Genomic DNA, 72,089 nt, shown 5'->3' with positions numbered 1-72,089 from the left:
TGGCTTCTTATGAAATGATTAACTATAATCTGGCCCCTCGGTTCTCCTTCTTCTCGTTCATTACATAACGATGGCTCGAATCCGGCAACATTGATGCCTGCAGGTAGCATATATGGGTTTATTGACCAGTTGCCATAGCCCTGAAAGATCACGTGCTCGTGACGCCTATGGCAGAAAGGATGTTCTACATCCGCCGCTTTGGTTTGTGAGTGGTGGCACTGGCTAACACTCCCAGGGTTAGTTCTAGTTGTAAGACACAAATACCCCAGAAAGTGGACGGGAAAACGGCTCCGCTGTAGCTCAATGGCAAGAGCATCGCACGCGTAATGCGAAGACGTGCGATCGTTCCCCACCTGCGGAAAGTTGTTTTATTGCGATAGCAATTATATGGACACTCAAAGAGGATTTCTGCCGTCGGCGTCGCCGTCGCCATGAGGTTACGTATAAGGTCAAACAGCGATGAAATTGTCGCCGCTCGCCTTATGCTGTATGTGCGAGTGAACGCGCGCGAGGGATGCGCGCTTTCACGGTGAGCGAACGCACGGCGGAGAGCAAACGCGTGATCTGCGGCGTGCTCCCTGAAGGGCTGCAGACTTAAGGGTCTCTTTCCTCCTTTACAATCACCATATACATAGAGCAAACGCGACTTCTTCCGTCGCGCGAAAGGCCGTGGGGGGACGGGAGAGAGGTTGTGGAGGCAACGTTTAGCTGCGGCCTCAAATGCGTATTTATATAAAAAAATTCACAGCATATCCACGGGGTGAATGATGATGATTGGGCGAAGCTCCGGAGGTTCATGACTCTTCCGTGAAAATTCGCCCATTACATCATCATGAAAGACGTGAGAACCAGTGTGTGAGGTTATATAAGAACTTTTATTCGCTTTCTAAGAGGAGGTTTGGCTTCCGTTGTCCCTTCCAAACGACGGCTTTATGGTCCGTGAAATGCAAGGAGAGCGGTTCTTATATGGGTTGCAGTTGGACGTTCGTAAATGCAATGTCTATGCACGTCCCTCGGGTGGTCGTGGGTTTCAAGTAGTCAAAGGATGTGCACGTGAGAGCATATCTGCAAGCCATGTGCTGTATAAGCCAATTATTGTTCCTGTCTGCGATATCCACTTTAAAATCACCAACCAGTATGAACGGTGCATTCTCGTACTTTGTATTGTAATCTTTCAATGCCGTGTCAATGTATGCCTTGACATTTCCGACCGATATGTTGGGAGCTAGATACATGGTGAGTAGGTTGATTCCGCTGTCAAAGAGCTTTACAACGGCTCGTTCCCCGTTATGGCTCTGAGTGGTGAGTGGTAATTTCAGGTCTTGAGCCGTTTCCGTTTGTTTGACGTAGATGGCCACACCGCCTGCGGGACGATCTACCTCCTCCTGCTTGGGCAGCAGCTTCCCGCGCTCGCGCAGCCTCGGGATCCGCCCGCCTGTACGCGCGTTTCCTCGGCGCTTCTCGGGCTCTCACAGTTTCTGGATCCGCTTCTCGGCGTCACCGTGCACCTTCTGCTTCGCGGGCTCTCACCGCCGGGTTCTGTCTGCGAGCGCGCGCTGCAGCCGCTTTCCGTGCCCTCCACTCCGTCGCCTTGTCTTCCATATGGCGCAGCGACTCCGAGCGAAAGAGGAAGCGCGCCAAGAGCGAGCGAATTTTATAGCTCTCACCCCTAGCGGTCTCCCATCGCACTGCTTCGAAACATCTTGAACGATCGCCTCCATCCAATGATCTAGTGATCGCTCAACACACTATGCGCTCCAATACATCTGAGTGGAGCGAGCGCCGCAGCGCCATCTCGTATTTTAATGCGTCAACTATGCTGCGCTAGCGCCATCTAGTGATATCCCGTCACACTAGCCTTTACCATGTATCTCAATGGAGCGAGTGCCACCAACGCCATCTAGTGATCACTTCACGAACTAGACGAGGTGGCTACGACGGAGAGGAGACTGACCCACGGCGCAAGAAGCTTCGCCCCTAAAAAGTTGCGAGGAGAGAATGTGGTAAAGACTTCCGACGCTGCTCGACGAGCGTCCCATTGTGATCTCGTCGAAAACCTCCGAGGCGCCCCCAGAGGCCCTGGCAACAGTCACCAACGCCGCGCGCGTTCGGTGCGAACGCGGACAAAACGGCGACGGCGCCGACAACAGTTCTGCGCGTTGCTGGTGCTGCTGCATGTCCAAGTTTGTACAGCGGATAAAACTACTATCCTTACTCCGTATAGCGCTCTACTAAGTTGCTATCCCAATTGATTCTTCGCCTTTCGGGTGAAACGGCGACATCTTTTCATCCATTTTCATTTCCGTAAATTTATCATTTATTTTTTTTAATTAGTAAGTACAAGTAATTTTCGCTATGTTGTCCTTGGTGTCATTGTTTGTTGGCTTCTTATGATATCATTAATAATAATCGGACTCCTCGGTTCCCTTTCTTCTCGTTCATTAGATAACGAGGGCTCGAATCCGGCAACATTGATGCCTTCAGGTAGCATATGTGGGTTTATTGACTAGTTGTCATAACCCAAAAAGATCACGTGCTCGTGACGCCTGTGGCAGAAAGGATGTTCTACATCCGCCGCCTTGGTTTGTGAGTGGTGGCACTGGCTAGCACTCCCAGGGTTAGTTCTAGTTGTAAGACATAAATACCCCAGAAAATGGATGGTAAAACGGCTGCGCGGTAGCTCAATGGTAAAAGCATCGCGCGCGTAATGCGAAGACGTGGGATCGTTCCCAAATTGCGGACAGGTGTTTTTTCATCCATTTTCATTTTCATAAATTCATCATTTCTTTAATTCAACTGTTAAGTGCAAGTAATTGCAAGTAATATCCGCTTATGTTGTCCTTGCTGTCATTGTTTATTGGCTTCTTATGATAAGATTATATATATATATATATATATATATATATATATATATCATCTCGGTGGTATCTGTTCTTGTGTCTTATTGGCTTAGTAGGAAACAATTGAGAAAATTTAAGCAGCAATAAAAACAATATTTTTTATTTCCAAATCAAAGACAGTTCATGGAGTCGTTACCGGTTTTAGATTTTTTGTAGTTCAGCTGATGGCGCACGTCGCCTGCACCAAGTCTGCACATCTTCCTTTCTTGCAAATGCCAACCAGGCAAACTTCTGCTTGGTAACTGAGTTTTTTCACCTGTAAAATGATAACCATTATTAAATAAGAAACACCATAAGAAACAGAAAAATAATATTTTCTGAGCGCTGCTGCGGATTTGAGCGTTACCGGGTGCTCAAAATGAAGCTTTAAGGAATTTTCAGAAATCGCCTGTGGCAGGTAGTGTAATTGTTATCATTGAGCTGGGTTATTCGATGAGGCGGACATTAGTAGCACGAGAAATAGTGCTACTAATGCTACTAAATTATTTTACGACACCTTTTGCAATTTAATAATGGTCGCCGGTGAGCTTGTCAAGCGTATCCACTTGGAATGAATTTCCAGAATGACAACAGTTTGAAGATATGGACCATCGAACTCACCGTAAAAAGGCACTGTTGTTTCTCTTACCTTTTTACCAAAATGCTGTTTTATACATTGACGCACAAAAGTAACTCGAACGCTCTTGTATTTCGTCCCACACTTTGGGAAATATCATCTCGACACGGTGTCATCCTGGAAATTCATTTCAAGTGGATGCGTCTTGCAAGCTCACCAGCTACAATTCGTAAATTGCAATGTGTTGTAAAGTAAATAACTAAGAAGTGAATATTGAATTCTTCTTAATTATTTGAATATATGTTTCAATTTCTCGCGCTACTAATGTCCGCCTAATCGAATAACCCAGCTCAAGGATAATAATTATGCTACCTGTCACAGCCGATTTCTAAAAATTCAGTAAAACTTAATTTTGAACACCCTGCATTGGAGTATAAGGGAACACTACTTTATCGAATTGTAAATGCAGGATGTTCTTCGTATTAGAATCGTTCTCTGTAAACACTCATCACAAAGATTGGTGCTTACAGTTCCCTGACAAATGATATGTTCAATAAAATCACCGCCCCTTCCCCTCCGTGAAGATGGCCGAACAGCGAAGCTGTGCATTCGCGGCCGCTTGGCTGCCCCGAACGGTGCTACTTGGGGGGAGGTGGTTGGGACGCGTCGGCGTCCACGGGCGACGGCATTCCTAGCGTGTTACTCACGACATGGGCAAGCTCTCGCTGGCGCTCACGTCGGGCGGCTTCTTCGTGGGGAGGATAAGGAATCTTGGTCATTCTCTAAGAACGAGTGCGGATGAAGAACTGACTTGTTTTGTTTATACCCCACCGAGCTTCTCACTGACCTACTTTTCGCAAACGCTCATTGGCTGCCTGACTCACTCGCCGCCTTCTCGGCGCGACGTAGCTGCCTGTCTCACGCTTGCACCTCTCGCTCCCAGGTTGTGACCAGCGTGACGCCAAGCAGCACGACCGCACAGGGTCGACCAAGAACAGCTCCGCTATTAATAGGAACGGTAAATTTTTTTTGCATAATGGCCAGTTTCAATCCCGCCAATAATATGGGAGGAGAGCAGGCTGTAGCACCTTTGCAATGTCGTGCAAGCTATGGCCTCCAATAAATTTGGATAGTGAATTGAGATTTATTAGTCACTTTTAAATGTGAAAGCACTCGTTTTGCGTAGCTTCGAGCTCTTTTATGATTCTGATTGTGAAGCCTCATGGCTGTAAAACCAGCTGTTAATCTAAAATAAATTCGTTCGTTTACTTAATTGGACCTATGTCAAAATATTTCGCATTAATTGGCAGCTTTGTATATTTTATTTCTGCAAAGCACAAGATAAATGCGTTAGCAAATTTCGACAATATCAAATTAGTGCAAATAATAACTGAGCAGAATTACCTCTAGTTAACATCTATACCTACCGCGAAGCATGTGCGGTAAGTTTGAGAATAGTTCAACGGAATCGTATAAGTGTTCTGCAGAGAAAGGTTACTGCTCTTGCGACTTGCGTATCCTAAGGGGCTGGCTGTGTGAACGTAGTCGCCTTCACATGAACCCACCAGACATTGACACCGAAAAAAGTATTGGGTAAATTTCTTCATTATTTAAAATGTAAAACTTATCAACAAAGGCAACATAAATTTGGATGATAAAACAAGCGATCACGGGTGGGATACGAACACAAATGTTCGCATTAGACATGCGAAGTTCTAAACAATTCAACAAGCATGGCGCAGTTTTTCAATCCATTTTCTTCGGTGATATATGCTTACTAGATATAGGCCTGGGGTGACAGCGCCACAACTCACGGTAATGGCGGCGCATGTTGAAAATCATTATCTACCGCATGCGTCACGCAGTGCGTGAACTGCGCACTACACCTGCAGTGGAATTGAAAATTATGCATTAGAAAGTGCTATAGGGTATTCCGCTATAAGAACTGAAACTTGACTTGAAGGACAACAGGAAAAACGGGGACAGAAGAAAGGAACACCAGACAGGACGAGCGCTAACTTCAAACTAAAGTTTACTCTCAAAAAACCATGTGTTTTTTTCTGTCAGCACTGATCAGAAGCACAACACATCACTGCGAAAGCGCGCTCCAATTTCCTCCAAAAATTTGAGATAGTTGTAAAATTAAATCGAAGCACGCTTATGCCCATAAAAACACTGAAACCGAAAAGCTTCAAGAGCGTAAGACAAAAAACAAACTCTGAGTCAGACCCTGTCCAAGTGGGTACTGATAGCGTTGGACTACCAGCGAAAAAAACGTTGTTTCGACAAAGGCTGTTTCCCTTGTGGAAAGGCTAATATCGGGCTGGCTGACTCACGTGGAACCATTTTTGTGAATGTAGAAAGCCCCTACAACCTCCCTAGTTGTTTTATCTTGGTACCGAAAGATGACAGATGTGTCGTGTAGAACACGTTTACACCCCCTTTGTCGGCAGTTTCGGCAAAGTAGGACAAGACGCGATAATGGTGACCCTTTTATGGAGCTGTCGTACTATCTGAATCTAATGTATACACGGCGGCCTGTCTGTCCGATGTATTTGTGTCCACATGAAAAAGGAATGAGGTACAAAATATTACATGCACATATAACAAATATACTGCCGTGTTTTATGGTGCACTCAGCTTGATTTGGGAGCCGCTTTTTGTGCAGACACTTTTTAAGAGCTGGACAAAATAGCACCTAGTTTGTTCTTGGCAGTTAAAACAACAGGCCGCAATTTTTGGGCAATGCGAAATCCCATGAATGTACGGAACCACCGCATACTCATTCCTGTTCTCAACCCTTTCCTTTGGTGCGCACTCCGTTCCTACCTTGACGGCCTTGAGGCACTTCACACTGGCTGTTGTAATAACAACCTCAGGGTAGCCAGCTTCTCGAAGTTTTTTCACCTGACCTTCCACGCTTTCTTTTACTAGATGTTCGTAAGACTTAGTCACCGCAGAGCGGACGCAGGAATAAGCGATGCCATTTTTTACAAGTTTTCAATGACATGAACGACAGCTTAGGAGGGCTTTTACAGAATGGGGCTTGAAATAGCTTTAAGCGCCTCAAGGACGTCAAGGTGGGAAAGGAGCGAGCCCCAAATGAAAGGATTGAGAACAGAAATAAATGTGCGGTAATTCCGTCTATTCATGGGCTTTCGCATTGCATCGCCTGGGACAAAGGGCCCCCAGAGATCTTCGCAAACTTCTATAGTGAAGTTTTAGGAGATGAGGACCCATATAAACAACGGAGTGCCCCGTCATAGTAGTTGTATACCTATAAGAAAAAATCTGGCGCATTTCGGATGAAACCGAGATTGGAAACCAGGACTTCCCGCATACGAGGCTAACACTCTACCATTTCATCACCGTTCCGGTCCAAGAAGTACTGGCTTACCAAACAGTATCCCTCGATCTTACACGATTCAACCAAGGTCGAGAACTCTTCCCAGGACGCTTTCCTCACACTGGGCGCAAAACCTTACATGCCGGCCTACAGATCCGCAACGCTGGATCATGTCGCTAGCTGGAGCAACACATCCTTTACCCATCTACTGTAGTCCTCCCATAAAGCGTGATGGCCCAATCTACTACGGTAACCTCGTTGGTCATGTTGTGGAAGACCCACTTACTCACGTAGCGTTCTCGAGCTTAGTGATTCCTTTCTACAGCAGGCCTCTAATTCTGAAACCATCTCTCCCCTCATCTTTAAAGTGGACGGGTTGGCCTTATATTTATCATTTTGCGGTGACCGCTGGTTACCCTGCTGACAGTTAATTTTATTGCTCGGTGCAAGAAAAAAAAGGGAAAACAACTGGAAAAAAAGGTCATTACGCAGAGGTTTCCATACTTAGTGAGCAGACGCGATATCACGAAAAACTGACAGGACCGCAAGTTCGTAGCGAATTCCGCTGCATTCTACGCCACTATTCCACCGTACAAGGCCGGCTGCGATCGCATTGATACTGTGGGTGGAGACCACATCTCTGACTCCGGATGAAGAGCGATAAGCGCGAGAAAGTACGTGGGACCTCCGCAGCGTGGAACGTCGCGTTTGCGTGGAGCATGTTATGAATATAGAAAACGCAGTTGGTCTGGCTCTGCAGCTAGGCGTTGAAACAACAACTTTAGTTGTCGTTTCAAAATTTAGTAATGGCAAAAACGGCCCAGTGGACGTGGCGGCATTAGACAACTGACGTAAGCGCCGGCTCCTGGAGCTACAGAAGGTTTACGCTGACAAAGACATTTTTTGGTTTAGGCAAAGTGGCCCTATTTTAAGAGGTGCTACCAAGGCGCACATATACACGAGAAATTATAGCTCTCCCGTAATCGAGAGTAGATGTAAGCATGAAATGGCTACTGGCAAAGCAGATTGGTGCCAGGACGCAGGCCTGAAGCTTTAAGAGCCGAAATTAACCTGTTTTGATCTAAATATCATTGCAAGTCTCGTCTCGGCCTAACAACCATCCACAGCGCGCCAGACGCTGCCGGCTTGGTCACGCAGGTGTAGCAAAACCCGCGCCCCGAAACTCACAGACCGCTGGCGTTGAAAAGAGCACAGGCAACTCTTTTTCAGCCCCAAAAGATGACAATCAAGTGTATAGTGCATGTGCCTTCCGGATGTCGCTATCGGAAATGACAAAGAAAACTTTAGCGTACTAGAAGTTACAGCTTGAGTGATATTGTGAAGAAACATTAAGAAGAAATCGGAAGCAATATTATTTGTAACTTGTTTGGGCAGTAACCTGCGTATGTAACGCGGTCCTGCGCAATGGGTAGGGCGCCAGAGATCGCATTTTCTTGAGTTTCTCAAGATGACACGAATTCTCAAGATGACATCAGTTTCGAGATATTAAATCTCCAACTCTGGGGATAAATGCATTGGCGTTCCAGTTAGTTTCTTCACAAAACATCGTATTATGCATTGAAGCTCAAAAGTAACTGGAACGCCAAGCCAATACGTTTTCCCAAGGTAATTTAGCTAAAAACTAATTAGAGAATTAGGTGATTAGTTGATTATGCATTTAAAATTTTTGTGAAAATAATGTCTGCCTCTTCGAGTAGACCAGCTCAAGAACTAGAATTTTGCTATTTGTCACAGGCAACCTTTAAAAATTTTTGAAAGTGTTCGCCGAAACAACCTGTATATATATACAGGGTGTTCCAGCTATCACGCAGCACGATTTAAAAAAAGAGGAACGGCGTTACGCAAAGCAAACCTAGTGCGTATTGTTTCCAGTGCAGTGGAGTAGCCGCCAGTAAATTTTTGTTGCTGAGATTTAATTATTTACTTGTAATTAATTATCTGACTCGAGAAGTACTGTCCTACTTGTCAAAGTGTCAATAAAAAAGGGTAGAGCAACATGAAAAACTCCCGATACAGCTTTCTGTTGCTCAATACGTGCTACATAATTGTGTTTTTTTTTAGAGTGTGAAAGGAGCCCGCGAATACACGCAGAATTTCCACGCGACGGGCCGCTCGAGGCGCTTTGCGTGTACTCGCGGGAATCTTTCACGCTCGGAAAAACACATTTATGTAGCACGTATTAAGCAACAGAAAGCTGAATCGAGAGTTTTTCATGTTGCTCTACATTTTTTTCATTGACACTATAACAGCGAAGGTGTTTATGGCTACGGCGCTGTGCATTTTTGTTTCGCGGCGCAAAAATTCAGGTCCCACACGAACGCGCTCATGCCACTGCTCGTGCCCACGTTAGCCATGTCTATGTTCGCACCGCCCTCTCTTTGTTGGCATTCCAAGCGCTTGCGTATCTAGTTTCCTTTCCTTCCGCTCTCCCGTGGTAGCAGTGCCGTCGAACCGTCATGCGTGTCTAGATTCCACCGGCTCCTCGGGGCGGTGGTCTCGTCGTCTGCATGAATGTATATAAAAATCCATAGAGATAAGTGGTCATTTTCTATTCTGAATTTCACTTTTCTTCTGCCGTCGTAAAGGAGAGGTGGCAAATAGTCCGGACTCCCGAGGAGCAACACGCCTACGAAGATCGAGACAATAAATGTGTGTACATACCTTCCATCACGATGACCACCGATGAAAACAATAAATGTGTTCGTACCTTTCTCCAAAATTATGTGTCGTGTGCTAGACAGCTTCGCTGGTCATCCACCTTCACAGAGTGGAATGGTTCATGACTTTATACACTTTCACTTCACTTCCAGTTATGTATCACGTCTTCACGTCAAATAATGATAGTCAATAATTTCCCCAACGCTTTTCTTGCTGCCATTGTCTGTTGCATTTTCATAAATGTCACTAATAAGAATCGGGCCCCTCGGTTTCCTTTCTTCTGGTTCAGGTCATGGCGTAATCCCGAATATGGGTTTTGTTCAGCAACGCGCCGACTAACTCTTCCTCAATTACTGTCCTTCTGCTGAATAACCGTAAACAGTCGCAGGTCTACCGCTCCTCCTAGAGTTGCATGCGACAATCATACCGGCGCAACTTGCGGACATGCACAATTTCGGTAACTCTCCGTAGCGGTATCATGGATTGGTCAATCACTGCACATAGCTTTCCTTGGTTGGGATGCCACAGTGTTTCGTAGAGCACTCCACCTGAAGTTGTCTTAGTAGAAATATTTTGGCGTATATGATCTCATTATTTTCGTGATATGCTTGGCAATTTGAAATTGCAGCCGTTTTTGCCTCTTTCAGATTTTGGGGCTCGCTTGTTAGCACAGGTGGATATGAAGCTATTCCATATATCAGAAAACAAAGTCGCGGTATCTTATCATGTAGTGTGAAGGCCCGTTTTGTTCGTGAATGACCTCCAAAAGATGTTTAATGCATGGTTTGTGAGGCTCGTCATTGATTTTTCTTGAGAGTCGAGCCACTAAAGTCTGATTTGTGCAGTCGTTCATACCCTTGCACAGAGGACGCTGAGTTGATGTGAAAAGCTGATAAATGTTCTTGTGTTTAGAGAATCGTTTGAACTTTTCTGCGGTAAATCCTGTGCCACGGCGAAAAAGATATTCTTGGGCTTTCCAGCACATGATGTTTTTTTTTTCTTTTTTCAGTTAAGATATGTAAGTATCACACGTCTTACTCTTGTCAACAGAAGCCTACATATGGCGTGTGGCGTTTTCTATCGTCAAGGGAATGTGCCTCTTTGACGAGCCATATCCCGCAAAGCTACATTTTATGCGAGTCCAGGAATTAGGGGCATGGTCAAACAGCGCTTCTTGCGGCAGCGTCTGCAAAACATGCGCATTGTCTGTGTGAAAGTGTCGTTTTTCGTGAATAACTAATCACAGAGGCCATTTTTCAACAATGTGCCAAGGTAATAGGTTTTACGCGCCTATCCCGACATCTCATGCAAGCGGTGCCATTATTTGTGGCCGAGACCTCGTTACAAATTGCGTGCGAAGTTTTAAGTATGGGAGTGTAAGGAAATGCTCAAATGTTGGTGGCCTTTTTGTTCAGTAAAAGGTGATTTGCAATGAAACTGTTGCATCCAGTGGTATATTCCCAAGGACAAATGGACATCAATGACTCAGTTTTCAGCTGGTTACAGCAGCAGCTTCCTGAACTGGCAAGAAAGTCGTTCCAACGTCGCAGTTTTCATAACAACGTCGCGGAATTTAGCATGGTATATATATATATATATATATATATATATATATATATATATATATATACCTTCAGCTTCAGCTGGAATATACCTGCACCGCTTCAGCTGGAAGCGGTGAATCAAAGCCATCGCCAAGTGTTTTGTAAGACCGCACATCAAAATCGCTGATACCGCGATTGCGAGTTGGCGAGTTCTATCGCACTTTGTTGCTCCTTATTGTGGTAATCATGCGCCAGATGGCGTGTTACGAAATGGAGGTCATTTTTTACACTTCTTCTTTTGTTTCCTTCTCGCTCATATATAGCGAGAGAAGAAGGAAAACCGAATACACGCAGAATTGCCGTGCGACTGGCCGCTCGAGGCACTTCGCGTGTATTCGCGTGCTTCTTTCACGCTCGGAAAAACACATTTACGCGTATGTAGCACGTATTGAGAAACAGAAAGCTGTATCGGGAGTTTTCCATGTTGCTCTACAATTTTCTCATTGGCACTTTGATAATTAGGACAATACTTTTCGAGTTAGATAATTAATTACTATTAAGTAATTCAATCTCAATAATGAAAAAGATTACTGGCGGCTACTCCACTGCACTGGAAAGAATACGCACTTGGTTTGGTTCGCGTAACGGCGTTCCTCTTTTTTTTTAAACCGTGCTGCGTGATAGCTGGGACACCCTGTATATATATGTGTGTGTGTGTGCGTGTACCGAAAGCTTACCGAACAACCAACTCCTTCATGTACTCGATGACCATATCCGTCGAAGCACCAGGTTTTCGGGAATTTCTAAGTAAAATAGAAAGAGTGTTATTTAATGATAAAGAAGCAGAAGAACAAAATATATTTTTGTAATCTTGCGTAGTTATGAGGTTTGCATATAATAAAATCACCCTTCACTACGTATACGACAATCCTTGTTATGCATATCAAACCTGCACTTAATTATAAAACAAGTTGATGTATTTTTTATTATAGTAAATTTTGTATTTTTGCTGCTTTCTTCGTGCAAAATTATCACGTTGTTTCTATTTTGTTACGAGGCAATGACTTTTGTTACCACTATGTGCGTATTTCGTAACTGACATAATTGTTTTGTGTATATTTTTTCTTTGCACTCTAATATTCTGGTCTTGTATTTACTTTAGTTATACCAAATTGGTATACATGCAAACGAAAGCTTGTGTACTTATGTGATGTATTTATATGTGTTTCTGTTTTTGGCTGCCAAGGATAGGGGCAAGAACCTTGTCAAGCTGCTACTTAGCAGCTTTTTGTTCTTGTCCTCGCATTTGTTATGTGCAGATGCTGTAATGAATGCCAAATAAAATTGATTGATTGATTGATTGATTGATATTTATTGTGCGGAAAGAATGTGTAGGGTACATCACGCATGGGGAATGAATCGGCTTTATTAGCAGAAGAAACACCCATTTTATTGATAAAGGGCGCTTTGTGCAGCGAAAAAGAAAAGAGATATCTGTTTATGAACAAACCTTCACGGCGCGCAGGAACGACTGACATAGAACTCATAAGAAAAGCATTACACTTGTGCTCGTTTTATCCCTTCTGTGTCCACATGTGTGCGCGCAAAAAAAAAATCAGTTTTAGTGAAATACCAACTATCAAATTTCTTATATGTAAAGAAGTGACACTGAATTTCCCGGCATTGTTACCATTACCATTACACGGCAGTCTAACTAGCAAACGCTAAATGTGTAGGAAGGCAAGCAGCTCAAACGTCCCATTTAAGTGTGTATTGCTTTGTTTTGCAGAGTCATGCTTTTTATTTAGGAATAGCAATGGGTATCGGGACCGCATTTTGTGACCGAGAATATGAGTGCATACAGTTGACTTGTGAACCTGCCCTAAAATGTGAGTCATTGTTTCTTTTACTTCCACTAAAATGACACACAAGTTTTTGTGCGTCATCGCAGCCGCTACAAAATCTGCCTGTAGAAATTGGGCGGGCCAAGGTTCCTCCCTCACAAAAGTAAGGCGCGGAGAGACGCTCAAAATCGCGTTTAGTAGCCGTCATACTTCAACATCTAATAAAGCGGGGTTTTTTCAAGACTTCTACTTCGTGATTATTTAGCGCAACTTCGTTGAGACCGTTGTCGGCTGGTCGGGGCTCACGAATTATTTTAGTCTCGGACTGAGAAATATCACGACTTTGGCAGTCCACACCGCAGGGTAAATATTTGAATAATAACCGCCCCTAAAACTCCCCAGCTAGGCTGATTGTTTGTTTTTCTTAAGTGAGCTACTGCGAGCAGTAGCTAAACGAGCCGTCCAAGAAGGTATGGACGACTACGCGGAATGCTGATCACTGGCGCACATTAGCTGAACCACGTTCCGACCAAAGCGTATCACGCCACTGCAGCACACCACCAGCCTACGACATTATTTTTGTGCTTTGTCACTCTGTACTGCAACCGCTGACTTCAATATTGAGCGCACCTTCTTCATATTAACACATTCCATTAATGCTATATATCTAATTACGCAGAGCAAATTTCCATCTCGCTTTGGCAGTGGGAAAGATTCAAGTATATATTACTGTGTTCTTATTTGCACTGATCCACGCTACCAAGGAAGAAGACAACCAGTGGTATGCCAGTATGTATACGTATGCCAGTATAAAAGAGGCATTAGTCCACTTGTGTGCTAAGTGAACCGCCGCACTGAAGGAGGGGCGTGTGCAACGTCGATGCCAGAAATCAGCATCCAACAGATTGCCAACTAGTCAGGACGCAGCTTTGGAACAGTCGCAAGAGTGCTAAAAAAGCACAGGTTCCATCCGTACCATGTTTGCCTTCACCAGGACCTAAGCGAGCCTGACTTCGAAAGGCGGCTGGACTTCTGCAATTGGGGCCTCATCAAGACTGATGAAGACAATTACTTCCTACAACGAGTAATGGGGACAGATTAAGCTCGGTTTTTCTGGAATCGCACCGTGAATGCATTCACAATGCCCATTATTGGTCACAAGAGATCCCACACTGGCTGCGACACACAAGCACCACGTTTGCTGGAGTGTGAATATGTAGTGAGGCAGGATCACTGGACCCTGTTTTTTTTAGGGCAACCTTGACAGTAAGAATTACATGCAAGAAATACTTGGTGTTGTTATCTTTGCCTCTGATCTCATCTTGAAGGACCTGCGCAGAGTATGGTTCCAGCATGATGGAGCTCCACCGCGTTTCTCCACCTCTGCAAAGAGCTTGTTGCGCAATCATTTTCCAAGACAGTGGGTTGGGCTCGCCAAGATCCCCTGACACTGACATTAATCACATGAAGAACATGATAATATCGGCCGGCGCAAGCATCAGACCAGAAGTACTGCGTATAGTGATCCAGTCAGTGCGACAGCGGTTTATGTATTGTGTTGCTGTGCAAGGAAAGGAATTTGAGCATTTTTTAAAGCTGTGATATCTTAATGGGCTTCCATAAAGACGTGAAATTTGTGCATGAAAACAACCACTTTTAAATAGTGCTACATCAATAATAACTGGTCGCTTGGACGGTGCGCGCGGTCGCCCGACGAAGAAGACGAAGTTATTTTGGCTCGGGCTGTGCGCTGAACTGGGCCCGTATTTTGTAGCGATGCCTTATGACTTATTCTATACTAGTCTTATCATCCACCGCTCACGGCCGGCTGATCCCGTTGATAAAGCGAGCGGACCGTCGCTCTGACCACTGACAAAGCGCGATGAGCGCGAAAAGGCATTAGCACCGAAAAGGCATTGCTACAAAATACCGGCCCTGATTAGCGCTGCAACCGCTACTGTAAATACATCCTATAAATAGTTTAATGTGTATCTGCCTCGTCATTCTTGTAACAATGCCATAGCAAAGAAATTGTTAGCATGGGTAATACCTTTGTTGATTTCAATAAAGATTAAAATATTGATTGAATATGCGGGTCTGTGTGCATATGTTCGGGGCATGCAAGACCTCTTTCGGCGCGCTGATCCCAGTGCCGCTGAGTCCTCTAACGTATCACATGTTTTGCGACAGTGCCACCTCCGCTTCAGGCCCAGGCTATCTCTTTGGCCGTTCATTTTCCTCACTTGCACCTGAGGAACTTGCTGATAACGGAGACGCTCTTTTGGGAGCAACACGACGCTCCGCCACCACCTATCGATGTTGCCCTTGAGCCAGCCTGTGCTTGGAGGGAGACAAACACTGGGACAGTACCATCTTACTGTCCCCGGCCACGAACTTCTGTGGCGGGCCCGGATATAATAAATATAAATTATGAGGTTTTACGTGCCAAAACCAGTTCTGATTATGAGGCACGCCGTAGTGGGGGACTCCGGAAATTTAGACCACCTGGGGTTCTTTAACGTGCACCTAAATCTAAGTACACGGGTGTTTTCGCATTTCGCCCCCATCGAAATGCGGCCGCCGTGGCCGGGATTCGCGGGCCCGGATAGAGAACTCGGTTCTGTTCGCCCCACTAGCGGAAACTTTCCGCAGTGGTGGGGGCCCTACACGGCCGGGGATGCCCAGATGCCTTCACCCCGCCACCACGCCAGTCCACTCCCTTGGACCGGCAACGAAATCCTCTGAACACTGGAGGTCCCTCTCGTGCCGCTAATAGGCCGCAGGCACTGAGAGGGTACAGGGAAGATGCATGCCAGGCTGGCTCCTGCTACGGTTGTGGTCAGCATGGACACTACGGGCATGAGTGTCCAATGACGCCCTCGCCTAGCCGTGATTTCACCCAAGGAAATGGCTACGGCCCGCGGTGGTAACGAGCTCCCCAACACCGCCCACGGCCAAAATTGCCGAGGGTGACCAAACTGGCCTTTTTGCCGTCTGCCGGATAGAACGTATTAGCTCTGCTAGCTCTTGTCCTGTATGATATATGAAGGTACATGAATTAGGCACGGAAATATCCGCGCTTCTCGATATTGGTGGCAGCATCTCTCTCAATGGAGATCAGGTTTTTCATTTGTGCCAGACGCGTAATGTTCAACTCGCACTATGTAATACGCGCTTGCGAGCTGTGAACGGAGCAATAATAACAGCACGAGCTGCGGTGCGTCTCAAGCTCTCTCTCATGAGCAAGATATGCCGACAGCGTTTTATTTATTGCCTGGGGTTGGCAGTACCCATGCTATTGGGCCGGGACTTTATCGCTCGGGAAAACATAGTGTTGAACTTGGGAAACGGCGGCTTCCGAGTTACTTGCACAGGTGATTTGTGTCAATTTGCTCCAGCATTTCTTTCTGTGCATAGCGCCCGTGACTCAGCCAAGTTACTCTGTCACTCTGGTTTGCCGCCTAAGATGCTGGAAACAGTTGAGAAGTGCACTTTTGAGCAGACGCAGAAACGGAGGCTGTTGCGCACGCTGGAGCCGTTCGCCGTCATATGCTCGGAAAAGCCCGGCTGCACTCCTGTACTGCGTCACCGCATTGATACAGAAATCACACAACCTTCAAGCTGCAACCCAAGGCGACTGAGCGTACACAGGCGGGCGCTCCTGGATGTTGCTCTGCAGGAGATGATCGACACCGGTGTGGTGAGACCGTCCCAGAGCCCTTCGGCTTCTCCTATCATTCTAGTGCCTAAGAGAGGTGGCACAGCTCGCTTATGCGTAGGCTACCGACGCTTAAACGATGCCACTGTTCGGGATGCTTATCCCTTTCCTCCAATCGAGTCAATTCTATAAAGTAACGGTAGTGCAAGGGTGTTCACTACACTCTATTGTTCTTGGGATTTTTTGGAATTTGAAATGGAACCCGATGACATCCCCAAAACAGCATTCACTTGCTATAAAGGACTCATTTGGCTTGATCAACTCGCCGAGTTCTTTCCAACGCCTAAAGTATATTATTGACGATGAGGTGCAGTACAAATAGGTAATGGCATGTATGGATGATGTTGCCATCTTTTCGCGCAATGTTGAGGAACATTTAGAACACCTTGACATCGTCCTTCAGAAAATGCAACGTGCGGGGCTTACCATGGACCCCAAAAAAGTCCAATGAGCCTGCTCAAAAGTAGACTTGGTAGGTTTTATTGTGGGCGATGGTCAGCTTCGTCATAACGACGTGAAGCTTCGCGCCATTGCAGAATACCCTTCGCCGCACTACGCCAAGCGCTTGCAGCGTTTTTTGGGTATGATTGCATTCTACCGTTCCTTCATACCACGCTGCGCGGAGCTCACGGTTCCGCTTACTCAACTAGTGCGCAAGCGCGTAAAATGGAATTGGGGCGAATCTCATCAAAACGCATTGAAAACACTGACCCGTGCTATTGCTGAGATCACTGCTCTAAAATACCCCGACTTAATGTAGCCGTTTGTGCTACAAACAGACGATAGCGACTACGGTCTCTGCGCTGTTTTAGTACCGGAATTCGAGGGCGAGTTGCGGCCAGTTGCATTCTCTCTTACTCCCCTTGAGAAGAATTACACTGCAACTGAGCGCGAATGTCTTCGCGCTTAAAAAACTTGACATGTACTTGGATGGCGCCTCTTTCGCTGTCCAAACTGACCATATGGCGCAGACTTGGCTGCCGCGTTTACAGAATCCGGCAGGTCGCCTCACTTGGCTAGATATTAACGTTGCCAAAATATCATTTTACCATACAACGTTACATTGGTGCACAAGACAATGTTGCTGCCGCACTCTCACGCGCGCCTTTGCCAGAGTCTTCTTCACCCAAGAGCCACTTTCTCTCGTTGCTGCTGTTGACACAGTCTCCGACCCGCGATGGGGTACCTTGGTCAGCAGGAAGCGCCTGCTCTAGTGCGCAAGCGTCGACAACCGGTGAGTTCGACGCTTATGTAATCGCTGACGATTGCCTCCTGCTTCGCCACATTCCACAAGCTGACGAGGATGACGGTAACTCCTTCTTTCGCGTAGTCGATCATCCATATAACTATCCGAACAACCTTTGTTAGATACTTCAACGACTCTGCTTTGGCTGGTCACAGTTCTGACAGCAAGACCTATGATAAGTTATGTCAGACTGCTACTTGGCCAGGCGTGCGGCAGGATTTCCCACGATATGCACGCAGCTGTTTGATTTGCCCACGAGCAAAACCACGTGGTGGTTGCCACCGGGTTTGATGCAGCCAGTTCTCAGTCAAAGCCCCTGGCAAATTGTCGCGGTTGCCCCGTACTACGCGGGGCAACAACTATACTTATTGGTAGTTACCGACCACTTTACCAAGTGGGTTGACTCATACCCTTTGCGTGCTCTTACTTCACGGAACATTTGAAGCTGCCTCCTCGATGTCTTCTCGCGTTTTGGTTTCCCCCCACAAGTGATAAGTGACAACGCCACTTACTTCACGAGTCGCACATTTGCGAAGGCGTGTTCTGCCTTCGGCATCAAACACAAAAAGACAACGCCATACCACCCACAGGCTAACCTAACCGAACCCGTCAGCAGAAACCTGAGGTCCATGCTTATGGCACATACCACCGATCATACGGCATGGTATACTAATCTCTCGGAAATGTCATTTGCGACGAGTACCACGGTCACCAGATCCACTGGTAGGGAAATCTCATTTCCACTGACCCATCTCTTGGTACCGTCACCTTCGGCTTCTTCAGATACCCACCATTTCGTGAATACACGACGTAAGCGGCTTACAACTGCTATCACTGCTGCTGGTGAGCACCTGCATAATGCTCGACTCGAGCAAATCCGTCAATATAACTCGCACCACCGTGACGTTCAGTATGAACCAGGTGACCTAGTATTACGCCGTACGCATCCTTTGAGCAACTCTGCTAAAGTTTTTCGGCGTCCTTAGCACCTCGATGGGATGGTCCAGGCAAGCTTTTTTAATCTATCTTACCGCTTAGAAGATACCACAACCGGCACTTTAGTTGGATGACCAGTACATGTCTCGGAGCTCACAAGCTATGTATCACCCCCCTCTTAGGCCTCACGGTACTCTCGTGACCCCCCTTGTTGGTTTATTCAACACTGAAGTTACAATATATCAAGCCCGACATATACAGGTCGGAGCGGCGATCAGGAAGCTGAATAGCAGTTGGTCTGGGCTCTCGACAGTAAAGATTGTCCTTCGCTTGTCTCCCGCAGTTCGTGTCGTCTGTGAGAGCCTCAGCTGACCACTGGCTCTGATGCGACGGCCCTGAGCCCACAGCATATAAAAGAAGCAGCGTAGCAATTGATTTCATTGTTGTTGTCGCACCGCTATGGGTACGCAACGCATAGTTAGGGCTCCCGAGGAGCAGCGTGAATACCAGGTGTGGCTAAGGGAAAACGAAACGGCAATACCACCAGCGGCGGCATGCTGCCAATATTACCATTACTCCCATTGCTCTAAATTACCATTACTATCATTACTGAAAAGCAATAAAACATTGCTTACACCCCTCAGCCGTTGTAGTGGTGGTTATGAACAGCTTCTCTGGACATCCACTTTTGCAGGGCCAGGATGGCGACTCAACTTTTTTTCTAGTGCCAGCAGTGTGGAATGGCACATTTAGATCTGCCGCGCAGCGTCCACTGCTACCGTGCACTACCGTGCTACCGGGTACCGTACCGTGTACCGGCCAGCTGGGCTGCAAGAAAACGAGGCACCTGCTGCCACACCTGCTGGATCCCGGCCACACCAAGTCGGTGGCCCGCGAACAACTGACGAAAATAATACACCAATACCCAGGCACCAACGCGGAGCTGCTTGCGGAGCTCGCCAGCCGGTACATTAACGCATCGAGCCAGAGCGACACGCACCTGCCACACCACGTCGGAGCTCCCAACGAACAGCTGGATGCTGGCATTTCGGAGGCAGAGGTCTGCGCTGTGCTACACAAGCTGCGCACGACGTCAGCGCCGGGCTCCGATGGGGTTACGAACAAGGCGCTGCGTAACCTCGACCCGAAGTCTGTGAGCGCAATAACCGTATACATGAGCGAGTGCTGGCATTCCGGCCGTTAACGTCCTGAGTGGAAACACGCACGGGTGGCGTTCATACCAAAACCGGGCAAGAAACTGTACCCAGAGAATCTTCACCCCATTTCACTCACGTCCTGCCTAGGCAAGCTCATGGGGCATGTAATATTCTGCCGCTTACAGAACTTTGCAGATGAGCAGGATCTTCTACCACTCACGATGCTCGGTTTTCGGGCATACTTGTCTACCCAGGACGTCCTCCTTCAATTACACTATGACCTCTTGCATCCAGAGAGTGGTTCGAGCACGAACGCTCTACTGAGTCTGGACGTCCATAAGGCTTTTGCATTGTGCTCCACGCGGCCGTGTTCGAGAGCTTAGCCGACTTGCACTCCGGCGAACGAACCTATAACTATATCAGGTCATTCCTCACAGGCAGGACGGTCGAGCTTGCGGTCGGGGACCTGCGCTCGCCTCCCATCCGGCTCGAGAGCAGAGGCACGCCGCAAGGCGCAGTCCTGTCACAATGCATATTCAACCTCGCAATGCGCACCCTCACTCCGAAACTGAGTGAAGTCCCTGGACTCAGACACACGGAACACGCCGACGACATCACGCTCTGGACGTGTGAAGGATCGGACGGCTCAGTTGAAGAAACGCTCCAACACACCACCGACATCGACATGCAACACGTGAAGACAGCGGGAGAAGAGTGCTCGCAGCGCAAGTCGGAGCTCCTCCTGATTCGACCAGCCGACCGAAGTAAGCACAAGTCACCCCCACCTCACATCACGATATGCGTAAACCAGCAGCCAGTCACCCACGTCGAGCACGTACGAGTACTGGGCATGATACTGCATCAGAACCGGTGAAACGGCTTCAGCATCGACCGGCTCCAGATGACGGTGAGCCAGACCACGATACTGCTGCACACAGTGAGCGCGCGTAAGCAACTCATGAAGGAGAAGGACCTGCTCCAACTCGTCAAGGCCTTTGTCGTTAGCCGTCTCACCTATGCACTACCATACCTACACTTATAGAAGACAGAACGAGCAAGCCTCGACTGCATTATACGACACGCATACAAGGTAGCCCTCCGCTTACTAAGACACACCTCCACCGAGAAACTTCTTCAACTGGGAGCTCACAACACCATCGAAGAACTCATTGAAGCACATCGCACATCACAGGTTCGCCGTCTTCAAGGTAGCAAGACCGGCCGCTGGATCCTCGCTCGGATCGGCCTCAGAGCGTCCCCGATGGGCAGCGACCCCGCCACCATCCCACTACACATCAGGCGCATGTTCGTCAGCAAACCCCTGCCAAAAACACACTCGCCGGCCACCACGACGGCAGAAGAAGAGCGAGGGCCCCGGCACTACACAAGACGTACGGGACCAACTCCACCGTGTCGTACGTGCCCAGTATTCTGATCGACCCCACACATATACCGTTTGCACCGTTCCAGGCCCAGGACTCAAGGCACAGACAACTTCGAGGTCGCTAAGCGCTGCCACACCCACCGAAGCAAAAGAAGCCACCATTGCGTTGGCTGTGGCCTATACAGGTCGCCTGTATAGTTATGAGTGACACCAAAACCGCCATACAAACTTTGCACGAGGAACAGTGGCACACACTACACTAAAGCTCCTACAGTCACTACAAAACACTGAAGAACCACGCTCAGTAGAGTTGATATGGGCCCCGGCTCACGTGGGGAATCCAGGGAACGAAGCGACCCAGCAACACGCTCGAGGATTCGTCAGCCGAGCGGTGGGCCTCCCGTACTCGGAGACCTTAAACGAAGTCCTGCACTCACATCACGACATAACCCAGTACTACCGCCTTACACGACACACTAGGCCCGCATCACACAGTAAACTAAACAAGTGCCTGGAGGTAACCTGGCGTAGGGTACAGACGCACTCATACCCGAACCCCTACGTATGCTCTTACATTTACCCGGATAGATTAACTCCGTACTGTCACCTGTGCGGCGAGCCAACTACGCTCAGTCCCATCCTCTGGGACTACGAAGAGGATCTCCCTCCACCCAATCTCCTGGCCTCTCCCTCACCTTCATCGTGGGAGGAAGTGCTGCTTAGCTCCAGCCCGGACGTGCAACTCCGAGCCGTGGAGCGAGCCGAAGAGGTCGCCGTCACGCATCGCCTGGCGGTCATCGGCCTTCCTGAGGAGCCCATGAACTAGCTCCCCACTCTGACGAATAAAGCTGTCTCTCTCTTTCTACCGTGCATTGTGTACTTTAGTTTTCACAGCACGTTGACGGTTATAATAAACACTGCTACAAACGAAACAGAAGCCCTTCATATCCCTTAAAACAGCAGTTCTTGATATCGTGTAACAGCAAGCGTCGCAGCTTATCTTAATTTTAAAACAACAATGTTGCTTAACGAACCATTTTTACAACTGAAAACCATAAAATGCACTTTAAATCTCATGTTCTAGCTCATATTGATGCGCGCCGTTCAGTACTATGTATCCGCAGGGAAATAATAGGATACATTTTCAAGTAAGAGATGCCCCATATTGTCACGAAAGTTAACCCTATTTTGCACTCTGTGGAGCTCCACAGCAGCGTGTTGTACTGTGTTTTGAAACAAGTAATATTCGAAGTTCCAATCGCCATTTATTTTGTTGGTTTAGGTTTCCTAAACAAACCAGTCTGTTTAGTGTTGTGGTCCCATTCAGCGCGATCTTGGCAGTTGTAACAAATACATGAAAATTCGCAAACTCGGAACACGGGCGTAGGAAAATTTAACATCACTCGTACTTAAGTTATCAAGAGGAAGAGAAATCAACACATTTAAAATAGTGAAAACAGCCCTACCTTTCGTGTTCCGAATTGCAACAACGCCGGTTGCTGAAAAAAATAACGTTGTGAGTGTATTAAAAAATATATATATTCACCAAGATAATTTCCTATCGAATCAGGGCAGCACATGACTTCAGTCATATAAGAGAGCAGGCTGGCTTCAGGTAGGAATACCCTACGATGCATGACATCCGCGGCATCAACCAGGTAATCAAGAAATCCGCGGAGTACAATCAACATCTCTATATGCCTGGTATTCATAGATTATGAAAAGGCATTTCATTCAGTAGAGCTAGCAGCAGTCATAGAGGCATTGCGTAATCAAAGAGTACGGGAGGCATACGTGAAAACCTTGATAAATATCTACGAAGATTCCACAGCTACCTTGGTTCTCCACAAGAAAAGTAGACAGTTAGATTATGGGGTTTTACGTACCAAATCCACGATTTGATTATGAGGCATGCCGTAGTGGGGGACTCCGCAATAAGTTCAACCACCTGGGGTTCTTTAACGTCCACCTAAATCTAAGTACGCAGGTATTTCGCATTTCGCCCTCATCGAAATTCGGCCTCCGTGGCCGGGATTCAATCCCGTAACCTCGTGCTTAGCAGCCCAACACAATTGCTACTAAGCAACCATGGCGGGTAAAGTAGAATGTTACCTATCAAATAAGGGGTTAGGCAGTGGGACAGAATCTCTCCAATACTATTCACTGCATCATGCTTAGAAGTATCCAAGCTCTTAGACTGGGAAAGGCTTAGGAATGAGGATCAACGGCGGATATCTCAGCAACCTTCGGTTTACAAATGACATTGTCCTATTCAGCAACAATGGGGAAGAATTACAGCAAATGATTGAGCACCTTAACCGAGAAAGTGTAAGAGTGGGGCTGAAGATTAATATGCAGAAGACAAACATAATGTTCAATAGCCTGGAAAGGGAACAAGAATTCAGGATCGCCAGTCAGCCTCTAGAGGCTGTAAAGGAGTACGTTTACCTAAGTCAATTACTCACAGGGGACCCTGATTATGAGAAATAAATTTACAGAAGAGTAAAATTGGGTTGCAGTGCATACGTCAGGCATTGCAAATTCTAACTGCGAGCTCACTACTGTCGTTGAAAAAAGAAAAGTGTACAATCATTGCATTGTACCGGTGCTAACATATGGGGCAGAAACTTGGAGGTTAACAAAGAAGCTCGAGAACAAGTTAAGGACCGCATAAAGAGCGATGGAACGAAAAATATTAGGAGTAGCGTTAAGAGACAGGAAGGGAGCGGTGTGGATCAGAGAACAAACGGGGATAGCCGATATTCTAGTTGACATTAGGCGGAAGAAATAGAGCTGGGCAGGCCATGTAATGCGTAGGCTGGATAACCGGTGGACCATTAGGGTTACAGAATGGATACCAAGAGAAGGGAAGCGCAGTCGAGGACGGCAGAAAAACAGGTGCGACGATGAAGTTAGGAAATTTGCAGGCGCAAGTTGGAATACGCTAGCGCAAGACAGGGGTAATTGGAAATCGCAGGGAGAGGCCTTCGTCCTGCAGTGGACTTAAATATAGGCTGATGCTGCTGATGATGATGATGATGATGACGATATCAAGCAACACTTTATTTCGCCACCCTTTCGACCACATATCAACCAAATGTGACGAACAATGCTTCTAGTGGTGTGTTCTTTTTTCACTCACAGAACAGCACTAGTCGATTGCAAACCGGCCTTCTAACGACGCTTGACTAGCAGCCTAATCTCTTACATTTTGAACACCGCCTGTGCAAGTGCCCATATTTATTACTGCACTCTATTGTGCAATCTTCCACATTACTGTACAGTACTGTGAAGGAACTGAACAAACAACGTGAAGCCACCATTGGCCGATGAACGTGCACTAGACCAGCTTGCTTGAACAAAAAAGCTGATCGAACGCAATACTCAACTACGAGGACGCGTCTCATTGCTCCCTTACCTGACACTCATTGCTTCGCGAGCCTAAAGAATGCAGTAAAAAGCTAACCTCGTACTTCTTGCAATGAGTAAACACAAATGCTACTGGCACAATAGCAACTTCCCCGTTCTCACATTTACGAAGCTACGGCTTCCTCGCATAGCATAGCATAACTGTGGCTAGTATGGGGCACAGCAAATCTACGGGTGTGTTCCAATTCTGGCCAGCATCGGAGACTGTCTACGTAGACAGCTAAGGAGACAGCCAAGACAGCTTTGAGGCCATGTAATGGAACGCGTTTCGAACCGTCTGGATGACGTATGAAAGACGCGTCCGACGAGACGCCACCTCGCGGTGAGAAATAAATTTGGAGAAAAGCACGTATTGTTTCTGTATTTTAAGTCCTTGCATCTGCGAACCTATGAAAAACACGATGTGACTTACATTAAGGACATAGGAAAGCACGTCTACGTTTTCTTGTGCGGAGACGACCTTCCTGTCGGCTTTTCAAGCATCCTGCTAGCCACCATCTTTTTTGCATAGGAAAGTAGCCTGCATCGTTTCTGACTTCGATGCTGTCTTAGCGAAGCTGTCTACTTTGACGCCTTCGTGAGAATTGGAACGAGACTTAAGATGGCCGCTGTCCACTTAGCCGTCTACTTTGCTGTCTTAGGCGAGTATTGGAACACAGCCTACATAATCTTTTTTAGCGTGGTCTAACCTACAAAAGCTAAGAACTAGAAGCACCGCGCATATATTTTATATGTGAGATATGTTTTAGTCTCAGTACTTATACTAAAGTAGCAAATTATTACTTTCATTCATATTGATTGCGGTGCTTTTTTGGAAGTGTTACATAAAAACTCTGGAGCTCAAGAGATGAGATAGAATTCGCTGAACTGACAAAACTTATCAGCAAAAAGAAAGTAAATGATATTTGAAACTATAAATTGGGAAAGTTTCAGAAGTAGTAAAAAATGGCCGCAACATGAAATCATTGCGAAGAAAACTTGGCCTAGGACAAGGCAAGATGTATGCACTGAAAGATAAGCAGGGTAATGTCATCAGCAATTTGGTCGTATAGTAAAAGCAGCAGACGAATTCTGGACGGATCTGTATACGGTACCCAGAGCAACCACTGCTACTTTCATTCGAAGTAGCGTAGAACAGATCGGGGCTCCCCCTATAACTGGCGATGTAATTAGTAGGGTCTTGCAAGACATGACCGAGAGAAAATCGGCTGGAGAATATTGAATAAGAGTCGAATAAATCAAAGATGGAGGAGGTATTATGCTCGAAAGGCTTGCTGCGATTTATACGCAATGCACCATGACTTCAAGTGTACCACAGGCACAGGAAGAATGCCAACAAGAATGATAGACCCATTAGCTTACTTTTAGCATCGTACAAAATATTCACCAAGAAAGTTTCCAATACAATCAGGGCAACACTTCAATGAACCAAGAGAACAGGCTGGCTTCCGGAGGGATATTCTTCAATGAATCATGTCCATGTAGGCAATGAGGTAACTGATCAACCTACGAAGTACAGTCAACCTCTCTGCATGACATTTATGGATCATGAGAAGAAATTTGATTCAGTAGAGATACTAGAAGTCATAGAGGCATTGTGTAATCAAGGAGTACAGGGGAGGTATTCAGTACTGGTGCAGCAGTGAAGCCACAGAAGCCTCCGTCTGGTGGTCTAATTTTCCGATCCGGCGTCTAAGCTGTTTGAACAATATCTCAAGCAACGGTAGATATTCATGAGTGCATGTGGACATGTTCATTTCTTCTGCTGTTGAAGTTCTGATTGGGTAGGCGGAGGTGGGCGTCTGCAAGCGCCAGGCGCCACAGCCAATCAGCACTTCAGCAGCAGATGAAATGAATACAACCACGAGGTGGACCCTTACAGAATATCTCCTCAGGAGGAATAAGGGAATGTCTTGGGAAATAACTACAAAGATTCCACAGCTTCCTTGGTCCGGGACAAGAAAAGTAGAAGGAGGAGGAGGAGGAAAAGAAGAAAGAAAAGGCAGGGAGGTCAACCAGACGCACGTCCGGTTTGCTGCCCAACACGGGGGAAGGGGATTAAAGGGATGAAAAGAAAGGAGAAAGAGGGAAGAAAGTATTCGCAGTATGAACACGTGTGGTTGTCCAACACTTCACAGTCGGTCACTGAGGCCAGTCGACTTCATGAATTTTAACAATGCCCGCGTCGCTTTGTAAGCCTGCGACGCGTGGGGCCACGGTCCAAGAATCTTTGTCGCTGAAAACGGTCTCCTGTCTAATTTGTTTAACACACTCCGGAGAATGTCGCGTTCAGTCTCATAAAGATGACAAAAACACAACACGTGTTCCACCGTCTCCTCACAGTTGCACGAGTCACAGATTGGTGTGTCGGACATGCCCAGAAGGAATGAGTACGCTTTCGTAAAAGCCACCCCTAACCAGAGGCGGCAAAGTAAAGTTGCATCACGGCTGGGTAAGTTCGATGGAACTTGTAGCCTCAGTGTAGGATCCAGCCGGTGGAGATGACAGTTCGTAAAAATCGGACTGCTCCATGACGTTTCTGTCTCGGTTTGAGCGAGTAAACGAAGACCCCTCGCTGCGTCTATCCTTGATAAGGGTATAGGAACAGTTAGGGTTTCCTTATGGGCTGACCGGGCGGCATCATCAGCAAGATCATTACCGACGATGCCACAGTGCCGCGGCAGCCATTGAAAGATGATGTCATGTCCGTTCATGAGGGCTTGATGGAGAACATCTCTGGTCTCAAACACCAGTTGTTCGTGTGTCTTGCGTCGTAATGCTGACTGCAGACTCTGAAGGGCTGCCTTGGAGTCACAAAAAATGACCCACTTTCGAGGTGGTGTTCCTGCGATGTAATTAACAGCAGCACGTAGGGCGGCAAGTTCTGTTGCCGCAGAAGTCGTTATGTGGGACACTTTGAACTTCCTTGTGACTTGTAAGGTCGGGATGATAAAAGCGCCTGTGGAGCTGGTGGCTGAGACAGATTCATCAGTGTTAACCTGCGTTCTTAGTTCATATGCATCGTTAAGCAATGACAATGTCAACTGTCGTAGAGCTACCGTGGAATGACGGAGCTTTTTCGTAATTCCGGGAATCGTGAGGTGTACTTGTGGCTGTCGTAGACACCACGGGGGTGACAGTGGTCCTTGCTGCTGGTGTAAATCCCGATGGAAGGCAGCCTCGATGTGTCGCCACAAGTTTCAAAAACGTGGCCTGAGGTCTTTGTGCCGGCAAAGCAGCCATGTGATGACTGGGTACGCGACACAGGTGCCGAATGTGTGCTCTGAGGTTGTCAACCGTAATGTATGTTGGAATCAAGTAGTCTCTAGCAATCACGATTGTTGCATCAGTTGAGGCGCATCGTGGAAGTCAAAGATATGTCCGCAGAGCATGGTCTTGCAAACTTTGGAGGGTACGAATATTTGTTTTGTATGTGTTCGCTAAAACGGGCAAGCTGCATCGTAAAAAGCCCAGAAACGGTGTTCTGTACAGCTGCAGCATGGACCGTACCGACGTTCCCCAAGTTTTTCCACACAGGAACTTCATTATATGTATAATCGAAATTAGTCTCCGCTTCAAGGAAAAGTAGAAAGTTACCGATCAAGAAACGGGATCACCCAAGGAGACACAATCTGTTCAACGATATCCGCTACATGCGTAGAAGTATTCAATCTATTAGAGTGGGAAGGCATAGGAGTGGGGATCAACGGCGAATATCTCAGCAACCTTCGTCTTACATATGACATTGTCCCGTTCAACAACACTCAACACTAAACAACACACAGGGGACGAAATACAAGAAATGATTGAGGATCGTAACGGAGAAAGTGTAAAAGCGGGGTTGAAGAATAATATTTAGAACAAAAACATAATGTTCAATAGCCTGGCAAGGGAACAACTCAGGATCACCAGTTAGCCTCTAGAGTCGATACAGGAATACGTTTAGTTGAGGTAAATTACTCACTGGGGCACTGATCGTCAGAAGGAAACTTGAAGAAGATGAAAAGTGTTGGAGTGCACATAGCGGCATTGCCAAATCCTGATTGGGAGCTTACCATGGCAGTGGAAAAGAAAAGTGTACATTCGTTGCATTCTACCGTTGCTAAGATTTGGGGTAGAAGCTTGGAGGTTAACAAAGGAGCTCGATAACATGTTATGGACCGCGTAAAGTGCGATGGAACGAGAAATGTTAGGCGTAAGATTAGGAGGCAGGAATAGATCGGTGTGGATCCGAAAGCAAACGGCGACAGCCGATCCTCTAGTTGCTAATAATTAAAAAAATAAAACGGAGCTGGGCAGACCATGTCATGCGTAGAGTAGATAACTGGTGCACATTACAGTTGCAGAATAAGTGCGAAGGGAAGCACACTCTTGGACGCAGATTGTTGGGTGGAGTAATGAAATTAGGAAATTTGCAGGCGCAAGTCAGAATCAGCTAAGACAAGACAGGGGCAATTGGAGATTGCTCGGAGAAGCCTTCGTCCTGCAGTGGACATAAAAATAGGCGGATGATGATGATTTTGCAACTTCTAATCGATTATCCTGATTTACCTTCATTCTTTGAAAAACCCAGAAGAAAAGAAATCCGGTAGAAACCCAGCGATGTTAAAGTGATTAGCATAGAAGCTATGTAACTGCAGGCCATTTGGCCCCGCCTAAACGAGTCATGTATGGGGCGCCTGCTACAAGGCGTCTACTACATGAGGCATGTCACATTTCCGTATGGGCACAGTCAGTGTGCCATCTAGCGGCGCGGCTGAGAAGTGCACGCATGACGCTGTATTAAGATATATTAGGACAAAATTATGTGAATATATATTCCACCAAGCACCAGATAAGTTGAAAAATATTTTTAAATTTTTTCCTGGAGGAGCGACGCATACCCAGGGCCACATATGCCCTGATGCACGTTGGCGTCGAAGAGGTTAAAAATTAGAAGGTCGCATAAGTAGTCGTACAAAGCCAGTGACCCAAAGTGGCGTGAAAGAGGTTCAGTGTAGAATGAGGAGAACCGCGCAACGAACTATTTCTTAACCAAAAAAAAAAAGAAATAAGTAACCGAGATAAAACAAGAAACCTGCCAGGGTGATTTAATATTACATCGCTTTCACCAAAATCTGAATTAAAATTTTTGTTATCTTTATAACTAGTGCGAAATTACGCAAAAGCGGAAGCTGCCCATAAAAAGTTATCAGTAATGACAGTACCACGGCGACACAACTAGAAAAAATAAGGGTACTCACGCTTTGCTTCTGTGCACATTATGCATGTTGCAATCAACAAAAGACCGCACTTTGCGAAAATCATCAGAAAGGTTTCTTGGCGCAAACAGCTAAATCCTGAAACCTGAAAGAGGATATGCACCTGTTTTAAAATCAGCCACAAACGCACCGCTACCGGCACTGATACATGTTTGCTGGAGTACTTAAAATATTTAGCCATGATTCACTGAGTACATTTAAACTACCCACACTTGTCGGCACCACGATGTATTCTGTGATCTAATTGAGTGCATAACGTCTACGTGCTTTATTAGGGCCCAAAACTACTGACATACTTTTTCACACCATTATTTCAGCATGGCTTCATGGGAGACTCACATTGTAGAGAAAGAAGGCGTATTTTACAGCGTAAGCCGTTATGGGCTCATTCCAAGTAGCAGTTTCGGTTCGCGATGATGCTGGCGTTGGGGCATAACTGCTATCGCCGGAAATGCGAAAAAAAAAAGTACCCGCTCTCCGCCGGGATCGAACCCGCGCCCGCTCCGGGGGAGTCCTATACTTTATCACTAGGCCACGCAACCGCTTGCTGTCAGGCAGCAGAAATATTCCCTTTAAATGCGCCCTATAGACAGGCGCGCAGGCGCAGACGAACCGAGCCTCCGCCAGCATGGTGGTGCCATCCAGTTAAAGTGCCTGCAACCGTCACGCGCGCAGGCGACGAGATGCGGTTCAGACGGGGCGCGAAACCAACGCTATCCCGATGTTAGATGTGCGCTACGTATTCTGGGTACCTCTTTGGTGCACGTTATGACGTGTCCTCGCAAGGTACGAACCGCCTGCTGAAGAAGCGAATCCTATGTCTACGTGCTCGGCTGCAGCCAAGCATCATCGGGCTCAGCGGACTACTGTGCAGAGCGCATTACAAACCGCAGCTCGCCGTCGACGCCGGGCGTACAGTTCACATCGTTCTCGTCAAAATCGAGGCGAATACACTTTGCCGCAAAGACCCTGCTGTTCGTGGTGCCGAAATTGGAGCTACTCTTGCACCGCTCAACCAGCTTACGCTGTGACTGTACTACTTGTGCCGCGCAGGCCTGTGACTTTTTTTGGAGTAAATACCGTTATACAGAGAAGAATATACTCGTAATGAAGTGTTAAGTATTAAGTGAAAAAGTATTAGGCATGACAATAGTCTCGTAATAAAGTGTTATGTAGTTTCAGTATTACTTCTAGAGATGTGGTAGCCTTTCGATTTTGTAAAAAAAAACGTGTATGTTCGTTAAATATGCCCACCAATAATGAACGAGTACTAAGACTAACCAATTGTCTCCCGAAATTCTGTATAAATCAAACGTGGGGCACAAATATTCTGCTTCATTATGATCGATAATGATTGGCTGTGCTTTAATGGAGACAGGGTGGGGAAGAAGCAAATTATTAACCTACAGTAATTCTCTGCATAGAAACTACGGTCGCTGTAGAGGTTTGCTGGCCGAGTAAAAAGGCTCATTCACACCGGTGACAAGAGGAGGTCGCGCTACCATTTGCGATTGTCGACCAAAAAGAGACCAAGTGCGCCCGATTCTCAGAACTGCAAGTGCGACCAACCACTCGCCATCTATTCACAACTGCATCACCACGTAAAATAAGTATGAGCGTATACATTCGTTCTGTTCCTGTGAATCTGATTGGTTCAGCGAGCGACTGAATCAAAATGGCTCAGTCGCACCACCACCGCACCACCAGAACTGGACGACGTAGTCGATCCATCGGTATAGATGTGCACGTGGTTGCTGTACTTTTCACGCAAGAGGAGTAAACTCGGTTGTTTTAGAGCAGGAGCCGGTAGATTTGACTTCTTCTGACCGCGTGCTGCGCCGTGAAACGCATCATTCGGTTCCCTATTTTTCTATTACGGGCCTCCATAAAGACGCCCTATTATTCGAACTACAAAGCGATCTTATGTGGAGCGGGAACGAGTGGCTGACGACAAATACCATCAGTAATAATAAAACATTTTTTTTAAAACTGCAAACGGGTATTTGTCATGGATACTGCAAAAATTTCTGCCTCACTATGGAGCTGACGATATGTAAAATACCGTCACTCCTTTGTTTTTGGATATAATAAAGATGGAACCTAGTTATAACCTACACTGAAGGTTCAGTATAAACATACTGTTTCATAAACACTCCTAAGAATACTACTTCAGTTTCCCATCAGTTTACCTAAACGGTAAAACTAGTGCATCTTGTGGTACGGACCACAAGAACAATGGTCACGTGACGCAAATTGATATAAATATAAGGGGAGGAAGGGACATGGTGAGCGCTAGCTCTCGACTGTTTATTATGCACACAAGTACAAATAATATATGCCAAAACACCTTCAAACGCGCATTACAGCACAGACATAATTTTTTTCTATAAAACGACTCTCCGACAGAAAGAGGGTGACTGACATGTCGCTGATACATCACGCCCCAAGTTTCCTAATATGAAAAGTTTCTAATAATTCACGTGCACGTGCATCCTTACTTATGCCTATAATCCTTGTCTGGTCTAACTCGCTGCCCAGCACGCATGTGCTTGGCAGTGCGTAGGAAAATGCAACCCGTCTTTATTCTTCAAGTTTTTACTTTTAAATTTGCTTCGTATTCACTGCAGCAAAGCCAACTACTTGTTGAATGTGCAGCGGAGCTTCGCGGAAAAATCGTGGCTTTACCTTTGCCAATAATGATTACTTAACCGGCAACAGACACTGCCAGGTTTCGCAAACTAACAAGTCATGGCGTGCCTACAGATTTTATAAAGAGGCAGGTAGATTAACATATTGGGGCAAAATAGTGCCAAATAGGAAAATCCTTTCATTTTTCCCACGGAGCTAACTTTAAAGCTCTTACGCTGTAAGCAATGCGAAAGAAAATATTATCGAGGATTGTGAAAACGTGCAGTCCTACTTTTTTACCTCAAATCCTTAGCACCATTCATTTTGAATCAACTTTACTGGTGCAAGTATGGTGTAAAGTGAACATGCTCTTGCTTTGCATTACAGCGTAAACTGTTATGGGCTCATTCCAATAGCCGTTTCGGTTCACGATGGTGTCCACCGCCGCCGCCGTTGGTGACCGTGACTGCTATCGCCGGAAATACGAAAAAAAATCTCGGTCACCGCCGGTATCGAACCCAGGCCCGCTGCTCGGATGTCAGATACGTCACAACTGAGCCACGCAAGCTTTTTTTTTTCTTTATTGCCCTGAGCCACGCAAGCGCTTGCTTTTAGACAGCGGAAAAATGCCCTATAACAGCGCCCTAGGTAGGCGCGCAGGCGTAGGCGACGAGATGCGATGAGACGAGGCGCGCAGTCAACGCGATCCCGAGCATCCGCCAGTATTGTGGCGCCATCTAGTTAAGGTGCCTGCGAACGCAGCTTGCCCAACATGTAAGTTGCATATAGCAATTGCATGCTGCATGTAACTGGATCTGGTTAACTCAAGCAGTCAAGATTGAGGAAGCCGTAAAACATGGACGCAGCATGAAATCAGTAAGAAGAAAGCTTGGCATAGGAAAAGGCAAGATGCATGCACTGAAAGATAAGCATGGTAATATCATCAGTAATTTCGATGACATAGTAAAAGCAGCGGAAGAATTCTATACTGACCTGTACAGTGCCCGAAACAGCCAAGCTACTTTCATTCGAAATAGTGATGAACCGGATACAGAGGCTCCTTCTATAACTAGCGATGAAGTTAGAACGGCCTTGAAAGACATGACCAGGGAAACTGCTGGAGATGATGGAATAATAGTATATTTAATCAAAGATGATGGAGATATCATGCTTGAAAAGCTTGCGGCTCTCACAACTTCAAGTGTACCAGAGAGCTGGAAGAACGCCAACATTATACTTATCCATAAGAAGGGAGACGTTAAAGAATTGAAGTATTACAGACCCATTAGCTGGCTTTCAGTATTGTATAAAATATTCACCAAGATAATTTCCAATAGAATCAGGGCAACGCTTGACTTCAATCAACCAAGAGAACAGGCTCGCTTCAGGAAGGGATATTTTACGATGGATCATATCCATGTCATCAATCAGGTAATGGAGAAATCTGCGGAGTACAATCAATCTCTCTATATAGCTTTCATAGATTATGAAAAGGCATTTGCTTCAGTAGAAATACCAGCAGTCATAGAGGCATTGCGTTATCAAGGAGTACAGGAGGCATACGTGAATATCTTAGCAAATATCTACAAGGATTCCACAGCTACCTTGGTTCTCCACAAGAAAAGCAGAAAGCTTCCTATCAAGAAAGGGGTCAGGCAAGGAGACACAATCTCTCCAATGTTATTCACTGCATGCTTAGAAGAAGTATTCAAGCTCTTAGACTGGGAAGGCTTAGGAGTGAGGATCAACGGTGAATATCTAAGCAACCTTCGGTTTGCAGATGACATTGTCCTATTCAGCAACAATGGAGACGAATTACAACAAATGATTGAGGACCTTAATCGAGAAAGTGTAAGAATTAGGTTGAAGATGAATATGTAGAACCCACAGCTAATGTTCAGTAGCCTGGCAAGGAAACAAGAATTCAGGATCGTCAGCTAGCCTCTAGAGTCTGTAAAGGAGTACGTTTATCTAGGTCAATTACTCACAGGGGACCCTGATCATGAGAAAGAAATTTACAGAATAATAAAATTGGGTTGGAGTGCATACGGCAGGCATTGCCAAATCCTAACTGGGAGCTTACCACTGTCGTTGAAAAGAAAAGTGTACAATCATTGCATTCTCCTGGTGCTACGATATGGGGCAGAAACTTGGAGGTTAACAAAGAAGCTCGAGAACAAGTTAAGGACCGCACAAAGAGCGATGGAACGAAAATCTTAGGAGTAACGTTAAGAGACAGGAAGAGAGCGGTGTGGATCAGAGAACAAACGGGGATAGCCGATATTCTAGTTGACATTAAGCGGAAGAAATGGAGCTGGGCCGGCCACGTAATGCGTAGGATGGATAAACGGTGAACCATTAGGGTTATAGAATGGATATCAAGAGAAGGGAAGCGCCATCGAGGATGGCAGCAAACCAGGTGGGATGATGAACTTAGGAAATTTGCAGGCGCAAGTTGGAATACGCTAGCGCAAGACAGGGGTACTTGGAGATCACAGGGAGAGGCCTTCGTCGTGCAGTGGGCATAAATATAGGCTGATGATGATGATGATGATGATGATGACGAACTCAAGGAGACTAGGTGACTATTCGTCACCAGCCCGTTTTCAAGATTTCAGTAAACAATCATGATCATCATCAACAGCAACAACAACGTACCGGGCGACCGGTCAAGGGATGTGAGATGTGCGCCACGTATTCTGGGTACCTCTTCGGTACACGTTATGGCGTCTCCTCGCAAGGTACGAACCGTTGCTGAAGAAGCGAATCATAGAGCTACGTGCGCGGCTACAATCAGGTTTCTTCTTCTTGCTTCTTTCTGGGGTTTTACGTAACAACACCTGTTCTGATTATGAGGCACGCCGTAGTGGATTGTTCCGGAATAATTTTGACCACCTGGGGTCCTTTAACGTGCACTACAACGCAAGCACACGGGGGGTTTTGCATTTAGCCTCCATCGAAATCCGGCCGCCGCGGCCGGGATTCGATCCCGCGATCTCGTGCTCAGCAGCGCAACGCCTTAGCTGACTGAGCCACCGCGGCGGGATACAACCAGGCTTCATCGGGCCCAGCAGACTGCTGTGCAGAGAGCATTATAAGCCGCAGCTCGCCGTCAACGCAGGGCGGAGCGTTGAGACCATTCTCGATAAACGAGGCGAAGAGACTGCCGCGAAAACCCTGTCGTGCGCGGTGCCGAAACTGGAGCTACTCTTGAGCCGCTCCACCAGCTTACGCTGTGACTGTGCTTCGTGTGCCGCGCTGGCCTGTCACTTCTTTTAATATTATGCGCATCCTCTTAGGTTCGTAAGTAAACTACAATGCAACTTGAAGGAAGACGATATTGGTTTATCAGAAAAGCCATCCTAGCAAAACAAGACACTTTCAAGTTGCACCAACATAAGACATATTTCTTCAACGCCTTTTGCAAGATAGCTGGCCCTCTGTTCGGGCTTCATGGAAGAAGATGCTGACGTCCATTCTTTGTGCAATATTTAATTAGTTAAAATACGAAACAAAATACCATATTTTGGTCGTATTTACTTACAGTTGGGTGTTTCAAGGCTGGCACCGCTCACGCCACTGGAGGAGATGAAGTGTTCTCAACGGCGTTAGAAATTGAATACAGCATGCGGTCCCAAATGTTATTTGGTAGGGGAACAATCCAGTCAATGTCCTGAAGATTAAAAAAAAGCAGCAAACGAAACGCTTATGATTGAAAGAAAGAATCTTTAAGTTAGCATCGCTGACGACAACGCAGAAATGCATTGCTGGCAATGCCTCCCTACAGAGAAGAAAATATGTACCTGAAATGTCAAATACAGTTGCATTCGTTATTCGGAAAGGGCCTATGACTTGGCTTCACAGCAACGTCAATACAAATGAGACTGGAAATCAAGCGCGAAGATTTTGATTTCCAGTCCCCGTAGGTCTTTCTCGTTGGTTAACCATGTAAGCCATTGATACCTTTGATATTAGGATACGTAGGCTTTCCCTCAAATAATGGTATATGGCCTATGAACAGCTGTTGTCATATGGGCAGAAAACGCTAGTTTTCATGTAGAAAATACTCACGAACACATTAAACGAATTTCAGTCATCCTCTGAGGATATCTTTTGAAGTGCGAAATATATATGCCGAGTGGACATAAAGTATATCAGCATCCGTCTTGCATGTATGCACTTTAACCGACAGCACTAAGAAGATCCAAAATACAAATAACGCGATTTCAATGTTTGCTCACGTAAATATCGCGCATTGTGGTGACTAAAAGTCACCACAATGCGCGAGCTCACTTTATCAGATCAACGGAATCTGTGTTAATGCGCATCATTCGTTGCGAAACACTTCAAAATCGTAGGCCTGTTGAAACGACTTCACTTTAAAATTTTGTCTACATCACTTCCGCTCTCGGAACTCATAAAACCGCCTTCGGAAGCAGACTGACGCGCACAGCCTTATAAAGCAACGCGATTGGGCCCTGACCCTCTGCAGGTTTGTGTGTAGTAAAACAAGCAGCGCCTCCTCCAACAAAATCTTTGGTGGGAACCTTGACAAAACAATGAGCAGGTCCACATAACCATGAGTGGGCAAACCTCACCAGATCCTAGCTGACGGATGATGATGATGATGATGACCTTTTCTTTGGCGCATACCCACTCACGGGGATCGGCCAAGAGTCGGGCAGATTTTATATACGTGCTAAGTGAATAAATTTAGCAAATGTTTAATTTTGGTAAATATAAGAAAGCGAATAAATTCTAATACAATTCAGTGGACAATAAATATATAAAAAAGTAGGCATACTAGTACAAGAGGGAATAAGGTAATGATAAATGGATTAATATGATTAACAATGGAACCGGTTTGATTCAACAACGAATTTCTCTATGGCGATGCATACATTCCTGTGTGAGTGTCCAAGCACAGAAGCTCCGAAAGACAGCAGTTCCGGAGAGTTCAATGGCAGGCCGAGCTGTCGCATTGCAATTTGCAATGTTCTTTTTCTTAGGGAGGAGAAACGCCGGCAGTCCAGTAAGTAATGGTCGATCGTTTCGAATTCGTTACAGAAATGGCACAAAGGGGAGATCGCCAGACCAGATCGGTGCATGTAGAAATTTAGGCGGGGGACTCGACATCGCAGTCTTGTTAATGTCACCTCTGTTTGTCTGGATTTGCAAAAGTTCCTGCTCCAAGGGAATTGTAAGTGGTGCAGTTCGGAGGATGATGTTAGTTCTGATTTTGATGCCATAAGGGTGTATCTTCTAAACCTGGCAGACGTTATGAAACCTGTCGTTGGAAGAAGGGAACACACAGGGCCTGTAATAGAAGCCTTTGCCAGGCTATCTGCCGCTTCATTCATAAATATGCCTTTGTGACCAGGTACCCATACTAATCGCAAATTCTGCAAATGACTTGGAACCAATGAGTGCAAATTTTTTACTATATGCGACTCGCCAGGAGCAGTAAGTGAGGTGCACAAGGATAGAGAGTCTGTTAATACTACCGCGGTTGTTGTGGGAGGCTGTAGCTTACGCAAAGCTAAGACAACAGCTAGGAATTCCGCTAGGAATATTGGAGTATAGTCGGGGAGTCGAACAGAAAAAGACCAGTCTAATGCAGATGAAAAAATTCCAACCCCGGCTTTTTCCTCACTCTGCGAAGCATCTGTGGCTATAATTACGTTTGTTTGGAGCTTGTCCAAGTGATCTTGGAGTAAGCCGTTAAGAATATGCCAGGGAAGTTGCTTCGCATGGTTGGGGTATATGTTATCATAAGTAATAACCAATGAATTTTGGATGCTGCTTACCGTGATTATATCATTTAATCGTACATTTAACGGACTTAATAACGATTCTGTTTTATTCACCTGTGGCGTGTGAAACCGAGGCCATGGGACTCCAAAAAATAAAGCGGGTTGACCAATAAATATCGACTGGGATCTTCTTATTGGTGATTCATAGAGCCTTATGAATGTTTGAACAGTGAGTATTTTAAATCTCATTTCTAGGGAAGGAAGTCGTGATTCCTTGTAGAGCACGGCGTTTGCTACAAACTTTGGCAGCCCCAGACATAAACGAAGTGCTTCCCTTTCCAGCAAAAGTAGTGGACGTAGTTTGTAAGCAGGGGAGCCAGAGAATAACACACAGCCGAACTCTAGAATTGGCCGGATATACATGCGGTAAATCATTAAAAGTGTGTCCCTGCGCATGCCCCATCGATTATTGCTAATCCTTTTCAATATCCCCATTGCACGGGAAGCTTTTGAGGTTATATTTTCAATATGTAGACGCCAGTTAAGGTTTCCATCATAAACAATTCCTAGGTATCTGACTTTTTCCACTTGTGGAATAGTGGAATGGTGGTACGAAAGGGATATCGTAAATGGGTCTTGTACCGGAAAGACAAGAACAGCGCTCTTATTTACATTAAGAGACAAGTGAATACTATCCAGCCAAGCTTCCAACTCGCATAAGTATTCCTGTAAGTACTCGTACAGTGTCTGAATATCATTTGCCGAAGCAAAAAACGCTATATCATCAGCGTAAACGTACGTGCATATATTCTGATGACAAGGAATGGAGCTTAGCAATATATTAAACAAAAGCGGAGATAACACTGAGCCTTGTGGAACCCCGCGTGTTTGTCTGAATTTTCCTGATGCAATTCCACTTTGCGCACAGTAAAACTCCCTGCCCTGCAAGAACTCAGCAGTCCACGTTATGAAGTAATCAGGTAATCTAATTTCCTGCATCCTTTCTGTTAAAATAGGGTATTCCACACTATCGTATGCTTTTGAAATGTCTAATGTAACTAGAGCTGCACATTGGTTGTGGTAGCGAGCCAATTGAATTCTGCTTTCTAGGTCGACGTGTGCGCACCAGATTGACATCCCTGGCCTAAATCCAATTTGACAGGGGCTCAATAATTCTCTTGTTGTCACAAATTCAATCATGCGGGTGTATAATAACCTTTCTATTAATTTTACAAAATTTGATGTTAGAGAGATCGGCCGAATATTGTCTAGTACATACCCTTTGTTTTGGTCTTTGAGCAGTGGAATCACCTTCGCGATTCTCCACACAGGAGGGATCCAAGCATATTGTATTGAGTGATTTACAGTATCTAACAGAACGTTAGGAGCGATGTCAAATAGAAGTTTAAGCATCTTAGTAGTGAGTCCATCAGGACCTGGGGCTGCAGCTGGTAAACATGAAACAGCCTCCGACAATTCCGACAAAGAAATCTCTTCGAAATCTTCAAATGTGCCCAGTCTTTGAGGAGAGGAGGGAAAACAGGTCGAGAATCGGACCTCCAAACCTCTCGCAATTACCTCTAGAGATTCGACTTTATCACTCGTGGTTAAAACTATTGACTCCAAGTTCAAGGGACGCGGAATAAATTTTTGTGATCTTAAAAACCGAAACAGTGCACGCTTATTATTTGACTTTGAAAGAACTTCAAAATGACGAACATTGTAATCATCTTTTGCCTGAGATACCGTTCTTTTAAACGTTCCAGCCATAAATTTATAGTTATTCCAGTTTCTCGGAGACTGGTTCTGCATGAGTTGTTTCCACGCAGCTTTCCGTCGCTTGTAAGCCCGCGAGCAGTCGTCATTCCACCAACGCGTAGAAGTACTGTTCTTGCTAGCTTTTAACTGGAATTCTGATCTTTTGCGCGAAGTCTCTAAGATTGAGCAAATATCCTCAGCGTTCAATGCATGATTTTCAATTGTTGATTTGAAAGTGGTTTGCAAACATTTTTTAAATCTATTGTAATCCACAAATGAGTGGATTCGAGCCTCCACGGCGGACTGCGAACCTATGACTTCAAACTTAATTGGAACGTGATCACTATTTGTCCCAACATTCACTGTTTCCCATGCTGATATGGAAAGACCTGGACCCGAAAATGTAAGATCCAGCACAGATCTAAACTGTCCGCGAAGAAATGTAACTGATCCCGAATTTTGACATAGAAAATTATTACTTGTTGCCCAGTCCCACAGACGCTTACCACACTGGTCTGATCTGACTCCCCAGGATATATGATTTGAGTTGAAGTCTCCAGCCAATACAATTTCTTTACCGCATTTTGCCAGAACTAAGTCTAGTGGGCGTGTATCCTGAACACCCGAAGGAAAATATACATTAGCCAACGAGAAGGGCCTACTGCCAGGGAGAGTAATTTCTACCGCTAAAATTTCACATTCTGGAGACATCAGCTGGAATGATATATTTGCCCTGTGGCAAAACTTGCTTGATACCATAATTAATAAGCCCCCTCCTTTAGACGGACGATCTAGGCGAAACGATCTAAAATCACGTAAACAAAATAATTTTTCAGGAGATAACCAAGTTTCTTGCAGTATAATTATATCTGGACAAAGTTGATAAGACAGAACGTTTAAATCGGTAGAAGCAGCGAATATTGATCTGCAGTTCCACTGTAGTACCCTCATCTACCTTCCGGTGATGAGAGCACCGCAGAGGCAACTGCCTCCTCCAAAATATTAGATTTTGAGTTGACTTCAGAGAGGATTTTCTTAGATTTACTAATTGAGCGTAAAGTGATATTCTCCAGTGGAGAAAACCTCCTTTTCTGAGCCCTCACATCAATTTCCATGTTTGAGGTATCCTGTGAATCAGAATTGACTGAGCTAGTAGTGTCTTTGCTTGAGGAACCTGGAATAGGCCTAACTTGTTTTATGAGAGATGTTGCAATAACCTCATCTTCCTGAGCGTGAGGTGTAGTAGCATTCATTTCAGAGTGCATTGGTTGAGCAGTAGCAGTCGGTAATAATTGCACTAGTTGTGAGGATACAAGGCCATTAAAACATTCCGTGACGCTTTCTACAATACGCTCCATGATTTTAGCCATAGACTTTTCAATCGCTTGTGCGATTACCTCTGACAGGGTTCCATCAACGACAGCCTGGTGTCGTGCTGTCACACTCGCATATCCATGAGCTCTTTCCTTTACGGCCACAATGGCATCTCGGCGTGAGCAACGCCTTTTGTCCATAACTTCCAGGATTTGAATTTCTTGATTTCTAGCAGGGCAGTTAGAATAATGAGCCTTGTGGGCTCCATCGCAAAGGCAGCACTTGTCCGATTGAGCCGAGCAGTCACTAGCGGAATGGCTCTCCCCGCATGTACAGCAGCGAAGGCTAGATTTACAACCGCCTATGCTATGTCCGAAGCGCCAACAATTACGGCATTGTAATGGGCGCGAGGCAAGCGGATCCACTCTGAAGATCAGAGGCCAGACCTTTATCTCAGTGGGGCAAGATGTACCCGCAAACGTGGCAATTACTGATTCTGTGGGTACACGTGCATTGTCCACTAGTCTGTTGCACCGGTAAACAGAAATTGCCCCAGCCGCGGAGAGCTTTTCCAGGGTCTCTGCCGGACTTAAATTCGAGTCCACACCACGAACTATTCCCTTGGTACAGGCAAGATGCGGAGGGATGAAGGCACTTACTTGCAATGATCCAAATGATGAGCACTTAAGTAGGTCATACACGCACGCCTGGTCTGGCGATCGGCAAACAATCCCACCCCTGCCAAACTGTCGTACATCGGTGATGTGCAAGTAGTGATGCGTGGCCGCCTGAAGCTGAGCCTGCACTGCCTTTGGGTTGTTTAGCCGGATGGTTCCTCCATGCAAAGGCACCAGCGCCACAGGAATGCTGCTCACCCCGCTACGGAAGAAAGCTTCAAGAGGCATTTGATCAGGTGGTAGGGAGGCCGACCAAGGCGGAGATCGCCCCGGGCCATCCCCCGGAGAATTTGTCGACATCTGTGGCACTATCTGACTATATAAAAATTAAATTTCTCTCAAAACGATACTTAGCACCCACAATCAGGGAAATAAATCCGCCCGACACTTAGCCGAAACCCCAAGAGCTCACAGTTCGTAGAACCAGGCAGGGACCAGGCAGAACGTGAATCCACGGCTCGAGACGCGAGGTTCACCCCCGTTATGAAGCTCGCAGCTCTTAGGGATATGTGCCCTTCGACGCAGTCGGCAATGAACTTTAACATGAGGTTCACGCTCTACGTGACAGAGCGAGGAGGCTAGCCACTCGTCACAGGTTCACCCCCTGAGTTCTGACGGAACTTGAATTGCATGTATAATGTATTTAACTTCATCTTCTCCAAACTGCTAGTGATGACATATTCGGCAGCTCTGACTTTATCGTAAAAGACAGCCCAAAACTGACTTGCTCGATCAGTTAATCGGTGCGTTATCGCTTCATATTCATTTTGTGAACCGCAGAAAATATGTATGTTCTGTTACTTGATTGAACTGCTTTTGTAAACTGTGGCTGCTGTAGAGAAATAGGCAGTCGGATGTGCGCTAGAACGCGTGTTTTTTTTTTTTTTCTTCTCAAGTATATGGAAACTCGATGCTCGCACGTGGCGTCGGCACCACCACCGTGACGTCACGGTGTTGATGTGCGTGCACGACCCGAGCTTGGCGGTTTAGAAGTTCTCGCGGAATGCGCAGGTACATTTCGCTGCAAAAATGGCCCAGTCAAGTGAAGGCACCATCACGCTTCTTTGAAGAAACTCTGCTAGAGCCAGGGCCCAGACTCTGGTATCCACTCTTGGCAGGGACATTGCGCGCTTACATATTACTCTTCCTACTGAACAGCCGTGTGCCCACCACAGCATGGAGCGTACACTTGCATGAGTATACAACTGGCCATAAATGTCCCGCTAAATATATGAAATCCAGACGGTGGCAGTTTCCCGACAGTATCTCGTATACCATCAAGGCGTGACGCCCGTAAATACACTGCGAGCGTCCCTCATCGCACCAGATTTCTTTTTTCTGTGACACGCCTGGTATTTCTTTCGGTGCTGGGGATGTTGCGGAGCAGCAGTTTTCTCACGGACTCGATGGCGCTATGCTTCCTGTGCGTACGTTTAGAACAATGTGCGAGGAACTCGAGCGCAACGCGGATTCTCGCTGTTGCTTTCAGTGTTTTGGCTTCGACCTAAATTACAATTCCCTACTTTAATTTCCTCCTCGTTGGTCTCCTTTCGTCACGTCTTCAACTACCCCGCTTTAGCTTTCACACACTGAGCCACAGTGCATTTGCTCACCAAAAGCGATAACAAGCCCAGCGCAGTTACATCTGACAATGAACCCTGTTAGATAGAACACTTGTAAAGCAATTTTTTTTTCGTCTTTCTGAGCTATCTTCAGGCATTGTCAATCTGGTCGCGTAAATGAGGTAATAAATTCCATCCATGCTGGCATCATCACAAGCCTATTTATGTCCATTACAGGTGGAGGCCTCTTCCATTGATCGCCAAATACCGCTGCCTCGCGATAGCTGGCCCCCTTCTTATGCATAGCAATTTCCTAATTTAGTCACACCCCCTAGCTCTCTGCAGTCACGAACTCTGCTTCCCCACTCTTGGCACCCACTTGGTAACTCAAAAATATGACCGGTTATCTGCCTACACATTCCAATTATTGGCGCACTCTTTTCCTTCCGTTCAATCTCCACTAGAAAACTATCTACCAAGTTATCACTCGACACCACATTGCGGCCTTTTAAGTCTTTTAAGGCTGTGTATAGTTTTTTTTTGTTTTTTTTTTTAGAGCGACGCTGTCTATGGCTCCGATCCCAGCATTTATTCGTGGCGTAACGTAGAGAGATATTATGGTGTATCGATGCCGATGGCCGTGCAGGGCAGAGCATGGGTGGGAGGGGTGGGAGTGTTTTGCGGTTCAGTCTGTAGTGTTGAGCGATGTCTTGGTATGTTGTCTGTCTAGTGAGCTCTTCTGTGTCCTCCGGTGGCCTGGTCTCCAAGAAGTGACTCATCAATGGCTTATGCCCCCTTAAGCAAGCAAAAACACAATGACTCATACTGCTTGAGGCAGAAGCTACAAGCACTCAGCAGGGTGAAGGGAGCAGTGCCTACATTTTTTGTAATCACGCATACGACAAACAGCACAGCATACGTTTCCGTAAAGAACAAGCTCAAAACAAGCATCCGAACCAGATAATTGATGATAAGTGCTCCTCACAAGAATGCGAAGCTCGTAGCGCATCCTATACATACGTTTCCCGGTCTAGCAACTGCCTAACCTCGCAACTAAATTCAATGTTATTGCAGCAGCGCAATAGGCGGTGACATGGTGTCAAAATTACCGTTGCTCCCATTACTCCCATTACTACCATCACTCAAACATAGCATTACTACCAGTACTCTAAAGCCATAAATCATGGCATATACCCTCCTCAGCAGTTGTAGTGGTGGTTCTCAACAACTCAGGCAACAATTTTGATGGTGCGCAGGTCACCGTCGTCATCATGTGCTCCAAGTGCTTCCACTTGCACTGGAGCATTAAGCACAGCACAGTCTACACAGGCTTCAATGAAGGCACTCAACTCTCAACCTTTTACCCCCTTTTTCTTCAATATTAACACTCCTTTTACATTTATTGCGCTCTAGTGGCTTCGCCACGTTTTAGATATTTCCTATTCATTAGAAATATTTCCATAAATATCATTATAAAGACCATTATGTTAGCGAGACGGAAGAAATTCTTTCATGTTTTCCTTGCGAACATTAACAAGAACAGTTTCAAATGGTGTTCGAGCAAACATAATAACACTTGAAAGCTCGCAGCTCTTGGGGATATCTGCCCTTCGACGCAGTCGGCAATGAACTTTAACATGAGGTTCACGCTCTACGTGACAGAGCGAGGAGGCTAGCCACTCGTCACAGGCCACAAGCCGGATGGAAAACAGTTAACTGGTGCACAATACGAGATGACCCCACTAGCACTTCTGGACGTCGCGGTGGAGGAGGGTAGGCGGATACGCACTGGGTTGACCGCTTCTGGCTGTTATCTGCGTGATGTGGACATACTGGGTTCAGCTCGGGATAGCATTTTCCCCATGCGCTGTGTACTGTATGTGTGAGTGAAAGCGGAGGGGGGGGGGGGGGGGGGGGGGTTCCGTGGTACTCCTGCGACTGCTACGTATGGCGCGGCCGGTAGCGATTTGCGATTAGGTGTCTAGGTGCACCTAGGGCCCCATAGCTGCGTGTGCGCTATATAATACAGCACCCATACGCTTGCGCGTCACCCGCGTTTCCGACGAGGAACGTTACTGTAACCTTTTTTAACAAGGCGGCGGCTGTTACAAATTGTGTAACTCATGTTTTCCTAGTCATCATTGCTACTACGTGTGATGCTTGAAATGAAACAAAAGAAGAAAAAAACGCTTAACCTTGCACTCAGCCGCGCAACGCTTGAAACAGCGAAGCTGGGCGAAGCTGAGCATTTTCCGGAAGTGCGCGCGAACTTGTCATCTTATCACTCATGATGACGATAATTTCCTTTCGCGCGTCTCGGACTTATGGCCGTCACTGCGCGTTGCATAGCGCAGCTTGCAACACCGACACCGCGTTTCAGGAGACCCCTCCGTGAATGCGTCTCTCTCTCGCTCTCATAGCGCGCAAGACATCTTCACCTCGCAGAGCACGAGCGTACGAACGCGCCAGCTGTGGACGAAGACGACGACGCTCGAACGTAATCATATGGTTCGCATAAATGCACGTTCTGCAATCGTGGTTTTATAGCCTATCCTAGTGGTTACGAAGCTCCCTTTGGGACAAGGGGGTACGCGGGCTCGAATCCCGCTTCGACAAGAATATTTATTTTATTTTCTTTCTTGGTAGTGTCTTGCTACGCACCACAAATTATGGCTGGCTAAAACAGCTTCGCTGTAAAAATGTCGGAAACAACTCGAAATCAGGTCGCCTTCCACAGTGTACAGAGGCATCTCTATACAATAAAACGTTAATCTCTCGGATTCACTACAAGCAGTTGGCGCCACATATACGAAAACACGGCAGGTAATCTACAAAACAGTGGAAATGGCAGTGAATGGCCCCCAACGTGAATATGTTGTTGCGAGCCTGTAGCTATGACTGAACCTCGCAGGAGTTCAAACTATGAACTGGCGCGAAGGTCTTGCTTAGAGAATACGAAACCAAGAAAAAACTTTTTTTTTCTGGGATTGATTTTGACTTTCTCGATGACAGAAAAGCACTCCGTCAAACAAGACTGAAAATGAACGTCAAAAAAATTGAGTTCTTTTGCCATACGGCTGTGTTCTTGGGCAGGGTTTTAGAAGTGAGAACGAATAGCACCAAGGAGGAAAGTATGCATTTCGCCTCTCGTGAAACTATATGACTTGCACTCTGGCAAGACACTTCCGACAGGTCCCTTCTGAATATTGACTATGCTACAAAAGCGAAGAGACTCACAGCTTTACCGCAAAACGTTATTCTTTTTTAGGGACAAATGATGGAAACGCTGCTGTCTCGAAGTAGCTGAGACATTTTCATCTGACCACATAGCCTCACTTTCTGACTTGAATTTGCTTTTTAAATTGCATACTGATGCTTCGTGCTATCACACACGCACTGTTTCTATCAACGGGGTACGCGAAAGCCCCGCGGGAGGGAACAAAAAGTGAATGGCTATTAGACCTGCGTGCTTTCAAAGTCTCAGGCGAACTTCGCGACTATAAAAATAGGCGCTCGTAGTAGCAGTGGTCCTAAAATATTTGAAGGGCAATTGGAAAGCGGAAGAATTAAGCTATTCTGAGACAAACCTAGGCTTAACACACGTTCTTCAACTTGCACAGCCTAAAGGAAGCATGGCACGACAGATAACCAAGACCCAGCAGTTTACCTTCGAAGTGGTACATTGCCCGAGAATAAACTATCGACAATCAGATGCGTTGTCAAGACTTCACGTACTCCTAACAGGGAGCGCCAAAAGCGTAAATTTGGTCAAGTTATAGGAGGGAACACAAGACGTGGAAGGGAAGAATGGCCACATGCACAAACGTGATACCAATAGCCTTTAGTCAGGAGGGCACGATGGTTCTTCGAGAACTTAACAGAAATGGACACAAGCACTTAATTCGGGAAACGCTAAATGCGATGTTGCTAGGTACATCGAGACTTGCCATGAGTGCCAATTGAGCAAGACAAAGTTCAGACGCTGAGGAAGCCTCATAGTCTTGCCGTCCTACTCAGGCATTCAGTTAGAAGTTCTTCAACTTGACATCGCGAAAGTAAGCAGACGCGAAAAGTAGAACGCAGGACCCAATCGTTTTTGTTAGCGTTGAAAGAACACATCATATTAGCGCCGCGGAAAACGCGAACGACGTCATTTTGCTGCTTGGACGAGACATAATTAAGAAATACGAAAGTCGAGGCCGCACATAAGAATCCCGCTTTCTGTAGCGATGATCCTCGAGCTTAAGCCTAGCAATGCGGCGGCGAGCTACATTTCCTCGCCCCTTATCATTCAGAAGCAAATTGTCTTGCTGACGTCATTACCGTCATGACGTCATTACCAACCTGAATGTTTATTTTTGCTTCCATTCTTCGGCATATTATGCACGTTTTTTTTAATTCATTACCTACTACCATATACCACGTAGTCTGTTTTATAAATTCGAGTGTTTTTCATGAATTAGAAGTTAGAAAATTGATAACCTAGGGGTTATACTACTGTAAAAATTATTAGGCTACCTGTTTCAATAAGTGACACTCTGTTGATATAATTTACTGTTGTAAAACTTAGTTTGTATTTTGATGATTACTGTTCCAATTATGAATTTACCCGTTTTCTATGGCTGACACTGCATTGATGTAATCTACTGTTGTAACACCAAGTTTTTATTTTTGGCAATTTAATATAGTTGTAACAGTCAGTTTGTGTTTGTGATGCCTTAAAACCAACTCGGTAGCAGCGTTATGGCCAGCAGTATCGTAAATAAAGAAACATTCCTAGGCCCAGAACAGTTTCATGAGCTTTTAATATTGATGAGAAAAGCCGCTTGTGAATATAAAGTTCATTCCAAGTAAAAATACATGAAAGGGTAATGAAAATCACATTTAAACATTTTCACTGATGGGTTCGCCAAACCGCAAGTGCTTTTAGTGAACCGCAAAAGGTGAACGCGTTCGTCAGGAAAAAAAAGTAGGAGCAAGAACGATCACAAGAGAAATTAGAAACAAAATAAACAACTCAGGTATGCGCAGAAAGCTTGGTAGGCCGTCCCTTCGAAATTCCTGAATGTCGAAAAAGATTCTTGGAAAGTCCATCCAGTACGTAAGCAAATTCCTGGGCAGTTTCGCCCAAAGGGCCATGCATTCACATTGATAGCAAGGTTTCGCACAGCGCTTGAACTTCTCTCATGGTGTTCTAACAGTACGCGGGATAGACATGTTGGTGTGACGCAGCATGAAAAGAAACTCCTGCTGGGAGAAGGAAGATTGCCCTCGCAGCTACCACGCTTATCACAATGGCCTGCTGAAGAGCGGCGACAGTGATATTAGACAGTTTTAGCAGAGTGCCGTTTACGCTCCGCTCCACTCAGATTTCACGCTCTGAGATACTGCACCGAACTGCGTAGATTGGACAAGCGCGTCTTGCCGAGACGCGACCGACGCGCTATCAAATCGGCTGCAAAACGACGAAGAGGCCAAGTAGACACGCCATAGAGAAATAAATTCAACCAAGAAGGGACACTCCCATAGAGCCCAGCGGCCGAATTGAAAGCAGCGCGCCAAGCGGTCGGTGTAAATCACTTCCGGTTTCGGTTTTCGGCGCGCGCATTTTGAACGCTAGCCAGCACGCCGGCTGCGTTTTTTTTTTTTTTTTTTTTTTTGCCCGACTGCGCACGGTCTTCGTGCGGAATAGGTTTATTGTTTGGCAAAAATTATTGAGAACGATCTTGTCAAATCGCATCAAATCTGTGCCACGTGCAATTTCACAAAGTAGACGCAAGACTCCTTGTGAAATGAGAAAAGATTTATTTTGCTCTATATAAAAGCTCGTTCCGCGCTTTTTGTGCGTTCATCCAACGTTGTGATCCCAGGTATGCCGTAGTTGCTGTATGAAGCTCCACTGGACGGCATCAGCTGAAAAAAAAAGTAAATTACAAGCATGTTACATTTACAAGCACGAAACAGCATGTTACAAGCATCTGTCGATCATTTGGTATTTGGATATAGGAATACTGCGTGTAGAGGCAAAACGTGCGAAAGCGGTGAATGGGCGGCATTACAAACAAAAACAATTCGCTTTTACATATATGGCGTAGAAAAATACACGACTCATCCCAAATAATACCCTAATATACGAAAACATCTGATTTCCAAGCATTCCCCCATTTCTGGGCATCATTTCCTGCACATTAGCCGCACAATTACACGGGCAACTTCGCGTTTGCAAAACTTGGCCTCGGGCGACGCGACGGTACGCTACATACACAGAGACGGACGCAACAGGCATTCAAGACAAATGCGTGGGTGCAAAGCCTGTTTTCAGTGCTTTAGAAGACGGTATTTTCGAATTACAAGTTTTTGATATGTTCCTCGGCGTTATCTTTCGCGCGTTCTGCCGGCGCCAGCCAGACACTCCCATGTTATCACTCTTGGCAATCTCCCATCGTGTTTTCAAGAGACGTGAGTACAGAAAGAAGGTATATGTTCTTGCGGGGCCACAAAAAACGTCCCAAATTTGTCCCTCCAAGATTCATTACACGCCAAACTAACTTTATCACCACGGCTGAGCTGCTTGTCGTTAACTGCGTCACAGCGCGCTGTGCGGCCAGCGTGCCTCAAAAGTACCCCAGAAAGTAACGAAATTACTTTTCAGTAATGTCTGGCGTCAGAGAAAGCGGCACAAACTTCTCGTAGCAAGATGCACTAGATTACGCACCATGGCCCAGTTAGTTCTCGCTAACTGCGACACGGCGCCCTGTGCGGCCAGTGTGCCTCAAAAACCGAAATAAGTTACAATAATGCCCTAGGAAGCGTCGGAAACATGTCCCAGCCCGATTCATTAACTCAAATTAACTGCACCAGGATGGCCGAGCCGTTTTTCGCCAACTACGTCTTAAGTCTCGGTCCCATGCCGTAAGCCTAATTGCATCGTAGACTGTGAAACAAGATTTCTCACTTTGCTGTAGTCTAATAGTGCAGTGGTGTCTTGTCCCAGTGCAGAAGGAACGCAAGAATACAACGAAAGCCCAATAAACCACGTTACATTAAAAAAAGAGCAATACGACGACCATCACGTACAAGTATCGTTCGAAAAAGGTGACCTGGTCCTTCTTTCGACACCACAATGCAAGCGTGGATTGTGCCAAAAGCTCTTGTCACAATATTCAGGCCCCTGTGTACTTGTGGGGCGCTATAACGTAAAATAATTGCAAACTGTTTTGATTCCAATTTCTGCAGTCAGCCTCAACGATTGGTCAAAACATTTTTGGGCCACTCCCAACTTCGCCTGTCTGTCACGCGACGTCACGAAAACCGTGATAACTCCCCATCTGATAGAACGTGTACAGACTGATTATGCATGATTAAACCGCACAAAAGAAAAATAATAATTCATGATTTGACGCCTTTTCACCATTAGCTCTCTGTTATTGGCACAATGTTTTCTGGCTACGCCCACTTCGCCTGTCTGTCACGCGACATCACAAAACCGCGAAAACTCCCCACGTCAAAGAGACGTGTACGTGAAAAAAAAAATGCATTAATATGCCCAACAAAACTGAAAATTTTTCTGAATAGCCACAGACTGCCTAGTTCCGAAAGGAATAGAAGATGGCTGCCCGTCTGTCCCTCAGGCCCTCGCTACTCGCACCTGCCGGTGAGCATGTATTTATATTTGCACATGATAAACGTTTTTGCGTCGCAGTAAAACGTTATCGAGCCCTTTCGGCATGCATACGACATCGCTCTGTCAACTCTCCCTTGCTGAGGATCAGTTTCAGCGGCATTCTTATCCTTCCGTTGCACGTCCCCGCGATTTTCGACCTGCCACCGCAAGCTAAGTAAGGCGAAGCGGACCAATCGGAGAAGCCGGCACCACCCTCTTCATGTGGTTATCTATTTTCACTGTGCTGGCTCGGCCCCATCGAAACCCTCTCTACTAGAGCGTGCTCCTCGCCTTTTGTGAGCCAATTAGATAAGAAAAACCGCTGAGTGCATAAAATGTTATTGGTTTTGAAAGCGAACAAAGGTTACCTCCTATAAACGAGGAGAGTGTTTCATTTGGTTGTTCAGACAGCGCTGCGGGTCATCGCCCGATGCTTGCGTCGGTGGTTACGTAAATTTGACGTCAGGAGTTGGGAATCAAAACAGTTTGGAATCATTTTACGTTATAGCGCCCGTGGACCGCCTGAACGAACTCACTTACGTAATAGCTCGCCTCCTGTGCAATGGTCGGCGATCAAGCAGAACTCAGCTGACTCATTTTGCTCGCCTGAAGCCTTTCTACCCTGCTTGTCCAACCTGGCTCGCCCCACGGGCTTCGTCTGCTTGCGGGGAAATGCAACAGATACGAAAGGCAGGTACAAAAAGACAGGAGAGAAGACGAGAACGAAGAGCTTGAGAGGCCGGACTGCGCTACGATCACGCTCCGATCATCGTCCATCTCCTGAAAATAAAACCATTTCTTCACAACTCTTCGTAACAATATTAATAATGTTAATCGATAACTACCTGCCTCGTTTACCTCTCTTCAGAAAAGGAAGTTAAATACTGTACATTACCTTAGCCTTCCTTCAAAGCTAAATTTTTCACTCCTGTTCAGTTCTATTGACTTAATAATATGAAATGATGCCCTTGATTTGCAGGGCGTGCATATTGTCACCAGTTTACGAATACCTTTATTTTCAGGAAAGAGAGAGACAGCGAGAAAACATTTATTTGGACCGTCGAGTTCATTGCTCTTGAGGTCGAGTGGGTGGTGTCCTCATTCCAGGACTCCACTGGACATGGCTATTGTCATGCGAAATAATCTGTCGCAGCGAAACTCTGCTCGTTGCGCCAGCGTATCTTGTACGTTCCTGTAATGAGTGTGTAGACTTCTCGAAGTACTAATTGCTGCGCTGGGTTTTGTGTCGTGCATCTCACATAGAAGACGTGCATAATCACGCCGGATTATACAACGTGTGCATATAACAACTGGTCTTCCAGCCGACTGCTCATTGGACTAAAACTTATTGCAAATGATGGTTGCCAATAGTGGATGTATTGCGTTACTCTTTAGCAGTTGAAAACGTCTTAAGGCTGCGTACAAGCCAACAGCACATGCTAGGTCGATAGTAAAGGGTGAATGGTAGGTAAACGTAGTTACAATAGTCGCTTGAAAGTAAATAAGCTTGGAGTTTGTCTCACGGCACAGAAATGAATGGAGTATTTAAATTATCAGGTTTTGGGAACGTAAAGTTGACTATCTGTCTTGAGGGCCGTGAAATTGAATAAATGCTGCATTTTATGGAAAATTTAGACAACAATTATATTGATAAAAATACACTTTGCAAACACAAGTTGATGCCAATCACCGCGAGGACAAATATGATACCGCCGTAACATGCTCCGCGAAGAAAACTCAGCATGGCCAAGCTATCTGAATATTTCAGTATATGAGCCGTAAGAGCCTCGGGCTGGTTTCATTAGCAACGAGAAAATAAATTGTATGGAAGCATATGAGCACGTACAGAATCTATTGGCCAGGAGACGTAATTGGGAAATTGACTGTGCTTGTGGCAGCAACGCTTTGCAGGACGGGGAATAGAAATACGCACTACAGCCCTCGCCCCACTCCGCACGTAACCGGAACTCGTCTTGCGTCAATAGCCGAAAGATAGCCAAATTTGCATTTCCATTTTAACCTTGGGATTCGCGCAGTGCACGGGCGTCGTTTGGATATAAATGGGCGAAACAGTGCGGCACGATAACCTGAGCTATCTGAAGGGCTCGGCATTATTAGTCGGCAAGCTCAATTAAGAGTCGACTCATTCCAACTCACTCTGCCTCCGGGTTGGCCTAGTACAGGATCCTTTTAGCAAATTTTATCCTTAAGTGAAATTGTTTGAGCGCTGGCTGCGCTGCCATTATTGCACGCCGCATTAACGCGATAGCATTAAGGGCCCCGTGTCGCAGAAAATCCGGCGTCGGCGGCAGTGTCGGCTTCGGCATTAAGCATCGGCGTCTGGCGGAAATAATCATGCCGAACCACATCATCCAGAACCACCCCGACCACACAGGCCCTCCGCGTGACACAAGGCGTTAGTGAACAAAATTTGAATTTCTCAACATAAAATCCACCAGAAAAATCGTAAAGTACGACTTAACCACAACCTACAGACGTGATAGCGTCAGATTGTAATTTGAATATAGGATAAAAAAGCCTGATAAGCAGCCAGGGATCTTTGAATGCTATCGCGTTCCACTCTTAAAGGTGAAGTGTCCTCCAGTTCTCATGGTGTTTTGCTGTACTGTGGCTCTAGGCAACATTGACGGGAATGTTAAAAACCTAGCCTTTCTAAATTTTGATCTGGCCCCATGTCGCCGAATATACAATGTCGGTGTCGGCGTCAACAGCGCTCAATAACGCTATCGCGTTCCAATCTCAAATGCGAAGCTTAAGCGTACTCCACGTTTTTAATCTATTTGTTACTATATATTGTGGTGCACAGGATTTAAGCAACCTTGATGTATGTTTCGGATTCATGTACATAGTTTTTCTCGACTGTTTGGCGCTTGTCATTCCTCTGCATGTGCTATATATGTGTCATAAGAAAATTCTCAAACATTTATGTGATTATGTTGTGTAATGGTTACGAATATGACCGTTACACAACGACCAGTCACCAAAACTATGATTTTATTGGGCGAACCTGTGTGTAAAAGAAAAGTAATTGACACTCAGGCAAAACGACAGTAGCTAGTACAGACGTCGATCGTCGAAATTGGATGTGCGGGTGCGACACATCGGATATTTATACTTCACTGAGATCGAACTTTCCAGCCTAATCGCTGGCACTTGCACAAAATTGCACAACACTATTGGCGTCACCCATGCAATCCGATTACAAAACGAGCGGCGACAGCACAGAGAACCGATACAATTGGCTACAAGAATCGAGTATGCTGATACATTCCGGCAGGTCTGGCACCAAGTGTAAATGTTTGGCAATTGCTAAACTGTAAAAAGTTCAATTCGCGAAAAACTGTAAATAGTGTTCAATTCGCGAAAAAGCTCGAGTGAGCCAGAATCTGTAGTGTAGTTTTACCTGCCTGAGTCTGATTCCCGTAAGCGATTCGCGGGGTGTGTTGGCGAGTGAGAGTCCGAGTGCACCGGGCTCATATAGTACCGGGCAGAGTATGTTCTTGAGATGCAGCGGGAGCTTCCTCCTTTCCTGCTAGGGATGAGTCTCCCGGTGTCCAGACAATGTAAAGTTTGGGTATTGGCGGATCGTGAATGCGTCTGTGTTGGTGAAGTCGTCTCGGTTTGCTTAACCTCGAGCCGCGTCATTCGCACAAGATACAGGGTTCGAAACGAACCACTGGACCAAGCTGACTGACTGAGTATGTGGCAATGTGTACATATGTGCCTCTTTCACGCCGACATGGGTCACTGTAGATGCGGGACTGAGTAGGTATCGCTGTTCAGTGAAAGTCTTTGATACCGACTTGGAGCAGTGGCTATATGGCACTAACTCCGTGCTGCTCTTCAATTAACCTGTTTCATGCTTACTTGGGCCACTGGACGTGCACTGATAGGTGCGTATCGCTCTTCGATGGACGTCTTTCAAGCGAAATTGGGCAACTGGGAATGTTGCACTGGGAATGTGCCGCTCTACAGTAATGAAAAAATATCCTCTAAATTTCTCCAGTGGTGATTCGAATTTAACCCACGTCACAAGGATGCCTCAAGGACCGCAACCCGACGCTCTCATAGGCTGTGCCACAAATGCACTACGTGTGCGCCGATTTTCAAAGGCCTTCCACGTCCATGCGTTAGCCAGCTCCGTCATAAATGCCTTAGCATGTGTCGCTCTTCACTGAACATATCGCCAACGTGAGTTACTGAATAGGTGCCACTGACTGTACGGTAAGCCAGGGAACAATTCTCAACGGTCGAAGGCACCGGCGTGCTGCGGTTCTCGTCTAAGAGGCCCCGCGCCGACTTCTCGGCAGTGTCACTAGGTGGCGCAGCGTCTCTAGAAAGAAGCGCGAGAGAGGAGCCTCATGACTCGTTTCGCACCGACGAGCCATGCATTTCGGAGGTCACGAGCACGCCTCGGGACGACTCCGCTTGGTGGTTCCGAGTGATCCTAGAGAAGCACGAAAGTCCTGCTCCAGTCCCGAAAGTCCCGCTTCGTATTCACACGAAATCGCTTTCATGATTGTGTATAGGTTTGGGTTTTAAGGAAATCTTTCTTTGTCTTTTTACTGGGTTTTGGCGTTTGTTGTGGTATTGTCGGAGAACATATTTATTTGTAAAGATAGAGAAGCTGTGTTACTGGCTGTGTTCTTCGTACTGTATGCCCTAGTAGGCACCCTTGCGCACTGTGTATATACCACAGGTTACGTGCCCGGATGGACCATTTCGGCAGTGCGTTTGTGCCACTGCGTATGTTATTATTTTTGATAGTCCTCGAAAATAAATGCGCTACTGTGATGTTTGGGTTACGAAGCCTTAAATGTATTTGAACTATTGCAGTGTTTTTGTGTGCGTAATGATGTTATCAAAACTCTTCCCTCGACAAGCATCACATATGAGAAATCGTCGCGTATAACAAACACTGATAAACAGAGGAAACGAAGCAACAGCCCAGCGCTATGTCGTTTAATCTGCCTGTGTATTCTTTTCTGTGCTACTATTAGCAGTTCTCAACCAACACGCGATTTGAGGATCTCTGAACCTTGATGCGGTGGTCTTATACGTAGTTCAATTTCTACTCCGACACTCGTATTCGCAAATCTGCTTCTGCTTTTCTGCTAAGCTTGGTTCAATGCGAAGGTTTTTCCTGCAAGCATTGACATTTGTGAGACCTGTCTGTTCACTTCTCCCCAAACGTTGAATCCTCTCTTTAAATATATTTTCGCACTACATTGTGGAGTAACGTCCAATCAACTGACAGTTCTCTTTTCCTAGAATTCACCCATTGGTCCGGAATTTCGCAGTGTCCTTTCCTGGTAACTGTTCGTTGGTCCTAACCTTGGGCGCTGTCTTTCCCAGAAGCTGTTCATTGGTCTCAGACTTGACAGTAAACTTTCCCACGGCAGAACCACACAAGCATTGATTCTGGTAGTTCATCGATTGCTCCCGCATTCTTCCGCCCCTCAAGACATAAATCGGCATGTGAACTATAGAACTGCTAATCCAATTCACGGTGGTTCCGCGGCTACGGCTGACTAAAGGTGTGCCTAGTGCGTGCGTCGTGGCACTCGTCACGCCGCAGCCATCTAGGTGACTAAAGGTTTCGCCTATTTCACCAAAGGAATTGTAATGATTTCGGATTCCCACACGTAAGCCGTCTTAGATGTTCCAGGCGAATTTTTAAAATAATATATTTTAGGTACCTCCCCAGAAAATTTCTTATTTCTTACGTCCATTTGATATGCTGAATGATGGTCCAGGAATCTTGGTTGAATAATTTATATGCGGTAAAAGTCACTTTCGTCCCAGTCACCATCGAAATCTTTGGAATGACGATTACGGCTTTCTGTTACAATGAATAAAGCAGTGATAGGATTATCGAGTGCGACATGACTAGGAGGTGCGAGAATCGAGACACTTCATCACAATTTAAAATATGTGTATATTAAAGAAGTACTGCTATTTAAACCGCTACACATTTTTGAAACTGCATATATTAAAGCAAGTGTTGTTCCTGCAATGGGCCTTGCTTTAAAATGTTTTTATATGGTGCTCAGCTTGTGGCGCAATGTCCGAATTTTTTGGCCTGGCATTTACCGTTGTGACATTCACCAACCAGACACCTGAACTCTCCAGATGTGTTTCGACTTGGGAATGCCTGCAAAAAAAGTAACATGCTGTAATGAAAGTAACTAGATCGGCAAGAATGCTGAACATGTGAGCGTGGCAGTTTGCAATTGAAAGAAAACACTAGATAATTATGTTGAAGGATAATTAGAGACACTGTGTAGGCTACTTTGCAGGATACAAGAAAATTTTGCAATTTCACTCGGAAGGCAAAGCATTGAAAGAAATTGCAAGGTTTATCGTTGCGCTGAACATCGTGAAATTATATTCAAAGAACACGCGTTAGCGACACCTTTGTGCGACACAACACGCGAAACATACTCCTGAAAGCTGAATCAGCAGCACCAGAAGCTACTGCTGCTGCTGCTGTGGCTACTGCTGCTGCTGCTGCAAAAACGCTGACGGAGTCCTGTCTGTGTAACCTTGTGCCTTTCAAGGGTGATGCCTAAAACACCGGTGGCGGTGGACCCCATTACGCCAGCGTTTTGACGCACCTAATCGCTGCTGCCCGGGCGCTGTTTCCGCAGCACCCTAGCAGCAGCAATCAGGCGTCTCACAATGCTGGCGTGATGAGGTGTGCCGTCACCGGCATTTGAGGCATCCCACGTGAATAGCGCACGAGACGAGACAGACGGAAAACCATCTGGTTTGTAGCTTCAAGTGTTCTGCCTGCTCCTCTAAGACCACTGTGTGCACGATGGTGATGATAAGAACACAGCTCCTAGCAGGAACACTAGTGCGTGCGCGCACAACGCCAATGGCCTCACTGTCACGTATTTCGGTGGACTATAGACAGACAGGGAGAAGTCGTACGAATTAAGACAAACATTTATAATTGAAAAAAGTAATGACAAAGAAAAACACGAAACAAACAATTTACAACACGAGTGAATTCTAGAAAATCTCCAGAGTCCTCAGATATTTTGAATTGATAAGTCCAAAATATTTACATTAAGTCCATCGACGTGGCCACGTCACCTCGTCGTCGTGGCTTCCGACGTCACGTCGTTGGGCCCGCCGATGCGTCGTAGGCTCGAAGTCGCTGTGTCCGACGTTCTACTGTTTGGCCTGGTCTACTGTTTGGCGTGGTCCGGGGGTCAGGACGGTGGGGTGACCGAGGCGCCTGGATCGCCCGGCTAACTCCACTAGTCTGCGGATCGTAGCCGCAGGGAATCCCGGAAGCGGCGCCGTCCACCTGTAGCTGCGGCTTCCGGTGGGGCGTTCGCTCAGCTCGCGGGTCGTGGCCGCGGCAGCTGAAGAGCATCTTCCATTGGGTTGCCGCTGTCTCCGCGATCCACCTGTTCTGTTCTGCCTCCAGCTCCTTCTGCCGCCTTCGTCCCCGAGCATAGCTGGGCTGCTCTCTTCGGCTACGTGTCTCTTCTCCCGTTGGCCACGTAGCTGCGCGTGCACTTTTGCGCTTCTTTTTCTGCTTTCATATTGTATTCTTATTCGGACGCTCTTATTTTCTAACTTCTTTCTTCTTTATTTCTGTCACCGACTCCTCGTGTCTTCTTGTTTACTTCTTATCTTCTGATTTTTCTTCTTCTTTCTTTCTTCCTTTATTGGCTCATGACACTCACTACGACGGCATTACTGGACCTGTATCACGAAGGTGCGTTGACTAGAAAGGAATAATAACAATGGGATCACGCCCACGATCAAATACTTCGTGGCCCAAGATAGAAGACAAATTTGGTCACTGAGTTGGCGTAAGAGGCTAGACAGATAAATGATAGTTGGATAGATAGAGAGATAGATAGAGAGATAGATAGATTGATAGATAGATAGATAGAGAGACTGAAAGTGCTTGAAGTAGGCAAATAATATCATTAACAGTTTGCTTCGCCCGTAATGCGAAACAATGCCAAGATAGCTTGAGCAATATTTTCTGCAGTAACCCTTGCGCTAGTGCGTGTGGTATCGATTATGGCCCGTACACACTAGCGGCAAAACGCGCGCGCCGCGCCACCGGCGGCAAAACGAAGCTGCGGCAGTCACGTGACAGCATAGACTCCTCCCCCCTTCTCGAACTATCCATCAGCTCCATACGGGAGCAGCCATACGGGAGCTGACGCATGCAGATGATAGTGCGAAACAAGTTTCCGGCTTACACCGGACGCGAGTACGAAACTAGCGGTCGAGCGGGTCCGCATGACGACAGTTTTCCGCGTGCACGTCACGGAAGCGGGCCGCTCCCATTGGTCTCCTTCATCCGCGGCACGCGGCAAACAGCAAAAAAAAAAAAAAAGAAAAGAAAGAAAAGATCGGTCCAGGAGCATCCCTGCCGCGGCAAGAAAAACCCGTTTCGCGGCGGCTTTAATGGTTTGAGGTTGTGGAGGGATATTTTCTGGGGCATTTCCACATGATATGGGAGAGCACTGCTGTCTGGACAGGGCAGAAGAGACACTTGGGTGTCGGGAAAGAATAAGTGCTAAGTGCATGGGGTAAGAAAAGTGCGAATTTGTATTTGGCGCCACATTATTTGTCTCTGGCGCGTGCTCGACACAGAGAGAGGCGGATACGTTAGGCGTCGGTGTTTGTAATGTGCGCAAATTTCATGGAATGTGATGGGTGCGTCTTTATTAGTGTGTTGTTGGAAGTCATTGGGTTCTAGAGTAAGGCCCACATTTCCGTCCACTCGGTCCGTAAATCCTCGAGCAGCGGCATTATCCATTTCGTTGCCTGGTAGTCCTTGATGTGCTGGAGTACACATGAGAGCCATGCAGTTTTTCGGCCGGTGAGCGACAAGTAGAGAGTGCGCGAGGTTGGTAATGTAGCCGCTACTGAAATTCCGGATAGCAGTCTTCTAGTCACTGATGATGACATCGCAATCAGGTAGCCCTGATGCGAGGGCAATGGCGGCCTCTTCTGCGTCGCCCGCTGAGGTGGCCTTGACTGATGCTGAACGAACAGTGTTGCCCTGCTTGTCTACGACCGCTAGAGCGGTTTAGTGTTATAGGCTGCGGCGTCCACATAATAGACTCCTTCCGCCTGTCCATAGCTGCGTTGTAGTGCCTTGGCTCGAAGTTTCCGGCGTTCGACGTGAAATTCGGGGTGCATGTTTCTGGTTAGGGGTTGGATGTGGTATTGGCAGTGTATGTTCGGAGGAAGTTGATGTCACTTGTTCTCGTTGAGTGGTGGAGCGTGGTGAAGTTGTCTCAGGATCTCACGCCCAGCTTCAGTGGTGGAGAGTCTGTGATATTGCGATGATAGATGTGTTTGGGTTAATTATTCAAAGGTAGTAATTGTGGCTGTAGCCATCACCCTTTGTGTGGATGCTCTAATCGAACCACCAAGAGCAACTTTGTGTGTCTTGCGGATCAAGCAATTTACAGTATCCGCTTCCTTCCTAAATAGTGAGAGATATGGTAGTGCGAAGGTGATATTGCTTAGGACGAAAGCCATTAGAGTAAATACGCTTGAAGGGGCACGAGTAATCTGCTTTCGAACAAAGTGAAATTTCTAGCCCAAGTTTTCTTTTTGGGTGTAGGTGCTTTGGTGGCTAAACACAATTTTCCTTTTTTTGTATCCGGCAGTTCGTTTTTGCCACTGATAATGGTTATATTCCTTCAAATTGAGTTGCTTTATGAAGAGAGCAAACGGGGATGGCCGTTATTCTAGTTAACATTATTAGAAAAAATGGAGCTGAACAAGCCTTGTAATGCGTAGGATGGACAACCGATGGACCATTAGATTTACAGAATGGGTACCAAGAGAAGGGAAGTGCAGTCGAGGACGGCAGAAAACTAGGTGGGGGATGAAGTAAGGGAATTTGCAGGCGCAAGTTGAAATCAGCTCGCGCAAGACAGGGGTAATTAGAGACCGCAGCCTTCGTCCTGCAGTGGACATAAAATAGGCTTACTATCATGACTACGGAAAAGCTGCTGACTGTAGCAGCTAATTATGAAATGCATAAGCACTTCTATGCTTACCCAACGAAAATACCGTCCCTCTGTCCGTCCATCCGTCCGCCCATTCGGCACTCTGTCGGCATCGGGGATCGCTTTCAAAATGCGGTCCGCGCTGCGACTCCATACGCAGCCGCCGGCGGAGTACGTTGGGTCACGGTTCATAATGGTTCAATGCGGATGAATAAAGCGCTAAAGAGCAATTACATCTTACAGTGATCGGAGCATCATCAGCCCACCTGGCCCTACGCCCTGCAATACTTTGCTTGTGTTACCAAAGCACCTTGCGTTGCCGTCCGCACCAGTTCGTGTCGCCCCAGCGCTGTCATTTGTACTGGCGGGATAAAGTTTCATAACACTGATAATGACACCGGGCTGTGTGGACTTCAGCAAGTAGCACAATGCTAACGCATACTTAGACAACTCCCACAGCGGTTTCTGAGTGAATGTTTGCACATATGCTCCAGAAGGCAGATGCATTACCTTTAGGTGCATGCAGTAATCCCTGCCGTGGCATCGAATTGATACCTTTAGAATCTTGTCTGGCAACATCTGCATAGAAGGTCGAATTCCCCGACCGCAGGGGCACTTCTTTAAGATCTCGTAAAGTACTCAGGAATTACAGTGACACACGTGAAAACGGTTACATTGGTGAGCCCACAGCAGCTATTGCTATCATAACGAGAACTACAACAGCCACCCAATCATCGATTAGAGGATTTTGTGAAAAGCTACAGGTCCCACGTATAAATACAGCAGAGTCCACACTTCGTGAAATGGGAACTGCAACTAAAACTCGCGATACCAGATTCAGTGGAAGAAGCGGAGGAGGGCGAGGAACGCGCGAGATGGAATCGAGCCGTGACAGGACTCTGTTGCTCAAGTCTAAAGCCTGCAGGCAACGACAGCGGTTTTGGGCCTTTCCCCACACTGGCTCCCGATCGTGGGCCCACGCCTGTATTCCTAGGTAGACCATGACCGAAAGGGAGGCAATGGTGCAGTTCCACAGCAGATAGAAACTGCTGCCGTGGTCTGTGGGATCATCTCGTCGGTAGGAGATGCAGCTCTGGCTCTTGAAGATGAAGAGCGCTCCTTTTTCGGTGGCATCGGATTGGGGAAAAGGGCAGCGCCGGCACGTAAGACGTCTCCAAGACGATAACACCGACATGCCCTCATGGACCAGATGCGTCCCTCGGCTGCGCATTATGCATAACCCAGAGATATCAACACGGAGCTAAGTGAAGTACCTGTAAAGGAGTGCACAGTGTTTCTGTAAGATCTAGTTCCCGGAGCTGAAGAAGCCAATTGTCAGTGGTAGCTTTCGCGGCGATATTCTGAACGCCGATCGTCTACAGGCTTGCCCTCCTGGTTCTTGCGCATCTGTGGCGGCTGGCCTATCTCATTGCGGTGGTATAGCAGTTAGCATGTGGGTGCGATTTCCGGCTTCCTACTTCGTGCACTCTTCAGAACGAGGTGGGACAGGGAAACCAGGTTGGGTCCAGGAATGGTTTTCCACCTTCAGGCTCCTGCAAGGTCATGGCAATTCGGAGGCTGCACAACTCTTCTTCCGCATATTTTCCAGGTGTACGTCTGGAAGGATAACCACGTTTAGAACATTTAGGCTCCTAGAAGACATTGGCTACTCGCACGTTGCTAGCTCGCACGTTTGGTTCAGCATTATGCAAGGTAATAACCGACTATCGGGGGCACCATGCGATCGTTGCGACCCATCGTGCGTCAGCTCCATTGCCTTCGCGAGGGGCAATGCTGCCGCCTCATACCGCAGCCAAACCAACGCTCTACAAGCGAGGAACGACCCAAAGGCGGAGCTGTAGGCGGAGACTACTCACAGCATTACAGAAAAACATTCTCTTTGTGCACTCTCCACCGACGTTCACAGTTTCTTCTACGAATGTCTTCAGCAACCTAAATGGTTCCAAGTGGCAGCGTTCATACCGATCGTGATGAGCAATCCTAGAGCCGCCATAGCAGCCCCGCATCGATAGGCTCTCCTCATGTCTGTGTCCAACAGGCGCGGCAATTTGACTACTTCAATGCGAGCGAATATCCAACATACAATGACAATTTCTAGAGCTACTTGTTGGTCTCAAAAAGAAGCAGACAGGTGGATTCTGTTAATTAAAGGCGCTGTACAGTGCATCGGCGAAAATGCACGAGGGATCTTAACAACTTACAATGTGACAGAAGGGCAATGCCACGAATACGCACTTGTAAAAATAAAGTTTAACCATGTGTAGTACATTTGAAAATGTCTAGGAGAAGGGCCAGTCCAGTGGACCGAAACCAGGACCCTGGCAGATCAATTAGACGAGTTTGTAACAGTAATTTGTACCCTGGCTGCTCGTTGTAGTTCCGGAGATGTGAAAGAGCGCTTTATCCATAACCGCTTTATGAAGAGGTTCCGAGGCTCCACTGGGTCCTACCGCTAAAGACGGATTCAAGCATTACGACAGGGACAGCAGAGGGGAAGGAAGTACGGAAGAAGGTGGTAGAAAGCGGGAGAAACATTTAAAGTTTCGGGACACCGAAATGCTTGAATGCTCGCGAATGTGAACGTGAACGCCGTTAGAAAGGCCCTGAATTCTTTTCCAAAGTTCATGTGCGCTAACTGCGCAAGTTTGTCGCTGGGATGGCACGTTACTTTTCTCTTTAATTTTGTAGACGGTTCCTCAATTGGGGAACAAAGCCGTTTGTTTCCAAAAAAAAACGCACACGAAGTTGTAATGCAACTCGAGTGAAAAGAAACACATAAAACAAACACTCAATAAAAATTTACAACAGGAAACACATTCGGCCACGAGTATATGAGTGCGCACTACAGTTCTGCGTGGAGAAGCGGAGACGAGACGGCGGAAGAAGCAGCGTTGGTCTCACCAAAGGTCGGTGTGTTGGACCGTTGAACCGGCGATCAGAGCGCGACAGCTCTGGCTTGGAGAGAGTCGACGTCGGCGGCTTGGTGGCACTTGCAGTTGGAGGCATCGTTCTGGCCAGGCAGCTGGGCGCAAACGCTAGTCCGTAGCCCGACCGCTCACGCTCTGCCTACGGGCGCAAGAGTTCGCCAGCCTCGGGCAACCGTCCGTGATTGGGTGGAGTGGTGACGACCGGGAACAGGATGGCAGGACTCCTCGGTCAGGTGAAGTCCTGCTGGCTCGGGTGCGGAACCCGACGGCCTGTCTTCAACTCCCGGTACGATGGCCGACCTTCTCCATGGCGTTCCTTCCTGGAACTCCCCCCTCTTCTGCCAGTGCGCCTCGCTTTTCTGTCGCTCTGCCTGATTCGTCTTTTGCTGATTGGTTTCTGGAATCTCCGTGGATTCTTCTGATTGGATTCTTTTCTTTATTTAATTTTGGCTTGCGCCGCGCGTTCTCGTGCCAGACACTCTTCGACGTTGTCGTCTTCTATTCAGCTCGGGTTCGCCTCCGCTCACACACTCGTTTGTCGTCTGCTTCTTTTCTTCCTCCATTCGTCGCACTTTGTCATGCACTACACACATGACAGTCGCCTATAACAGCCACCAATGACTAAAGTGTCCCACTAGGAGACGGACGCGCGTGAAATAAAAAAGAAGCCACATTGTCAATAAATCAAGACTCATCTAGCACCCGTGTAGGCTAGGTGATGAAGGAAAGCATTGAATTAGTTCTGTGTGCTCTGAAAGCGACACCGCAGAAATGCCCATTTAGCGATGTCACTGTTACTGTTTGCCAGTTCAGTGCAAAAAATAGATTGAGGAGCTGACCTCTCAGCTCTCGGTAAACAATCTTTATGAAACCTAAACGCCTGATGCATGCGAAGTGCTCGTGAGGCCAAAAAATGGAGACCTCTATTTGCTAGGGAAGATATGATGGGAAATTCCAGCAATAGAAGCGTTATTCCTTGTCGGCTTTTTGAATATCCTTACCCAGAACGACGAATATGTCAATTTGTCTCCCGGTCATTTTGAAGGGCTACGCATTTTACTTCCGAATACAAATTTGGTCTGAAAAAAGAAGCTAATCCTTTTACCGTGCCAGCTTTTCACGACAAGGTCAGCAATTCAGAAGGAACGGTTACGCCTGGAAGCTGAAAGAATTATAAAAGCAGGGGGCTCAACTGACTGGGGGTGCCCACCAATTGTCCGTATACAAACGTGTCTGGTGACATTCGTTTCTGGGTCAACTAATTAACTAAGATAAACCGATCAGTGCAGAAGCAATTTCATGTTTTACCGACGGCTGAAATATGCTCTGGCTAACATGGGATAAGTCAAGTAATTTCAACATTCCTACCAACTCTCGGTTTCACCAGATAAGTTTTACTGTGAACTGCCAAGAGAATGGGAACTGCAATATTCGTCACGCATTTACAGAAAGGTTTCTATTTTTTTTATCAATACGGCAATCCCCGCTGCGAATTTTAGCAGGGTGGGAAACGATGCATATGTAAAGAACACTATGGCGTAGGCAGCGAACACAATACAAATCAGGTCGACAGAACTCGAACATAGCAGTGGCACAGCAAGGTAACAAATTTTTACTCGATACTTGAAACAAACGCTGAAAGTGACGATTTTATGACTTGCTCATTAGTTAGATGATTCCGTTCACCCACTGTTCGTGGAAAGAAGGAATACCTAAAACAATTATTACGAGTACTAAATGGGGTGAACATTCGGCTATGTGGTTGCCTAGTAGCATAACCATATGAAAAAGTAATTATTTCCGTGAGAACTGTCTTATAATGACCGTTGATAAGTTGAAAAAGGAATTTTAGTCGTGATACACGGTTTCCTTGCATTAATGGTGGCAGGTTATTTTCGTTGCCTTTCTTTCGATATCGACTGTGCCCCCGAAATCTTTCAGAAGACTTCCGGAATACTTTAGGGCCAGCCTGGAGGACATACCAATACGAACAATATCCTTCTTTATAGCAAGATGAAAGAAAAGCATGACTAGCGTCTGAAGGCGGTCCAACAGAGTATCGCCCATCTGATAAAAACGTTGAATAATGAAAAATGTTACAAGGGCTTGACAAAGGTGATGTTTTTTGGTATCATCATTGATGAACATAGAAGACTATACTCGAAGAAGGCGGAAGCAATCAAGCTCCTGCCGGCAGCTCTGAATGTATAAGCAGCTTGCAAACTTTATGGACTGGTGAAGGATGTTGCCCGATTATTTCCAGGGGTCTCCTAAACTACCGAATTTCTTACTAACTTCTTTCAAAGTGGATCTTGGGTGTGACAAAGCAGGCCTCATTTGCAACATTTAAAAAAGCACCTTGTTAGAGACCTACCTAGAGACGTACAGCAGAAAAAACTGTTGTATTGTATCCTCTGAGTTATCGCCACCCTGTTTGAGAGTGGTTGTTCATCAAAAATAACCAAATCTGGGTGGAAATTTTTGCGTCCAGCTCCGTGACTCTAACTGAGCAGCGATATGCGAAAATGAAAAAGGAGTATTTATCGATGGCTAGGGTCCGCTGAAGGTTTAACGAGTACTTGAGATGGTGGCAATTTGTGTTGCAGGCAGACTCGAAGCAGTTTGTTTCACTACTGCGAAAAGACAACCTGGATCAGATGGTAATCGATTTCAGCGCATCCACATTTTGTTGATGCAATACAACTTTACGGTTCAATATGCTTCCGCTAAAAGTATTGATCCCACTCATACGTAAGATGCCCCCCCTAGAAGATGCCAGATAGAGAAAGGCTTCCCGTTCAAGACGTTATGTTAATCAATTGTCCTCAGAAGCCTACGTTCGCTGTCCCCTTTGGACAGTTCCCTGAAACGCATTGCGAATCGCGAGAAGCGTGACCCAGAATGTGCCGCTTTTATGCAATAATGCAAATCAGGATCGCCGGAGAAATATAAAATTACGTGCAACATCCAGGCCTACTACCAAGAACGAGGAACTGACGTCACTTGCCATGATCCTATTAAAGGAGGTCGTGTGATTTCTCCAAGAAGCATGATAGCCGAAGTCCAGAATACACGAAGGGAATCAAGGAATTTCATCGTGCCGAGTACGTGATCCAAAAGCGATTTGATGACCGGGATTATGCATCGCGATCGCGGAAAAGGTAAGTAACTCCCAGAAATGTTTCGCATGCACTTCACAGCCTGAAGGCCAATCTTATCTTTTGAGACATGTGACCACGCATGGAAAAAAGCTCCTGTACACTTTTCCTAGGTGAAGAATTAAAATTGGGTACCAGTCCGGGACAGTGGCCTTGGTAAGCTCGGCGGTAACACTGTTCCACCCAACGTGAAAGGCGGGGAAGTGCGAAGCAGTGATCCGCCGGAGTTTCCCTTGTCTTTGCCGTGTGTGTATCTTGTTCTATCCTGTGTTTATCTTGTGTTTAGCAATCCATAATCCGATTTAACACCTGTACTAAGGCGTAATTGGTAGGAAACCGCCATGCACATGGAGCCAAGCAAAAACGGGCATGCAGCCAAAGCCTTTGCTGCGCGTTACCACGAGAACATGAGATCACATTACAAGATTTTCACGAGTTTCACGAGTTTCTGCTAATTATTGCGCCTAATGCCTAATTATTCCTATCTCTTACATTATTCCGAATCATGCTAGTACATTCTGGACCGGCTTAGATCAATTCTGCACTTCTTTTCACCCTGTATTTGCGCGTGACCACGACCTGCGATCACACTACTCGCCAACAGCCCGAGTAGCTAAAGTGCTTCGCACTTGAAAGACTACGTTGAGGTGCGGACCAGCTGTCAAGATTTGATGAAGTGTCTCTGCTTCGGGATCGACGTCTTGAGAAAGCAGTCTTCTAGAGAAAAGAGAATTTTTGCCATACATGAAATCCCACAGGCGCTGATTAGGAACATTAGTTCCCCCTTTGGTTCAGGAGGATTTGCAGTATTTACTTCGCGCTACTGTTATTAAGATTCTTCAGCAGCCCTACAATTGTAAGAAGGAATTCATACAGCGTACTTGTCGCTGAAGCAGATTGCCACAGTCGCTGAGTTGCCACGCCAGTCATATAGGTTGTGCATATAAGGAAATGCATAAGAACGTGGTAATTGATATTCCATGTTGACTATACTTGAAGCGTGATCACAAGATAAGTGTATGCACTATCATTGTATATCGGGTATTTTTCAGAGCATAGAGGATGTTTAAAATTGCCTTTTGGAGATAGTATGTCCAGTTATTGCAGAACGCCGGGAGAGGCATTCGTCCTGCAGTGGACTAAAAATAGGCTGATGATGGCGACGATGATGATAAGTCTTCACATTGACTTGAATCACTATGAAAGGTAGACATCACATCCATAAGAAATTAAAATGCATAATCCACTAATTCGGAAAAACATCACTAATAACCTTTCTAAATAACTCGTATTTGGCACATATTGCAATTTACGAATTGCAGCCGGTGAGTATGGAAAGCGTGTAGACATGGAAAGAATTTTCAGGATGGCACCAGTTTTGAAATATTCATTGCCACAATGTGCGATGAAATACATAAGCGTTCTAGATACTTTCGTGCTGCAATGCATAAAACGGTGGTTTGTTCAAATACCAAGAGCACGTCTCTCTCTGCACTGCTCTCGTTCTCTTGTTTTCGCGCTGCACCTTCGGTAAACCTATGCACCCATCACGCTGCCATTGAATAATGTTTTATTATTAGTGAAGAAACACGGGTTTCGCCATACACACTGAAAGTGATGCGCATATCGATGCGAGCCGAAAACACGAAAAGCTTTACAGTGCCAAACACATCTTGGACTTAACTAACGTACTTACCAAGCAAGGCGATTTGTCAGGACGCTGTGCGCCCCTTGCGTCCGTGCAGTTTCCATGCGGATCTCCTATGTAACAAATGAAAGGGCAGAGAAAACATAATACGAGTAATAACCAAAGCTATGACTAATCGCCAAGAGAAAACTGCGAGGAAATAAAAACACACCTGTTGTGCACTCGGACTCAAACTTGCAAGAGTGGTCAATCGGCAAATATGAAAGCTATATGTTGCGAAATAAAGCACAGGCTGAAGTCGCAATGAGACTACGCATGACCATGCCGTATACTAGGTCCATGCGCTATCGGACAAAGAAGTGTGGAACCTAGCAACTACCGAGGGTCCCAGCTGCTGACGCTGACGCAGTCCGCAGCCGGCCACTCGAACACCCTAAACAAGTGGGATTCCGACGTACGAACAAGAATCACAATGCAAACTACTACTTCCTAGTGAAATTAGGTGATATTGGTTGATAATGACAATGAGATGACATGTTATAGGTCATTTAAAGCCTGGTACAAGATCAGTCAATGGAAAGACAGCAAAGGCCTCTTTGCGGTCACCAAAAGTACGCAAACAAAATGAAAAACCTGAAACTAGCAATGGCAAAAGTTCTTTTTAGGTGAACAAACAAACAAATTCTTGCGCTAGTCAAGTTCTGTGCTCTTTCAGACGGCAGAAAGCCTGCTTTAATTTATTACGGATGGGGATTTATATTAGGTAGCATAAATAACTACCAAACCTGAATTCACCAGGTTTGCGGTAAATGTAAACTTCGAATACCTGTTCAGTCATGAGTAAGAAGGTAACTACGTGATTGCATTCCGCTTTGTGATCAAGAAAATCAGATACAAGAAGAGTAAAATATAGGTGTGAGAGCTTCCTTTCGTTTAGAAATGTAAACTTACCTGATGATGAACCACCTGCAAGACAGAAGGTGGGAAGCAGAAGAACTAGCAGTAGTACGAACTTCATCTTCATGACTGACCGATTTACCATTTTTTTGTCCATCTGCAAGTGACGTCGCAGCAGTTTAATATACTGTGACCTCAACGATTAATTGATATAATGTCATGAGAGAGAAAACTATTTAGGTCTTGTGCTGCATTTTAGTGTATATTGCACTATTTTCAACCAACAATTATTAGGCAGAGCTTTTTATGCAATACAAATAAAACGTTTTAGATAACACCCACAAAGATTATGTTCTATCTAGTAATAATGTTGAAAAACAGTCAAGATATATGAATATAAAAATTGAAGATATAGAGTAAAGCATGCACAACCTTAAGAGACTAATTTTTGCTGCAGTGTGCATTGTGCCAGACAGCGTCATGTGCCGATTCCTGTACTTGATCAGGACTGCTGCATTGAAACGATAAAGAATGCCAATGCGCAATTATCCCCTGAAACAGCTTGCTCGCATAGTCGTCAGTTTTAAATCTGAATCAGTTTGAAACAAGGAGAAAAAATTGTGTCGTTCTCCGAGCCATTTTTATGACCCACATACCGATACATACCAATGATGACCAGGCTTGTGCTATCTCAAATAGCCGAAGTGTTATTGCAATCTTGATTATTCGAAGTAGTTCGTCTTGATGAGAAATATATAATGTGGAGTAAAACAATCCCGTGTTTTGCGGCGCAGTTCTCTGGGGCCCATTCCTGTGGCGAGCGTCGGCGTTTGCGTAACCAAGCGTACAAGCACAGTGAAAGATGAAAGAGCGACCATGGAGCGCAACGGGGGATGAACGACGGAGACAGCGAAGAGACCGCGAGCAGGAAAGCGGAGGAGGAGGGTATGGCGAAAGCGTGTGAACAAAAGCGTAGTGTCACGCAGGACGGGCTCTGCGATGACGATGGCTACGAGGTGGCGCTGGAGTAGCGCGGGTCGTCTGGGAGGTCTGTGAGCAACGGCTACTGTGGATCGGTCCCACGCATCACCCACGCACCGCTTCTCGCGATCTCCAGATTGGCGAAGCAGTCGTGCCACTCTTCGCTCCGTTTGCAACGTGCCGCATGAGACAAATTGTCCGCGCCAGCCAATATATCGCGAAGTGAAAACACGTATAGAATTGCGCTCTAATTTCGCATTAGGGAGTATCGTAATCGTCGGCGAATGTTTTTCCCGCCAGTCAACGTTTGGGGTTACTATTTAACGGTTCCTGTACGATTATCGTAGATTACCGTATAGTTTAGTCGGCGAGAGGAGATGCAAGGTCTATTTAGTGGCCCAAGAAATCTGCCGAGAAATATAGGGCTGATGCGATGCATATGTCAGAATCTTAGCTAAGCTAAGCTATAATGAATGATTTTCATTAAATGCCTTTGAAAGAGACACACGATGTCTGCAATTGTATTTCAATGCCAAATTAGGCATTAACGCGATAGCGGTAATACGCGATAGTGTCTCGTAGAAAATGCGGTGTCGGCGCCGGCGTCAGTCGTCGGCGGCGGTGTCTGTTAAAGGAAAATCCTCCCGTATATATTTAGGTATATGTATACACCACGCCTTGGTATATGACATGAGCTATATGCGGGTTATATTGCCACACCATTCTGTCACCTAAGTTGTTCATACCTTGTCTCACATTTATGACAAAGTTATTCCTAGGAATTTTGAGAATGACAGCCCCAAAACAAATTTTATGAAACAAAACGCCGACACAGCATGCCTTTTAGGTTAAATCTCTTCAGACTGAAATAATAAACGTGCGAATCAGTACCAGAAACCTGAAAATGATGTAATATTCTCTGGCTGTGAAGTGCCTCCGGGATCGCCCCATGCAAGAGGCCGGAATCGTACCAGAAAGCTTGCGTTCGTACAAAGCATTCGCCGCCAGCGTTCCCCAGTAAACATTATGGTTACATCCGCTGCAGTTGCCGGGAAGCGTGAGAATCAGTCAGGGATC

Source organism: Dermacentor silvarum, chromosome 3 (genome assembly GCF_013339745.2).
Source record: "Dermacentor silvarum isolate Dsil-2018 chromosome 3, BIME_Dsil_1.4, whole genome shotgun sequence".
Taxonomy (NCBI): Eukaryota; Metazoa; Arthropoda; class Arachnida; order Ixodida; family Ixodidae; genus Dermacentor; species Dermacentor silvarum.
The sequence above is the reverse complement of the archived record's forward strand: the minus strand, read 5'-3'. Positions refer to the sequence as shown.